Source organism: Phaseolus vulgaris, chromosome 7 (assembly GCF_051622355.1).
Source record: "Phaseolus vulgaris cultivar YP4 chromosome 7, ASM5162235v1, whole genome shotgun sequence".
Taxonomy (NCBI): Eukaryota; Viridiplantae; Streptophyta; class Magnoliopsida; order Fabales; family Fabaceae; genus Phaseolus; species Phaseolus vulgaris.
In genome coordinates this window covers 3,754,022-3,811,807 of record NC_143504.1, presented here as the reverse complement: position 1 = coordinate 3,811,807, position 57,786 = coordinate 3,754,022, and the positions used below count along the sequence as shown (strand labels likewise).

At 30.9% G+C, this 57,786-nt stretch overlaps 10 protein-coding genes across 18 annotated transcripts; 4 read left to right on the top strand and 6 right to left on the bottom strand.

Annotated features, from left to right (window-relative positions):
- Positions 1-4,458: 4,458 nt before the first annotated feature.
- LOC137828437 (Gibberellin-regulated family protein) lies at positions 4,459-5,093 on the top strand. Its single transcript, XM_068635018.2, has 2 exons — positions 4,459-4,618; positions 4,722-5,093. Exons 1-2 carry the CDS (start codon positions 4,531-4,533, stop codon positions 4,904-4,906), a joined length of 273 nt encoding a protein of 90 aa, XP_068491119.1. The 5' UTR covers positions 4,459-4,530; the 3' UTR covers positions 4,907-5,093.
- A 2,175-nt stretch (positions 5,094-7,268) lies between these two features.
- Positions 7,269-9,031, top strand: LOC137827979 (thioredoxin domain-containing protein 9 homolog). Its single transcript, XM_068634363.2, has 3 exons — positions 7,269-7,753; positions 7,863-8,021; positions 8,606-9,031. Exons 1-3 carry the CDS (start codon positions 7,454-7,456, stop codon positions 8,786-8,788), a joined length of 642 nt encoding a protein of 213 aa, XP_068490464.1. The 5' UTR covers positions 7,269-7,453; the 3' UTR covers positions 8,789-9,031.
- A 2,058-nt stretch (positions 9,032-11,089) lies between these two features.
- On the bottom strand, positions 11,090-13,072 carry LOC137827972 (putative pumilio homolog 8, chloroplastic). Its single transcript, XM_068634358.2, has 5 exons — positions 12,460-13,072; positions 12,198-12,360; positions 11,957-12,120; positions 11,604-11,862; positions 11,090-11,433 (listed from the first exon to the last, which is right to left on the bottom strand). Exons 1-5 carry the CDS (start codon positions 13,068-13,070, stop codon positions 11,314-11,316), a joined length of 1,317 nt encoding a protein of 438 aa, XP_068490459.2. The 5' UTR covers positions 13,071-13,072; the 3' UTR covers positions 11,090-11,313.
- Positions 13,073-16,672: 3,600 nt separating this feature from the next.
- LOC137828978 (putative pentatricopeptide repeat-containing protein At3g08820) lies at positions 16,673-19,021 on the bottom strand. The gene has a single exon (XM_068635765.2). The coding sequence runs from the start codon at positions 18,872-18,874 to the stop codon at positions 16,976-16,978; it is 1,899 nt and encodes a 632-aa protein (XP_068491866.1). The 5' UTR covers positions 18,875-19,021; the 3' UTR covers positions 16,673-16,975.
- Positions 19,022-19,715: 694 nt separating this feature from the next.
- LOC137828242 (MAR-binding filament-like protein) lies at positions 19,716-23,782 on the bottom strand. The gene is made up of 6 exons (XM_068634725.2): positions 23,358-23,782; positions 22,827-23,032; positions 22,227-22,500; positions 21,695-21,802; positions 20,443-20,687; positions 19,716-20,232 (listed from the first exon to the last, which is right to left on the bottom strand). Exons 1-6 carry the CDS (start codon positions 23,529-23,531, stop codon positions 20,115-20,117), a joined length of 1,125 nt encoding a protein of 374 aa, XP_068490826.1. The 5' UTR covers positions 23,532-23,782; the 3' UTR covers positions 19,716-20,114.
- Positions 23,783-28,154: 4,372 nt separating this feature from the next.
- LOC137828371 (B3 domain-containing transcription factor VRN1) lies at positions 28,155-30,655 on the bottom strand. Its single transcript, XM_068634909.2, has 7 exons — positions 30,202-30,655; positions 29,722-30,124; positions 29,499-29,581; positions 29,137-29,386; positions 29,003-29,056; positions 28,636-28,721; positions 28,155-28,490 (listed from the first exon to the last, which is right to left on the bottom strand). The coding sequence occupies exons 1-7, from the start codon at positions 30,289-30,291 to the stop codon at positions 28,254-28,256; spliced, it is 1,203 nt and encodes a 400-aa protein (XP_068491010.2). The 5' UTR covers positions 30,292-30,655; the 3' UTR covers positions 28,155-28,253.
- Positions 30,656-34,286: 3,631 nt separating this feature from the next.
- On the top strand, positions 34,287-42,272 carry HAT3.1 (Homeodomain-like protein with RING/FYVE/PHD-type zinc finger domain-containing protein). Its single transcript, XM_068634208.2, has 9 exons — positions 34,287-34,455; positions 34,941-35,851; positions 37,449-37,614; positions 37,704-37,827; positions 37,910-38,022; positions 38,109-38,666; positions 38,878-39,150; positions 41,286-41,375; positions 41,466-42,272. The coding sequence occupies exons 2-9, from the start codon at positions 35,004-35,006 to the stop codon at positions 41,772-41,774; spliced, it is 2,481 nt and encodes an 826-aa protein (XP_068490309.1). The 5' UTR covers positions 34,287-34,455; positions 34,941-35,003; the 3' UTR covers positions 41,775-42,272.
- Positions 42,273-43,882: 1,610 nt separating this feature from the next.
- LOC137828240 (TIP41-like family protein) lies at positions 43,883-48,319 on the top strand. Of its 2 annotated transcripts, none has more exons than XM_068634722.2 (8): positions 43,883-44,368; positions 44,482-44,667; positions 44,890-44,980; positions 45,155-45,265; positions 45,586-45,645; positions 45,748-45,789; positions 46,044-46,172; positions 47,916-48,319. In XM_068634722.2, exons 1-8 carry the CDS (start codon positions 44,223-44,225, stop codon positions 48,018-48,020), a joined length of 870 nt encoding a protein of 289 aa, XP_068490823.1. In that variant the 5' UTR covers positions 43,883-44,222; the 3' UTR covers positions 48,021-48,319. The 2 variants fall into 2 exon arrangements, with proteins under 2 accessions (XP_068490823.1, XP_090160599.1); XM_090304473.1 differs by having other exon boundaries at positions 44,180-44,368; positions 44,802-44,980.
- Positions 48,320-48,783: 464 nt separating this feature from the next.
- On the bottom strand, positions 48,784-49,966 carry LOC137828241 (zinc finger protein 7). Its single transcript, XM_068634724.2, has one exon. The coding sequence runs from the start codon at positions 49,827-49,829 to the stop codon at positions 49,251-49,253; it is 579 nt and encodes a 192-aa protein (XP_068490825.1). The 5' UTR covers positions 49,830-49,966; the 3' UTR covers positions 48,784-49,250.
- A 3,866-nt stretch (positions 49,967-53,832) lies between these two features.
- LOC137827971 (uncharacterized) lies at positions 53,833-56,175 on the bottom strand. 8 transcript variants are annotated; one of them, XM_090304466.1, is made up of 5 exons: positions 55,899-56,175; positions 55,565-55,725; positions 55,214-55,283; positions 54,633-54,650; positions 54,017-54,151 (listed from the first exon to the last, which is right to left on the bottom strand). In XM_090304466.1, exons 1-2 carry the CDS (start codon positions 56,051-56,053, stop codon positions 55,575-55,577), a joined length of 306 nt encoding a protein of 101 aa, XP_090160592.1. In that variant the 5' UTR covers positions 56,054-56,175; the 3' UTR covers positions 54,017-54,151; positions 54,633-54,650; positions 55,214-55,283; positions 55,565-55,574. The 8 variants fall into 8 exon arrangements, with proteins under 8 accessions (XP_090160595.1, XP_090160596.1, XP_090160590.1 ...); XM_090304468.1 differs by having other exon boundaries at positions 55,607-55,725; XM_090304469.1 differs by lacking the exon at positions 54,633-54,650 and having other exon boundaries at positions 53,833-54,151; positions 55,607-55,725.
- Between the last annotated feature and the right edge of the window lie 1,611 nt (positions 56,176-57,786).

Below are 57,786 nucleotides of genomic sequence, written 5' to 3'. Positions count from 1 at the left end.
AATCTAGTTTTCACCTCTTGCAACAAGGAAAAGAAAAAGAAAAGTATGTCACTGATCATTTTTATTATTGTGTTCTCTAGTTTTATTAGAAGTAATATAATTATTTTAGACCAATAGATTATTTCAATTCAATAGCTGAAAGAAAACAGTAAGAGATAAATGGTTGGCAAGGATCATGTGGACATTATATTATAACACTATTATATATTAATAAAAATTATAGTTTAACTTTTTATAATAAGTATTAATTAGTGTAACGTTATACTAAAAATCAAAAGTGACATTTTCCAATTTTATGGAAACAAAAAATAAAGAAATAATTTTATAAATACCAAAATCAAAACTTTGCTTTTTAATAGAACTACAAATATATTTAAGTCTAATTTGAAATAATAATTAAGATTGAAAACAATCTTGATTTTCATGTATTATTGTATAGTTAAATTTGTATAAATATTATTATAGGAATTAAAAAATACATTAAGTCTAGTATTTTTAAAAATCCATTGGTACTTTTAGTTAAATTCTTGGAAATATATTTTATTATTAATCTTCAATGTTTCATGCCTTTTAATTTATCATTTTGTGTGTGGAAACTGCACCAATTTTATTCTATCATAAATATTTTTGTAAATATTTGTTTTAAAACAGTTAACTATTCAATTTCATTACTTTTTCTGAACATTCATTAATTTTAGAAAAAAAGTACACTTATATTTAGTCTAGGTTTAAAATAGATATTCATCTACCTTATATTTTTTTTTAATAAAATGATAGTATTATAAGTCCTTTATTTTTTAAATCTACATTCACTACCTTATTTTTTTAACCATTGAGATAAAAGATATAATTTACTTAGTAACATGAAAGAAGTGAACATCTCTATTTAAAAACAATAAAGGTTATTTTATTTAAAACATACAAAAAAAATGAGTACTCATTTTTAAAACAAGAAAAAATATAAATATCAATATAAAGTACATTTTCACTCTCTTATACTTGAATATTTGAATATTTAAGTTTAAAAAAAAATTATAAATATAAAAAATTAACTAATTATACTTCATTTCACATCAAATATAATCTCTTTATAACAATTTTTCTTTATATTTTATGATATAACTTCATTCTTCTACAAATGAGTCCAAATTATAGATCTTGATGAAAATTATAATAATTTTATCTAGTCATAAATTAGTTTTTATTCTTTTTGCTCTATTGATAAAATTGATAGTAGGAGAAGAGTCACATGCTTAGGATATGATTTTTGCAGTAAAATTTGTGAGGCAAAGATACATTTAAGCTTGATTGAACAAAGTTGAAATGCTAAGGAAGTTAATTATATTTTTTTATTGCACCATTCGTGATCTGGACTATGGATATTACTTGCTAACAATATTGAGTTTTACAGATTGGGTTTTGTTTTAGGAAATTGAAAGTGTTTTTCTTACTTTTTGTCATTATATGAATAAGATGTGAGTTGTTGAAAATGATGGATATGATAAATGGTATAGTTTGTGTGAGTGAAATTCTAATTGAGATAGTTGTGCGTTTAGTTTAGTGGTTAAAATGCATAATGGAAGAGTCAAATTGACTCCATATTCTCTTATTTAGAAATAAATTATTCAATGTATAAAAAATAAAATAGAATAATTTTTTGATCAATTTGATAAATTATAAAATTGTGCAAAAAAAAATATTTATTCAAAATCGTTGGTCGAGCAATTTTTTTTTGGACAAAATTCACTTAATTGAAATTTTGAAAAGTTTAGTTATTGGCTAAGTAATATCTTATTAACAAAATTCATTTAATTGAAAACCTGAGAGGTTTACTTAATAGACATGTGCTTAATTCAATAAGTAAACAAAGTCGTGGCCAGGGAGATGTATCTAAACCTTGAAAAATCATATTTTTAAATATTTTTAAATGATAAATTTATTTATGTTTCATTTATATTTTATCAACCTATTATACTGGAATGTTATTATAAGGTGATGAATGATAAATTTAAAATTTATTGTTATTTAAAATAAGTTGAAATGTATATGAATAAAAATATATGTGGTTAAGATTATGAGATGAGAAGTAGTGTGCTGTAGACATTTTTTTAGAGAGGAAATACTATGTTAATATGTTTAGGATATGTATTGAATTTGAGATTGTAAAGGAGATAATATGACTCAACTAATATTGGACTCACATGAGGATCATATAAGGTGGTTAGAGTGAAAAGAGATTTTATGACTTAGTCTGCAATGTGAACAAATATTGTATTTGGTAGGTCATGTGGATTCACTATGTCATATATTTCGTGTGTTTATGTATTTTTTTTAAAGCGTATAATGTCTTGTGATGATTAATTGGATGTTAAAAAAAATAAGAAATATTAAAAGAAAATTGAAAATCAAGAAAAAATTACATCTTGTTTAGAGTTAATTAAAAACCGATCAAAATTCTTTATTAAATTTAAATATTATATTATATATACAGTAAATTAAATATGTATATATAAACTGAATTAAATATATTTATATTTAAATATGAATGTAGTGTAATGGTTATAATACATGTATATTTATCAAAATATGATATTATAATTTTAATTATAAGGTTATAAAATTTATTTATGAATATAAGATAAATTTTAAATTATGTATATAATAACAATAATTGTAAAAGAATAAAAATACTTTTTATAAACTATTTAACCATTATTTGTTAAAAAAATAACAATTTTATATTAACAAAAAAAGTTAAAATCAATTTAAATAATACTACAAAATATTAGTTTAGTTTAATCTAAATTTTATATTAAATTAAAACTAAACCCAAAAAAAAAAAATCGTGTTTAAATTTTATTTTCATATAATTTTCTCGAAGAACTAAACTAAACGTAATCATAAAAAAGCTTCTTAAAATGCAAAGATTATTACGTTGATATCAAACACTCATGAAGCACTTGCTTAGATAAGCATTATTTTGAATTAAAATTATTGGATTACGAAAAAGAATTATGGAGTTGTAATTGTGAAACAATGTATGAGAAATAAAAGAAATCTTAACCATGGAAGGTTTTAACAGGACAAACGAAAATAAGAAAAAAATAGTTAAAAAATGTTGATATATTGAGAATGTTGTATTATATTACAATTATAATATTTTTTTTACTAAAATAGAATAATTAAATTGCACCAAATTATAATTGTAAACCGTATCTTTAAATATGATGATGTTAAAGTAACATTCTCCAAAAATAAATAGTTGATAAAATAAATAAAAAAGTATAATGAAATAAGTGTTGCATTTGCAGTTGCAGGGAAAGAGGTTTGAATAGAATAGTTATGAATATGAAGTTGTTGTTGTGGGATACAGCTTACATGTAACAGATTTCAGAGGCAGGTTTTGCAGAAAACGCGTTTCTTTCTGTTTCTGCATTCTAAATTATGTTTACAAAATATTTTTTTAATACAAAAATTATTAACTTATTTTTTTAATTTTTTCCTTTTGGTCAAACCTAATATGCACCTTATAATTTCAAGTTAATTTAGTTTTCTTTAACCAATAATTGACTATAATTTTATAATTAATGACTTTCTTTTCGGTCTTTATATCCTTGTTTATATATAACTTTTAAGCTCCGTTAAAGAAATTAAATGATATACTCGAAAACTCAGATTAATTAAAACCAACATATGTTGCAATTAAAAAGAGATATATAAAAAGTAAAAAAAAACTTAATCTATCTTTAAAATCAAATAAACCTAAATTCCATTTTTTTTAAGTTTAAAGATCAAATTCGTTTGATAAAAAAAAAATCAAATTAAAAACGCATTTGTTCTTAATGGTAATGCAAAAACACTATACCATAGACTAATATTTTTAGTTTGTAAAATATGAAATGAATTCAATTTATTTTCAAGATATTTTAAAAAATACTTATATTTTTATTAATTTATTTTTATGCATAAGGCGTATATATAATTATCCTATACAATCAATGATTTACTAATATATACATTTTTATATTAATAACCTATTTCTTTAACCTTACATTTTTATCATCTAAAAGATGAATATTTTCATTTAATTTGTTTTCTCTGTACTCTCTCTTCTCTTTTCTCGAGTTTCAAAACGTACCATTAATTTTTTAAATACTACATTTAAAGAATTAAAATATTTCTTTTAAATTGTTGTTAATTTCCAACATTAAATTAAAAATAAAAAACTTATTTTTAAACTTAAGCAACTAAAAAAATAAATTTAAAGAATAAAAGTAAACTTCATTTTGAGTTTCAGAAAAAAAAATCATAATTACTCTTTTAAATTATTTATAGAATAGAACTCACCTAACTTGTAAAAAACTACCAAGTAGTATTTCCCATTTTCATATTATTTTATTGCTACCAACTTTTGTAAAGAAGTTATTGTCTAGTAGCTTCCATTTTCATGCTTCATCACTATAAGTACTCACCTTCTTCAGAAGCCTCTTAAGAAGAATTGAGACACAGCTACAATAGAAGAAAAGCAAAATGAAGCTTCTCTTTGCTACTCTACTACTTTGTTCTCTTCTTCTGAGTTCTTCTTTCTTGGAGTCAGCCATGGCCTATGAAGAATCATGTAAGATTTTCAGTTACTCCTTCATAATATAAGAACTATGGTGTTTGAGTAAATATATATTTTCAAACTTGGTTTGATGTGTGTGTTTTGGTGTTGATGGTAGCTTATTGCAGCAGCAAGTGTTCGGACAGGTGCTCTGCAGCAGGGGTTAAGGATAGGTGTCTGAAGTACTGTGGAATATGCTGTGCAGAGTGCAAATGTGTTCCTTCTGGAACCTATGGGAACAAGCACGAGTGCCCTTGCTACAGGGACAAGCTCAACAAGAAGGGCAAGCCCAAATGCCCTTGATTCCTTCAACTCACAGAGATAGAGTGTGTCTATCTTAGTTGTTATATGTTAAGGTTAATGTTACGTGTTATATGTGTCAGCTATTCCTAAGCATGTGTTGGGATTCTTGTTCTTATCTAAACTTTAATTTTCCAATGTATGTTGGATGTTAGATCTGAATCCGAATAAATTACACATTCTGCAGAAACCTGTTCTTCTCAGTTGGGACTCTTGAACCTCACAATCATGCCATGAACAATTTGCATTTGATTATGTGTTTAAACTATTAGTTAAAATTTTATAACCATTAATCCATGTGCTTGATGGAGATTTAAATTTCATGTTAAGAAAGTGAAGTGTTTTGTTTTTTCTTATTATATAATAACTGATGATGCATGTATAGAACTATGAAAGAAACATTTTCTTAATACCTGGGATTCTCGCATGTGATTCCTAGATGGAAGTTCAAAATTTAAAGCACCGTGGTGATGTCACTGCGCACTTGCACGCATGTGACATGTCTGTAATATTATAGTAAAAACAACCCAAACAAGCTTCCCATCTTACTACAATGTCCTTTTTTCCCCCTTTCTCTCTCAGATACTAAAACGAATTTATGATATTTTTATTTTTCAGTTAACTCTGAAAAATCCTCTTACAAGGGATCTAGGTGTGCCTAATGAGATATTAATGAAGGTCTAGTATGGGTGGAAACGTGTCACCATGACCAATAAACAGAGAACACTATACCTCAATAATTTCTAAAGTACACAACACAAGTTTGTATTCTTTTCAGATGTTGGGCTATTGGTTTGTGTTTTGGTGGGATCATGTGAGTGTTGCATCAGTGGAGATTGCAATGATGTATATGTTGATTTCATGATGTCAAGATTCAAACTCTTCAAAGTTTAGTCGGGGACACCTACTATTCTCAAATATCATACATGCCCAATTGTATACCATTGATATGTTTTATATGTAATGTTTTTTTTTCTTTTGAGATCTAAAAAACTATTGAGAGAACTCGTCTTCTTCTTTTCTGTCGGTTGTATTACTCTTCAACTTTCTTCTTAAACTTTCTTTTTAGCCTCTATTTTCTCAGTCTTCTAGTGATTCTCGAATGGGCGTGCCTGAGGGTATTTCGACCTTCAAGTCAACAAAGAGATTCGACACTCGATTGTCAGAGCACCGTAGTTAATGATGCATCTTATTCTTAGAATGTGATATTTATATTACCTTAATGAGTTTTCCTTATTGGGCTGAATTAGAAAATTGGGTCGCGATCAAGATCGCATTACCTAGCTTCTAATCATGGATTAATTTCGCTGACTTTGCTTAAGCATTGTTAGACTTATGCTATCGGTCGACACAATGGACGTGAACTTTAGGTCGGTCGACCCAATAATAGGACCAAGACATAACATTGGTCGTTCAGTCTTTATTAGTACATGTAATTATTTATATACATTATAAAATCATTTTTTCAGTTGTAATTTTGTATAGATTATGATATTTTTTTCACATTTCAGAAATAATATTTAAAATGAAAATAAAAATGACAAAGAAGGAAACGTACTAAATGAAACTCCTTTAAGATATAGGTATTTCCTCATGTACTCTCGTGATTTCTTCCTCCACCACCTTCATGAAAGAAAAGTTCAAATGGTTGATGTAATGTATTTTCATATTGTACAATTGTAAAATGTATTACATTTTAAATTATGCAATTCATAACATATTTTTGGATTTCATAATTATATTTTCAGATTGGGTGTTATGGAAATAACTCATGGATTTTACTATTTGAAAGTTAAAATTTCATTATTCAATTGCACAATTTATAATTGCACCATTGAAGTACAACAATAGACGTTGAATAAATAATAAAACACAAAGGACAAAATCAGCATTTTAAAAAAATGGCGCTAGAGGAAAATAAAGGGGTGGAAGAAGAAACTAGTAGAAATCACAAGCTGAAGGCCCAAGAAAAGCCCGTTACCTTAGATAAAAAAAAATAATTCAACTCAAGGTTTAACTTTTTTTCATAATAATTTAATTATATAATTTTCAAGTCACAATTACGCTAAATATTGAACAAAAGAGCTTTAGTTTGTTTTTTTTTAATTATAGTCTCTTTTTTTTCACACAGCTTTGGATAATTTGTAGAAGTTAGGGATGATGATTCAAAGAGTGTTATCCATTTCTTCAAAACAATTATTTAACTTCTTGAGGGAAGAAACAGAGAAAATATAAATAATATTGCATTTTTTATTTAAATAATGATGAAATAAAAGAAAACTAATTTTCAAAATATGAATTAATTTAATTCAAAATTTTGTTTCCTCCAAAAATGAATAATAGTTATATAGTTTTGAAATCCTATGATGCAGTGTTAATGTTGTTAGATATTGCAGTAACCTACACCGTGAATATTTGGGTTGTTGTTTTTAAGTGAAATGGCAAAGCTTAGATCCTGAATCGATTCAAACGATTAAAGAAGAAAGTAGCGACGAACTCAGACGCGTCGTATCGGTTGGAGAGAGATCTGGTGTGGGACTGGTAGTGAAGATGGAGAAGGGTAAGATTCAAGAGGTCATCGAACAGCAAGTCCTCACGGTGGCGCGCGCCTTCGAGGACAAGATCGACGATGAGATCGCCGCCCTTGATCGCCTCGACCCCGACGACATCGAAGCTATCCGTGAGCGCCGCCTTCAGCAGATGAAGAAGATGGCGGAGAACCGCTCCCGTTGGATCTCCCTCGGCCACTCCGAATATTCCGAGATTCCCTCCGAGAAAGACTTCTTCTCCGTCGTCAAGGCCAGCGAACGCGTCGTCTGCCACTTCTACCGCGAAAACTGGCCCTGTAAGGTTCGTACATACATACATACATCCTCACTCACCTTTTCATCGGAATTTGAATTGCCTATTACGTAGTTGAAAAGGAACATTCATGGTATTGTTCGCGATTCGCTTGCAGGTTATGGACAAACATTTAAATTTGTTAGCGCAGCAGCATATCGAGACTCGGTTTGTGAAAATCAACGCCGAGAAAAGTCCGTTTCTGGCTGAGAAGCTCAAGATCATTGTTCTTCCAACTCTTGCCCTCATAAAGAATGCCAAAGTCGATGATTATGTGGTATGTGTGTATACGAGGGCTGTGATATGTGTTTGCCAGGAATTTTGTTTTGGATAGGGTTTTTGCTATCTGTTTATTCATCAGTAATTAGTCCATATGTTGATGTCTTCTAATCTAAATTGTAATCTATTAGTTAATTGAGTATTACCCTGATTGTTTTAAAAATCATATCTATCATGAATTTGGATTGTTTGACACTTAAAGTAGTCCTATAATAACATTGTATAAAGGTTAAAATATTTAAGTTGTGTTTGTTTCTAAGTTAGAGCACCCTGAATGGGAATCAATTGTTAGAGTAGGGTTCCTGTTCAACAAGGTTTGGTAAGTGGGATTTTGGTAGATGGTCTATTTACTTATTTCAGTATATAGTCAGTGATTAGCAGTGTGAAGAGATTTTCTGTTATGACGACTAGTTTGTTCAATTTGTTCTGACTCTCTTGAAAAGTGTACTCTCACCATGAATTGTGAATTGTTGGTCATTTTAAAAGGTTTTACAATGATACTGGACAAAAGTTGAACTTTGAATTGTATGTTCAATTTTAGCTCAAGCAATTTAATAATGGTGGTCGTGTGCTATTTATTAGGTTGGGTTTGATGAACTTGGTGGGACTGATGACTTTAAGACAGAGGAGCTAGAAGAAAGATTGGCTAAAGCTCAAGTAATCTCTTATGAGGGTGAATCATCATTCAATCAGGGAAGGTCCAGTGCCAAAACCACAAGAACTGTTCGGCAGAGTTCAAGAGCAGACTCCTCAGATTCTGAGTAACAAGCATTTCCCGATGACTTTTATTTGCCATGCTCTCTCTTGCACTGGGATTTACACTCTAAATTCAGTCTTCGTGCCTTGTGTGTGTGTCTTCTGTCTGTAAGAATTCATCATGATTCTAGTTAGCACATATGTTCCTTGAGATCACCCCTTTTTATAGTATAATGTTTTTGAGATAAGTCACTTGATTATGCTATAACTTCATTCATCTTTGTTAATAATTTTATTTTATTAGTTTTGATATATATAGAGTGCTTTATTGTTGTGTTTTGCTAATGTGCTAATGTATTATACACGATACATGCTTGGTGTAGTGTCTACCTATAAAGCAAACTGGGAATTCTTTTAGTAGAAGCATTAAGATGGGAGATTAATCTAAATTTCGAAGTACTATTTTGTGGGAATTCTTGAAGTAGACACTTTATGATTGGAGAACCTGTAGCACTCTATGCTGGCAGTAATATCTTTTAGAACTATCATTATAGAGAAAAAAAGATCCTCCAAGGTTTACATTGTTCACTTTAATTAGTGCTATATCTAAGTTCTTCTAGGGTATTGAATTCTATAATATCTTAGTTCAGTCTTTTGTGACATTTTATCACAACAAGATAACCTTGCAAGAAAAAGAATTCAATCAAGAACAATATCATTTGAGAAAGGACATGCACAACAAAACCGCCACAAAGACAGGTGATCACAATAATATTCTTGTGTGAAGGTATTGATTACAAGATTGAAGTAAGATGACTCTAAAAAGTATTGTATTACTCAAGTATTAGTCCCTTTCAGCTGGCAAGGTGTTTTCATAGATAATATAATTGATTTACGTGTAATTTGGTTTTGAAACAATGGAGATATAAAGATTTTAAAGCTTTTTTTTTATTTTAATCGATTAAAACAAAGCTTATGGTAAAATCACTTTTTATATTAATTGATTAATTTATCGTTTTAATTAATGAAAACAGAATGACTTTAAATGATTTGAAACTTAAGTGATTTTAATTGATTATAACAGATAAAAAAAGTAGCAGCTCTAAATTTTGGGTAAATTTAATCCATTAATTTGTTATTTTAATTGATTAAAATTTCTTTAATACTTTTCCATCAAAGCTAATAACATTTTAAGACATTAAAACATTTTCTAATAAATTAAAACACAACTACAAACCTGATGTGCCTCCATACCACTTCGAAAGTCTACCAAATCAAGATAAAAAGAACTTACATGAAATTTAAAGTTCAAAACTATTATCCAATGCAAACTTCAATCATTCTTGACTTCGGATTTTCATCATTAAAATCATCAAATGGGTTAAAATCATCAAAATACACTTAATGTATACACAAATAGGACATACCTAATATTTACATAAATGAGTTATGGATTAATTAAGTTTTAAGTATTATAAATTTTTAGTATTTTTAATTGAGTTTTATTTTTTTTCTATTGACTACTTAAAATTTTATATTTTTTAATTAAGTCTTATTGTTTAATTATTTTATTAACTAGATGGCGTGGTTCTTCTCATTCAATCATCTGACTTACTTGTTTCTACTTGTTAATAAATGTGAGATTTTGTAAGTAATATAAAATAATGTCACAATTAATGTAAAATGATTAATAATGACTTTTTATCATTTTAATTGAAGAACATATAAGAACGGTTTCACAATAGTAGTGATTGGGACAATCCTTTAATTGTTATTGGGATTGACATGCAAGCTATCTAACATGTTTTCAAGGAGATTAATAAAAGTCATTTACTATTTTACGTTAATCGTAATATTATTTTTATATTAATCACACAATCTCATACTTGTTAATATATGAATAAATTAAAAACCATTTAACAATAATAAAAACTAATTTAAAAACTAATTTTTTTTAAACCCTAAAATAGTTTTTAATTTAGTTATATTAACTTAACAATAATCATTCTCACAACTTAATCAAGTCCACGAGCATAACCCAATCAAAATTGAATTGAAAAAAAAAACAAATAGATATTTGAGAAAAAAAAATTGTATATATCATTATAGATATTATTATTTAAATTTGCTGATAGTTATAATTTATAAGTAACTATAAATATTTGTATTTAATTGTTTGTTAATGATATTCTAAATGTAGAATATAACAATAAAAACACTTAGTAATTTATGTTTTTTAATTAAGTAATTCAAGATTTGAATATGATAGAGTGAACATAACATTGAGAGAAATAAAATCAAAAATCAAAAATCAAAAGAGTACGATCAATTCAGAAAGGAAAAATAATTGTTCTATGAATAACACTTGTGTACACAGACACATACACTTATGAATAACACTTGTGTACACAGACACACACTAAAAACCACCTCAGACTCAGTGTTTCTGCAAGACCCAAATACAGACACTGATAGTAATTGAAAACGAGGCCAACAAATACATATTTTTTTCACATCATCCGTTCTAAAACAACAAACAACAACTAATATATATATAACAACCCTAAGTAACTAAAACTCAGTCACATCATTTTCTAATCCCTCCTCCTTCTGCCTCTCACAGCAGCATTCAGAACCTTTTTTCCATGCAGACAGCTATTCAGTCTGCTATGATTGGATAAAATGATGTCACAAAGACTTTCATGCAAAGAGCCCTGCAATGGAAAACAAAAGCTTGAGCATGTATGCACCCCAATTGTACAAAAATCATAACAGTTTGGAGTACTATATGTTATTTTGTATAAAAAAAAGGCTTTCTTTACTTAACATAGATTCAAAATGTTTTGCTAGGAAAAAAAAAAGATTTTGTGGAACCATGTCAAACCTCAGTGAATTGCAAAGCTCTCTGAACAACGTAATTCCCATATTGATGCTGAACAAGTTGCAGAAAGTTAGGGCTCTTCATTATCTCCTCCACAATAATAGCAGTATTCTCAGTTCCGGAATAGTGTAAAAGATCTTCCACTACATTGCTGGCATACTTGTTAGTAGATAATCCAACATATTTATAGCGAAGTTGTGATACCAGCATTGCATTTATTTCCAATATCTTTCTTTTAACCAAATACTGCATCACATAATTTCTGTGAATAATAAAATGAATTAAAGGTTAAGAATTTATCAAAAGGGAACAAAATTAATGAGAAAAAAATGTTTATGAAGAAATTCTAGTCATACCCATATTGATCTTTTGCCAAGCCCTCAGCATTTGAGATTAGATTGTCGACCAAATCATAGAAAGCTGGAACATCATCATGCTGGATGCATTTTTGAATATTGCAACATCCACATCTATTTACTGCAATATCATAACAATTCTGGGCTACAACTTCCAAAATAGTCTGAAAGAAAGTTTTCCAATTAAGATCAAGCAATTCGTTATATAATGGATCAGTAAAAAACTAAGATTGTGGATTACATTTTTCTGCTCCGGTGGGAAAAGCTTCAGGCACTGTTGAATAACATAACCACCATTAAAATTTATCATAAGTGCAACAGTGATACACCTCATAGCATATGCAATTTGATTTATGCAGACTCGAAGTTGTTCATTCTCAAGAATCTGCTGGATAACACGACTTCTGTAGCAAGAATGAATTTTAGGTTAATTAGTAAAGGTTACATCAAATTCAAGCACAGAAATTTTAAGAGAAAAAAAAAGGGTATTATTTGTTCCTTACCCTTGATCATGAATGCACAAATCTTTCAGCTTTGACTGGTCAACAGTAAGCAAGAAGATGCATCTATCTTTTTGGGCATAGCTGATATTTCTTGATTGAAAAAGCTTCAGAATGACGAAATTTCCATAAGGGTGTTTCATTAACTCGTGCAAATGATACTTCAGTTCTTTCACTATCTGGAAGTTTTCTTGGGGCGTGGCCTGATCGATCTTCTGCTGAAGTAAACGAGATCCACGTGGATCTTTCGCCATTGAAACCCACTGAAGCTGTTCTTGATTATGATGTGTGCGTGGCCAAACCATTGTTTCACGGTTTCCTGGGCCTAAAACACCTTCAACAGGATGAAGAAGATGGCTTTGGTGCATGGAAACCCTAGCATTGGCATACTCAGTATTCCTCATGGACTGAAACCAATCTTCATGGTATTGGCTGGTCTCAGAATCATGGAAACCATTAAGATTCGACAAGTTCAGTGCTTCCATTTGAGACGCAAGACTTTGCTCTTCAGAATGCAGATTTCTTGGAGAAGAAAAGATTCCAACCTCCTCATTAGTGGGGCTTTGAACCACCTGCATGAAGAGAAAGGGATGATCTTCTACGTTTTGTGCCATTGCCAAATAAAACCACTGAGAGATTGTGAAAACAAATTGAACCTCATTGTTATATATAGATTATCTTTTCAGTTTGAATCATATCAAATATAATTATTCAAAATAGTTTCTGTTTTTCAAATGAATTTGTCTTGTTTATTGTTAAATCTGTATATTTTTTTTAAATAAGTGACATTCCTAGAAATATACATGATAAATAAATATATACTTTATATAACTAATCATTATAATAATTTTGTTAAAATAAAGAGCATATTATATATTTTAGGTAAATTAGAGTTATTGCTAATCAATCCAATTCGTAATTAATTAATTTAATCTTTTTATCAACAAAGGAATTTCTGTATATAATACCCAATTGAATAGGATATGAATATATATAAAGCTTTAATTTATTTTCTCTTGATATCTACTTTATATTTAGCTTTCCTCTCTCTTAAATACTGAACATGATACTAGAGTAGAATATTAATATCAGTAAACAAAATGAAAAATTAACATTAATTTTTTGAATAAGAGATAATATTGAAAAGGTATGAATTGAAGTTATAAAATTTGAAACAACAAGTTTGTACTGTTAATTTGTCTCTTTTCATAGCAAATTATTACTCTCCTTGACTCTTGCCGAGAATATTATTGAAATTAACAGAATTAATATTCTCACAACTAACACAGTATCTAAGAAAGTAGAAAAAAATGGGAATCGATTATTAGCATTTATAATTTCTGTTTTTATTTTTAAATAAATTGAGATTTTCTATATTTTTTAAATATGTTACATTAATTTATTTTTAAAAACTAAGACAAATTGGTCACAAATGGATAAAATATTCTTTGAAAATTGTATATCAGAGTGAATTAGTATGTATACCTTTAAATTTCATTTATAAACTGAAATAATTCTCTGAAATTTGTTATGATTATTATATATAATTTGTTATGATTATTATATATAAAAAAAACTTTCAAGATGTTACTTAATATCTCAAGTAAACTGAGACCTCAAGTAACCACAGTCATTTGCAATTACATGAAAAATATATTATTAAAAAAAATATAAAAATATGGAAGATTAAACCAAAACTCATATGTTAACAAAAACGATACATAGGTAGATATATCTATTAAAAAAGAATTCTAAGGAGAGACTAGATAGAAGTCTATTATACCAATGAAAGAATTCTCTATGAATAAATCTTAAATTAGTCAATTTATTATGATTATTATATAATAACTCTCTTTTTTATCAGCAATAGACAAATGAATTAAAGAGAACACTTTAGGATATCTCAACACATATACAAAGAAAGCTTACAAAACAACAAACATAAAGATTTAGATTGTTTTGACTCTTGTTTTAAGATAAGAAGAAAAAGCCTAAAATTAAAAAAGAGATGACTAGAAACATCACCAAAGAACAAGGACACACTCAAACAAACTTAACACCAACAACATTGTCTAGGATCCAAGAAGAACATCAAAACCATCTTAATTAAATTGTGTTTTTTTTTTTCAATTTCAAATGATCATAAAACTAAATAAAATAATAATAATAAAAATGTTGAAATAAGACTATGAATAATGCTGCGGTGATACCTGAGCAAACGAAACTTGATGCGTTGGGTTGATCTGATAAGAATGTTGGAAACCATAAGGCATTAATGGAAGCTCTTCCATGAACAATGGAGGGTTTCTTGAAGATGAAGGAACTGAATTTTCTGTTCTCTGCGTTCCACCACCTTCTTGCATGAAGGGAAAAGGATGATCATCATCGTTCATCTGCGCCATTCTCATCCAAAGTAAATTCAAAACAAGGTTCGTCACACATGTGTGTATATGTATATTTATAAGAGTATACTCTGGTAGAGTATCTTAGTATATAATTTCTCTTGTTATTTTTTAACGATATCTTTTGAATTATTTGTGGTTAAAAAGATATCCAAATATATATCTTTATCTTTTCTTTACAAATGTAGTTATTTAGTTTCTGTTTTTAAAATCAGTATATTCTTTAAGAAAAACAAAATTTCTTGGTTGTTATTAGATATAATATTATTAATATTTTTGAAAACTTAAAAATATAGTCAGCAAGTCGATTTTATACTGTCTTATATTAAGAAATGTAGTGTTGAAAGTGACATCTATATACCATTATATTCCATGTTAATTTTGTACATACCATAATTTTACACTTAATTAATTGTCATTTTGTATCTACCCTATTCTTGATATACATATATAAATTTAGCTCCAATTATTCAATACTAGTAAAAATGTGTGTTATCGTACTTTTGTGTCTAGGATAATAAAAAAATAGTTAACAAAATTTAAAAAGTAATTATAAATTATAATAGTTACCATAATAAAAAAAACACTTAGATTATATAAGAAAAAAAACAAGAAAATGTGTAAAAAAAGCAGTTACAAAAGTGAATATATTAGTTTTATTAATTGGTTGTATTCTACCGATGCTGATAAATTTAAATTTTAAAATCTCTTGTAATATTTTAATCTTTATATAGTTATTTTTGTTATTAAAGAAAAATTGTTTAGTCTTAGATTTTGTTCCTATATTTTTGTTCTCATTTTGTTATCATCTTGAAAGCTTATAACTAAATATTTATTTTACTCAAATCCTGCTTTCATAAAGATTTTAACTTAGGATAAAGTTTGTTTGAGACTCTAATAACCTAAATCTAAAAAACAACTATTTGTTACTATTTTTAAAAATAAAATATTATATTATATTAAGAATACAGTTATTATTTTCTACCAATATAACTAACTGACACTCCTTCCAAGGCTCACTCAGGTCAGCGGAAGATATTCTTACCTGAATTAAATTTATTTGATTAGTCAAAAATATTCTTCAAAATATTTACATAAATTTTCTTGGAAGTTAGAGAGTAACATGATATTTTTACCATAAATGCATTTGTCTTATTTAATAAAAGGTAACATGATTTATTTTAGTGAACAGATTAATTTGGGAAAGTTATACTCTCATCTCTCCCACCGGAGTAATTTCATGGAAATTTAACTAAAAAAACAACAGAATGATTGATTTTCTTGGAAATAATATATTTTTAGACTAGATTATACTTTTGGATATAACTTTTTCAACGGTTATTTTTTAAAAAAACATTGCAAACAATAAAATAATTCAAATCATAAGTGAATATATAGTGATATTTTTTATCAGAAAAAAAAATAATAAATAAAAAAAAATATATATATATATATATATATATATATATATATATTTTGATCATATCATACTCTTGTCATGTTTTTGTAAGCTTTGTAACGGAAATTGCCAAAATAAACCATTTTAAAAACTTAAAATGGAATAAATTGAAATGTTTAAAAGGTTGAAGAACCAAACTCAGTATAAAAGATCAATTAAAAAACTAAAAGTATGATTTAACCTTCAAAATTTTATAACTTATAAAAAGTATGTTGGTACTTGAAAGTATATGTATTTGATAGATTATTTTAAGAAATATTTTGATAAATTCGATAAATTTCATACTAATGAATATCACATATTCTGTTAGTTGTAATCTCATTTTACGGCTAGATTTACTTACCAACATTGACAATTTGCTTCCAAGAAAATGACTTAGTTATCTTTAAATGGTTGCGTATAAGTGGAGTGTGACCATAAAATAAAATGAACATTACACTCAGGAGGATGCTATGTAATTACTTGCTATTCACAACACAATCTACAACCTCCCAGGGGTTTAGTCTCAAAATTGTGGTCATGCTGATAAAAGGTCAAAGACCATTATATCAACATTGAAGTCTAATTCCCACAAAATCCTTGCACAGATAACCAAAGGTGCAAGCATAGACAATAAATAACTGGTGCAATTTCTTGTTGCTGCAATCACACAGCTTATCTAACAACAGCACACAAGCTGGCAATGGCTTGCTACTTTCATATGCTTCACCAATCCAGCCAATGTAATATGTATGCTCTCAATTTTAGGATGTGACAAACAGCCAACAAGAAACTCGTGTACAACTCCATCCACAACAATCCAACTACTTCCTGGTTGCTTCTTGATTCCCTTCTCTTTCATTTCTAGCCGCAGCTCCGAGACATCACTCCATTGATTCTCAGATGCCAGTGCATTTGCCAGCATAACATAGCCTGCAGAATTATCTGGGTCCACTTCAACAAGCCTCCTGGAGACCTCTTGGGCCAACTCAACTCTAGAATGGAGCAAGCAGCCTCCAAGCAAAGCACCCCAGACAAAATTGTTAGGCTTGAAAGGCATGGAAATCACAAACTTCATAGCTTCTTCTATGCATCCTACTCTTGCAAGAAGATCAATATAACAAGCACAATGCTCCAATGTAAGAGTAGGGGAAAAGGACACTTCTCTGAATATCTGGCGTCCTCTTGCCAACAATCCAGAGTGGCTGCATGCACTTAAAGCACCAAGAAACGTTCCAGCATTGGGTTGTAAGCCAAATTCTGGCATTCTGTAGAAAAGTCTCAATGCATCCTCTCCTTCACCAGATACTGCAAGACCCATAATCATCGCATTGAATAAGACCACATCTTTGCTGACTGTATGCTCAAAAACTTCCTTTGCCTTATCCAAATTGCCACATTTTGAATACATGTCAATTAACGATGTGGCGAGAATCTGGTTTGAGGCAATGGTGTCTTTATGTCCTAGAGATATTAGGTGATCGTGAACCCAACTTCCAAAACTCAAATCACCAATTTGAGCACAGGCTGAAAGCACACTAACCATTGTGATATGGTTAGGTGTAGTGGCTAGTTCTTCCACCATCACACGGAAAAGACTTAAACCCTCCACAGGATAACCGTTTCGAACATATGTACTAATCATAGCATTCCAAGGAATCACGCTTCTTTTTCCTATTGCAGAAATTCGATCAAACCCTTCTCTACTCTTCTCAACCTTCCCCCATTTACCGAACAAATAAACCAGCGCAGTGTTAACTGAATCACAGTAAGTTTCTCTAGTACTCACTCCATCGTCAATCAATTCTGAAAGAATGTTAATCCATTTCTCAATTTTTGGCATCTCAAGGCTAGAACAGGCTGATAAAACACTGACCATAGTATCACTTTGGGGAAGCAAGTTCTGCCCAACCATCACATGGAAAAGCTGCAAAGCCTCCTCACTCTGTCCAGAGTGAGCAAAACCAGTGATCAAGCTAGTCCAACAACTGACTACCCTTTTGTCAGGAATTTCATCAAACACTTTACGGGCAGATGCCAAATGGTTATGGCCTTTCGCATACACAGAAACCAAGCCATTGCAAACAGAAGAATCAGAGAGCAAACCCATCTTCTGAATGTGGGCATGAATCTGTTTTACATAACGGGGATCTTTGGACCGAAAGCATGCCTTAAGAAGGAAAGAGAAGGTCAAGTCGTTGGGCGAAAGTGGACGCCGTTTCAAATCGTTGAACACGGAAAAGGCGTGAAAAAAGTGACCCTCTTGGGAGAGGACTCTGATGATGGCGTTGAAAGGGAAGATGTTTGGATTTTGGAGATGGTTAAAGACGCGAAGAGCAATGCGTGATGGGTAGTGCCCAATGAGGCGCGTGGCAACGAGGTTGTCTTGGTGTGCACCAAGTTGGAAAATGCGTGTGTGGATTTGGTGAAGGTAAGAATACGGAAGGTTGCCTTGTAGGAGGGTAGCGAGGTTGGTGGGTTCTGCAATGGAAGATGAACAGCGAGAGTGAAGAAGTGCAACGATGGGTTTGAACTTTTGAGTGGTGAGAACGACCAACTCATGAGACAGTTGGAACATCGTTGTTTGATTCAATTTTCATTTGAAGTACGTTGCAACTGTTACATTTTTTTATGAACATTGCATGCAAAGAAAGATGTACAGAAAATGTCAATAACTTGAATTGGATAACTGGAATTGACTATGAACCTTTCTATCTGGCATTCATTTAAGGTTCACAATCACAAATTCTATAATCTGAATCTTAATGGATATTCATATAAAATATTCAAATTCATCAAATATGATTTAATAAATATTTGCTTAATTAACACAACAATAAGTTATAAATTTAATATTAATATACATGATATCGTATGAATATGAATGTGAATTTATTTATACTCAATTTTTTTACATCTGTAACTATAATCAATCACATATCTCTCCCTTTGTCATCACAAATCCAAACTTTTCACTTCTTGCTCTTCGAATGAAGGACAAAAACTGCTTCAAAAAACACTATTATGACAAATTATAACAAATATTTTTTTTTTATTTGAAAAAACCTACCTCCAATGGTTGACATAAAATGGGTATATATTTTTTTAGTTGAAAATACATTTTCACGGTATATATTGAGATAAAATGGGTACAAAGAGAAAAATGAATGATAAATAACAGATTGTCTCTATTAATTCATATAATCTTATGGATATGATTGAACCAACTTTATAAAAGAATTTTGGAGACAAAAAATTACATAAATTAAAACTAATTAATGTATAAACTAATTTATGAAAACATTTTCAAATAGCCTCTATTTTTTAACTTATAAATAAATTAATTATAACTTAAATAAAATTCATTTTATTCCTTTTTCTTATTTTTCCCTTATAAAATCAATGCGAAAAAACTTGTCTAAGTAAACACACAGTAACTTAAGACTTATGATATAAAAAGTTACAATTGGCATGTCAATGAGCTTATTTTTCTTACAAAAATAATAATTTCAGAGACTCAAACATGAGACGAGTAGAAATATAAAATCTACATCACCTAACAAATAAATTGGTACCGCATAACAACATTTCCATATTCTATAGCATGTAATATCTTCGATCCTACTGTTGGTCTGACACTAGAAGAGACTGAGATTTGGTACGTGCCAGGAATGCAAGGCTGCACAATAAGCACAGATAACTCCTTAGCAGAAGTGATCAGTACTTGAGTCTGTATCATAATCTCCTCTTGTTGAAAGCAAAATTCTTGTTGGAAATACACGTCTATATATACAGATTGAACCACTGAATAACTTCATTCAAGCAATTGGTTGACTGCCAGAGGCATCATTCTCAGCATCACTTGTCAAGGAAAGCAAATCCATCAACTCCATTCTACACTCCAGGCCTCTAAGATAGTGTCCCAGCAGCATGCACCTGTAGGGGGTTGTCAGTAAGAAAATGTCAGTTTCTCATCAACAACAAACATGCACTCATAACTAATGGTGAAGATTCCAAATTTCGAAACATTTTTTATCCCCTTTTACCAGTATTAACCCTTTTTACTAGTTCTTGCATAATACATAAATATAGAACAATACATATATGGAAATGAAGGAATGTGATCAAAAGCAGGGAGGAACTAACCAAAAGAGGAGGCGGGCAAGATAGTCCCGAGTCAATGAAATAACAGGCTGAAAATGAAGAGCAGAGTTCTCGACAACCTCAGCACAATCCTCATTGCCAACATTTGTTGCCCCAACTGTTGTATTTTCTGACATGGTTGAAGGTTTAGAATGCATTTTAGGAGAAAGGGTAGCAAGGAGACCATGGATAACAGAGAGGATGGTTTCCTTAAGCTCAGGGGTTGAAAATTCTGAAAGCTGAGCTACCTGCTCATTAGCCGCACACCCAACTAAATTAATAATATGAATTAAAAATAAACTGAAAAATATAGTTAAATGAAGTAGGCATCCACAATTTGATAATGCTATGATTAACAAGGAATACAAGAGAACGTGCTTCTTCAAATGTTTTTAATGAATACTTCAGTTCGTCACATCATCAAACGCCCAGTGTAGCAATGGAAAAGAATATAAGTATTGAGGACGAAGAGGCATAAAGTTATAATAATCTTACAATGCACAATTAGAATCCTATAATTCGATAAATTCAGCTAACAATTGATTCATATCATAAGATGAATCTCAGGATTCTGTATCTTACTACACAAGAATGAATCTAAGCAATTTTGTATCATGGATATGAATTACACTATTCATTTTCTTTTTTCTCATGAAAATAGAAAGGAATTGAAGGAGAATTTTTAAACATACAATATCTGACTATTATTCCACTGCTCTATTTGTCACTCATTCATTCAATACATGTGCTCTATTAGGCAATTTCTTTGCTTTATTTCCATTCTTCTAAAAGAAAGGCTTCACAAACTCAAATATACTAATAATTTTGTTCTACCTGTTTCTAGTTTAAATTATTATATTGAACATTATATATCATCTACATGATATATTTAAAGTAAATATTCATCATCTATCTCTAAACCTTACAATGTGATGAAATTTATGCTCCAAGATTATGATTCAAAAGTTAGTTTTACAACTCACAATTTGAATATCAATTTGACAACCTTCAGAACAACAAATAACCTTTCACCACTTAGGTTCAGTTAAATGAATAAAAAGATTTTCAAATATATCATTGATAGTATTTTAATATAAGAGAGAAAAACAACTTGACTGAATACGAAAATAATTATATCAGAAAAAATCCTGTTCATGGTTAAGAGAATGAGCCACAGATAACAGAGCAAAAAGCACTAAAGGAGAGAATAGGTCCAAATGCAAGGAAACTCGGAAATTCCAGAAAAGGGGAAAACCTGTTCAGGTTGAAGAGATCTCAAGTAATCCAATAAATCATTCTTTTCCTCTCCGACAAATTGTTGCATTTGAAGAGCAGCACTTTTCCTCTTTACTTCATGTAACTCCTTTAAAAGTGTCCCGCAAAATGAAAAAGAAATCCAAATGAGAAAAACAAGCTAAATGTATTGCAGACCTATATGCAATTAAGGATCTTGAATGCAAATCAATCATTATCAAGCACAAAAACAAAAGAGAACACGAATCAAAGGATGAAGCATACCATAAAATATGCGACAATAAAGAATTAACAATGTATTGCAGACCTATATGCAATTAAGGATCTTGAATGCAAATCAATCATTATCAAGCACAAAAACAAAACAGAACATGAATCAAAGGATGAAGCATACCATCAAATATGCGAAAATAAAAAATTAACAGTGTACAATACAAAATACATTTCACAGGCCATTCAAGGCTTCATGAATCCCATGCTTATTTCTTTCAATTCAAATATCAACAAGACGATCCCTAATTTTTACAAAGTACCTTTTTCATGGAAGACAAACGAGATTGCAAATTGAAAATATATTGTTGAGCTTCTGCAGATATTTCACCAAGGTCTTGAATGTCAACATCCTCATGAAGCTTTTCAACTTTGGAAGACAAATTCTTATTTCTACCAAAGTCAATTACATTTACACTGTCATGCATTAACCCTTGTAAGTCCACTTTCGTACTTTCTGCCTTTAGCTTCTCTATATCAAACATATCAAGATTCTTCTCAAGACAAAGCCTATATTCAACATTGCGTAGTGTATACCTGCAATAGATGAAAAAAACTTTTCATGCTCCCTCTATGTAAACATTAATAGGTCATGCATAAAAACTTAATACAATAACATTCTTTAGAAATTTCAAATAATTTGGGACACTTGTCAATGTATATTCATCCAAGCTGTTGGACAATATCCCCACCCCCCTTTTCCAAACGGCTAATCCATTTATGTACACAAGTGTTGAATCAGAGACACTAATTACGGGTTTCAAGAGAGTAAAATACATAACAGATTTTAAGGTAAACAATAATGCTAAAACAAAAACAATACCCCCAAGGGCACCACATAGAAAATATATAATTGAACATACCCAGTCATCATTGAAGAAATCAGCAACTTGGAGAGGGGTTCCCACAAGGCCTCAATAACAACGTGAAATTGATCAGATGGAAGCAAGCCCAGCATTCCAGATATAGTCCTTTTCATGGCATCAGCTGTCGTTGGTGGCACATCTTTCTGGATGTGGCTAACATCCAACGGTTCTATCTCTTGTATCAACTCAGTGAGCACTGATTTCTACAAGTACAACACTCAATAGTCAAATTCGTTATTTTACTTTACAAACATCCTGAATCAATTTACGCATCTATAGAAATCTCGGATGAAATGTCACTCCTTTTCCACTCTCTAAATGTTTTTAACAGTACCCTGTGAAAGGGCTTGTGTAAAAGAGTTCAAGCCAGGAAATTAGGAAACGAAATAGTTAAAAATTGAACTCTGCAATCAAATTCGCACTCCAATAGAAGGGGGGAAATTAATCAACCACATGAAGAGAAGATATGCTAACAATAACAATAGAATTATTTACGAGGGAATAAAGAATGGAAAAGGAAAAGGGTACCTTGGAGTTGGAGGTGAAATCGTCGAAAGAGTGGGAAGAGGAAGCAATAAAGGGGGAACGAAGTTTTGTGTGAGAGAATGAAAGAGAAAGAGAGGGGCGAAAGGGTGAAAGAGAAGGGTGGCGACGGAGAAGAGGAAGAGAAGAAAAGGAGAGGATGGAGGAAAGGGTTGCCATGAGGAAGACAACCACCAACACCAACTCTTCCTTCCCTTCTCTCTCTGTGACTTTGTCTTGCAGCCACAATAAACACGAAATAGAGAGTAAATGTATGTGGGTGATAAAAATAAGGAAAAAAGGTCAAAACAACAAACACAGAATCCACCAATCGAAAACTAGAAGCACATTTTCGTTTTCTTAGGTCTCATTGTCTTCTTTCTGATGCCTCTATGTTCTAATTAATATTATTAACATCAATGTTTTTGTTTGAATTGATCACAGAAAGCGAAAAGTTAGACAACAGAATTCAGATTCAGATTGTTTAAACAAGATGAAACAAAACGAAAATAAATAAATTTATTTACGATTTTAATATTAATTTTTAATTATTTATTGCCATATAGTAAACATAAATAATAATAATTGATGATATAATTAATTTTGTAATATAAATATTTAAATTATGAATATCAATAAAATATTTATATATATGATTAAGTCAAATAACACTTCTTTAGCTTTCTATTTATAAAAGTGAAAAATATTTATTTTTTAAAGTTGTGTTTTTCCTTTTATCTTTCACTAAGAACAAATAAAAAATAACGAAAGCTTTCTTTATATTTCCGAGCATTTTTTGAATTTTCACCTTTTTCCAAAGTGAGGGTAAGTGTTCAACTCTCATCAAAATCTATAAAAGGTATTTTCTATTTAGTATATACAAATATTTTATTTTATTTTTAATAATATTTAAAAAAAAAAAACACAACAAAAAATATAAATGAAAAGTAAGAGTACAAGTGAAAAGCAAAAAAAAATTATTAATAAAATTTAGATTGAATATAAGAAAGTCAAAAATAAGTGAGAGGTGAGTTTATTTAGATTGAATATAAGAAAGTCAAAAATAAATAAAATTTTGTAATAAATGTGATTGATGTAATGAAATAAAATTATACATATTTAAAAAAATTGTAAAAAAATTAATATAAATTTTAAAAAATCTAATTATTAAATCTTATTTCAAAATAATAATATATTAAAATAAAATATGTTTAAAAACGTTAAATTTAAATTATTTTCTTTTACTTTATTTATTGTTTTAATATTTATTTATTTTATTATGTTTTATACTAGAGAAAGTTAACACTTTTATATTTATTATAGAATATCATAATATATAAATAAAATATTAATAATAAAATTATCATGAAGAATTTCATATACAAATGTAAACAGTAATAAAATATTTGTAAATGGCATCTCAATTTTAAAGCATTAATGCTTTAAAAGTTGTTTACTTACTTTTTAATGTAAACAAGTTATAATGCTTCAAATTACGTATTCAGCTGAAAAAAAAAACTTTAATGTTTTCCTCCCCTATTACAAGCCAAGTAAGTCAGGTGTGTCTAAGATTTAACCTTCAAAATATTCACTTATGTGTTTGTAAAAACAATTAATTTATTGTTTAAAAAATTATGGAAAATTTCAAGAGAATTTCTATTTACCAATCTGAAGATTAAAAATTACAATAAATAAATGTTACAAAGCGAAGATTGAAAAAGTGTTCCAAATAGATTGTTTAAGATTGTTTCCTAAATATGTGAACATCAAGCACTCCATCTTTTATGTTTATTAACTCAAAGACGCAAACATCTTCGTGCTGAACCTTACATTCCTTCGCAAATTGGGACCAACCATTAGACATCTTTGTTTGAATTGCACCACTGAGTCCTATCTCCCATGTTTTATTTCCAAATTGTAACATCACAACCTGCTTATTCTGGAGGTACCTTCTCAGAAACGCAATTGGTACACGCTGCATCAAATTATACTTTTTCATCACCTCAATATGATATATCAATTATAATAACTATCAATACAACTATAACAAATAATTATAGCCGATCACACAAGGTGACTAATAGCAACTTAACTTAATTTGTTTCCTAACTAAACCTTACCTGTCGGCAATCTCCCCTAAGATTTTCCTTTATATTGAGTATGAAAAAGGGATTTTCGGATGTGAAATTTCTTGCTTCTTGCATAGCTCCATTTGTGAATGACATGACAACAAAACCACATTGAGTTAGGATGGTACCGCACACAATATTGAATATCTTGCAAGGTAATTATTTAACTTTAGCTTCTCCTAGGAAATAATAAGATATTAATTACCATTTAGTCACAACAACAAGGCATTCTTGTATAAGGTTTACCTTTAACGAAACTTCTTGTAATAGTTTTCTATAATTAGTCTTTATTTTTATATGTTTAAAAGGGGAAATGCATTTGAAGGATATTATAAAAGCATTTAAAGTTATTTTTTAACCTTGATGGAAATAGTTAAATCTCGATTTTTCATAAGGCCACCATCTTCTTTACCTTATTCAAAGGAAGAAAACTACAATCATTTTTGCACAAATAATATAGTGTAATTTGAAAGAATGACCTACTAAGATTACCTTGTGAAGTCGTATCTTGTGAAATTCGAATTATTGATACTTTAAAACATAGACCTTGACTCTCGGTTAGGTCAAAAGTACAATTATCCCCAATATTCAAACGATTATCGGATGCAAAATACTTCCATCCTTTGTGAAATTTTTCATCCTTTAATGAAACGTGCCAAGTTCTCCCATCCAAGACCCGAAGGAGGACATCATGTATTCCCTCTTTCTTTAAATACTTTTTAGCAAATATGGATGGAATGACCTGAGTTTATTCTCACAAGAGTTAGGAAGTCTAAACATAATATATTTTTTTATGTTTCAAACAAAGCATTCAAAACTACTTTAATGACTAAAAATAAGCTTGTAAGCTCACCAGTAAATATCCATTCACGTATGTGTGCCCGCTAGTAAATAATAATAATAATAATAATTGATGATATAATTAATTTTGTAATATAAATATTTAAATTATGAATATCAATAAAATATTTAGATATATGATTAAGTCAAATAACACTTCTTTAGCTTTCTATTTATAAAAGTGAAAAATATTTATTTTTGAAAGTTGTGTTTTTCTTTTTTATCTTTCACTAAGAACAATTAAAAAAGAACGAAAGCTTTCTTTATATTTCCTAGCTTTTTTGGAATTTTCACCTTTATCCAAAGTGAGGGTAAGTGTTCCACTCTCATCAAAATCTATAAAAGGTATTTTCTATTTAGTATACACAAATTATTTATTTTAATTTTCATAATATTTAAAAAAACACAACCAAAAATAAGAATGAAAAGTAAGAGTATAAGTAAAAAGTAAAAAAAAAAATGAGAGAAAGTAAGAGTATAAGTGAGAGGTGAGTTTATTTAGATTGAATATAAGAAAGTAAAAAATAAATAAAATTTTGTAATAAATGTGATTGATGTAATGAAATAAAATTATACATATTTAAAAAAATTGTAAAAAAATTAATATAAATTTTAAAAAATCTAATTATTAAATCTTATTTCAAAATAATAATATATTAAAATAAAATATGTTTAAAAACGTTAAATTTAAATTATTTTCTTTTACTTTATTTATTATTTTAATATTTATATATTTTATTGTGTTTTATACTAGAGAAAGTTAACACCTTTATATTTATTATATAATATCATAATATATAAATAAAATATTAATAATGAAATTATCATAAAGAATTTCATATACAAATGTAAACAGTAATAAAATATTTGTAAATATAAAAGATTATGCTGTAATACATAATAATTTATCTTAAATACATACTTAATTATGTATTTGTTTATATCTTTTAAAAATCCTATATGGGGAGAAAGTTTTCTTTAAAAAAAACTTATAATTAATGTTTTTTATTTTATTTTTTGAGCTTTTATTATATTTCTATCTGTATATAGACGGTAAATCTTATCCAAACCGAAACTATAAAAAAAAAAAAAAATTTAAAAAAACTGAAAGAAGAAAAAAATAATGAAAAAGCAACTGTACCAAAAAATAACAACATGTACAGTGGTCTGCAGTAGTGTGTGCTCTGTTTTCATGTTTTGCTGCAGCAGCTTTTAATTCGTTATTACTGATCTCATTTATTGACTTTTATTTGTTTCTAGTACACCATATCTCCCACTTAATTTGGAAGATCTCTCTGCTACTGCGTCTTTCTCTGTTAGTAACACTTCACACAACAAAAAATTTCATCCACCTACCAAAACTAATTAACCCACTTAAAGTGATGGAGACTGAACCAAAACTATTTTAAATAATTACTTATTTTTCAATTTGTGACATGATCATTTTAATTCCAGAATAATGATATAGAAAATGTTAATTTGTTTAATTCACAGAACTTGTACAGAAAATGTTATATGTATATATGCATATAAGCTATACCAGAAGATATGATTTTTATGCTAATTATGTAAAAATGGCATCTCAATTTTAAAGCATTAATGCTTTAAAAGTTGTTTACTTACTTTTTACTGTAAACAAGTTATAAAAATTGAAGTCAAGTTTTATATTTTTAAATAAACTATATTCTCATGCTTCAAATTACGTATTCAGCTGGAAAAAAAAACTTCAATGTTTTCCTAGCCAAGTAAGTCAGGTGTGTCTAAGATTTAACCTTCAAAGTACTCACTTATGTGTTTGTAAAAACAATTAATTTATTGTTTAAAAAATTATGGAAAAGTTAAAGAGAATTTCTATTTACCAATCTGAAGATTAAAAATTACAATAAATAAATGTTACAAAGCGAGGATTGAAAAAGTGTTCCAAATAGATTGTCTAAGATTGTCTCCTAAAAATGTGAACATCAAGCACTGCATCTTTTATGTTTATTAACTCAAAGACGCAAACATCTCCGTGCCGAACCTTACATTCCTTCGCAAATTGGGACCAACCATTAGACATCTTTGTTTGAATTGCACCACTGAGTCCTATCTCCCATGTTTTATTTCCAAATTGTAACATCACAACCTGCTTATTCTGGAGGTACCTTCTCAGAAACGCAATTGGTACACGCTGCATCAAATTATACTTTTTCATCACCTCAATATGATATATCAATTATAATAACTATCAATACAACTATAACAAATAATAATAGCCGATCACACAATGTGACTAATAGCAACTTAACTTAATTTGTTTCCTAACTAAACCTTACCTGTCGGCAATCTCCCCTAAGATTTTCCTTTATATTGAGTATGAAAAAGGGATTTTCGGATGTGAAATTTCTTGCTTCTTGCATAGCTCCATTTGTGAATGACATGACAACAAAACCACATTGAGTTAGGATGGTACCGCACACAATATTGAATATCTTGCAAGGTAATTATTTAACTTTAGCTTCTCCTAGGAAATAATAAGATATTAATTACCATTTAGTCACAACAACAAGGCATTCTTGTATAAGGTTTACCTTTAACGAAACTTCTTGTAATAGTTTTCTATAATTAGTCTTTATTTTTATATGTTTAAAAGGGGAAATGCATTTGAAGGATATTATAAAAGCATTTAAAGTTATTTTTTACCCTTGATGGAAATAGTTAAATCTCGATTTTTCATAAGGCCACCATCTTCTTTACCTGATTCAAAGGAAGAAAACTACAATCATTTTTGCACAAATAATATAGTGTAATTTGAAAGAATGACCTACTAAGATTACCTTGTGAAGTCGTATCTTGTGAAATTCGAATTATTGATACTTTAAAACATAGACCTTGACTCTCGGTTAGGTCAAAAGTACAAATATCCCCAATATTCAAACGATTATCGGATGCAAAATCCTTCCATCCTTTCTGAAATTTGCCATCCTTTAATGAAAGGTGCCAAGTTCTCCCATCAAAGACCCGAAGGAGGACATCATGTATTCCCTCTTTCTTCAAATACTTTTTAGCAAATATGGATGGAATGACCTGAGTTTATTCTCACAAGAGTTAGGAAGTTTAAACATAATATATATTTTTTTTGTTTCAAACAAAGCATTCAAAACTACTTTAATGACTAAAAATAAGCTTGTAAGCTCACCAGTAAATATCCATTCACGTATGATTCCTTCATGACAACCATAAAAGAGGGAGTTTCAGAACTGATGGCACCACTGCTATTCTCTGAAACAAATGAGTGCATGATATCCTCATGAAAAAAACACTTAAAAGCTCAAAAGATCCATATAAAGAAAAAGATGACCATGAAATAGAGAGTGTTTAATCTAATGTTTCCTTGTCAAATAACTCCACAAAACTATTACCTTGACACACTTGCTGAGGTAAATTGGAGCTTTCTCCAACAACTCCAATGCGTGACCTTTGTTTTTTAGAAGTTCCAGGATAAGATGGTATTGTTGGAGATACTTCAAACAAATTTTCAGCAGAATGATTTTGAGTGTTGTTGGAGGGATAATTTATTTCAACGCCACTTTCATCGAATATGTTTACCTCCAATTTACATGTTTGTTGGTATTTGAATACCAACAAATGACCGTGGCCAAGGGAGTAATAAGTCACAAATTCCTTCCAACCCTTCTCCAACCAAACATTATGAGCACCTTCTTTAGTCCAAGAAAATTCCCATTCAATGCCATCTGGAAGTTTGAGAAACATTGGATTTGACAAACTAGCACCATGTTTCCTAGTGAACTCTTTTGGAATCATCTGCAAAACTTTATGTTAGCACACATGAAAAAAAAACTTCACAGCCTTGAAAAGAAGGTCAAGGAAAGAGTGCTCACAAGCTTTCCTATTTGAATAGTAGTATGCACAATAATCTTGAAGAAGCGGATCTCAGAAGGAGGAAGAATTCCTGAGCGATTGGAAGTCATGGCTGATTTGACTTAGATTACAAGGTTCCCGGAGTGCAACTCAGGAGATAGCTACCACTAGTGAAATCAAAAACAATGAATCAAACAATTAGAGAAGGAAGTAGCGACGAACTCAGACGGCGTCGTATCGGTTGGAGAGAGATCCGGTGTGGGACTGGTAGCGGAAGATGGAAAAGGTCGTCGAGAAGCAAGTCCTCACGGTGGCCGTTGGATCTCCGTCGGCCACTCCGAATATTCCGAGAAAGACCTCTTCTCCGTCGTCTGCCACTTCTAGCGCGAAAACCTATGTGGACTAGCGTGAATCTAACGTTAGAAGGGTTAGCGTGAACGTAAAGAAAGGGTTCAGAGAATATATACCGGAACTGGAAACCCTAATGCAGGAGAAAAAGGAAGCGCGTTGAGTATTTTACTTCCGCACAAGAATCGACGATCAACGGCGTCGTTTTGCGATAAAAAAGAAAAGGCTCTGCATGATGGGTGTTGTTGTTGGGAGGTTTAACTCTAAAAAGGTAAGAAAAAATATTTTGTGACGCCGAAGAGATTGAGTAGGAGTACGAAAATCTGCATGGCTGAACAGTATCACGGTTATGGCACTGACTCTCATCAATGCTGTTCAGTTGCTTGGAAAGACAAAAACAAACTTCTTCTTTGGTCAAGAGCAACAGAGTGCACATCAATTTTCACTCATAAAGCAAGAATCTGAATACTCTAGGTTATTCTTGCTATTACATTACATTAAAATTATATTTTGGATTACTGAATAAATATTTAGGTGATAAATTTTATATTCCAAATAGTGTATATCTAGTAGTAATTTTAATTCTGTTAGCCATATCTATATATAAAAAAGGGATTTTCTTTAAAAAAAATCTATTTTATTCCTACATAATATTTTATTTTAAGAGGAGAGTGAAAATATTAGATTTGCAACTTATTTTTCTGTTTTAAACTTATCTTCTTCTCTATTAAATAAAAAATTAAAAATATTAGTTATATTCATTTGAAATTCTACTTTTCACTTTCTCTCTCATTTTCAAGTACCTACTCTCTACATTTTACCCTACTTCCCCCACATCCTTTCTTTTATCCTACTATTTATTTTTTATTTTTTTTTTATGTGAAATTTTAAGTAAAATCATACTTTCATTTTCACTTTTCTTTTTATTTGATATTTGTTTTATAAAATTGTAATTGAAGTTTGTGACTAGAGAGAGAAAAAAAACTCACCAAAATGACTATGTTCTGTAGTATTAATTTTAACTACATCACATTTTGTTATATTTATTAGATTTTAATTTTCCTGTTATATTTATTAGGTTTTAATTTTCCTATTCGTCGAGTAACATAATAATTCTATTTTTAATTTACATAATAATCACTAATAAAAATAACATCAATCAAATTTAAACTAATATTCATTTATCAAATATATTTTTTATTTTTATCAAATGAAATCATTTATATTATTCTTATTTCTTCAATTAATAATATATTATTATTTTCATTGAAATATTTTCATTTATATATTCTCAATCTCAAGTTTATTTCACCCTAGAAAAAGTTTCATTACCACCTCTTCGGTTACAACAAAAACAATTTCCACTATAATATATCAGTAGTCAATGTTTGTTAACAACTTTATAAGCCCAACAATATGAAAATAAAATACTTATTTACAATACATTTTAATCACACGATTAACTCATCAATAATAATTGTATTATTAATAACAAAATGAAAATTAATTTTATTTTCTTAAAAATATTATTAATATAACAGTAATCATGATAATAATAATAATAATCATTATAATAAAAATAAAAATAATTATGACAACAATTTCTGTTTGGTGTAGTATAGATTCTATTTTTACTCATGGAAATAAAGTTTCGTGAATTTTAAGTTTCACAGATTTTTTTCATAAATTAAAATTATAATAAAATTTATAGAATTAGATAAGTTAGTAATAAAACAACTTACATAAATGATAGAATATATAAAATTGTATAAATTATATTATTTTAAACAAGTATGAATTAATTATGTAACATTTTCAATATAACAATATTTAATTTTTTATATGTACTCTTTACTTATTATATTAATATTATATCAATTCAATATCAAAAGAATAATGTATAAATTATTTACTTATAGTATAATTTTTAATTTTGTTATAATACAATCAATATATTTTATTAAACTATTAGTCAAACCAATATTTTTATTTTATACTAATTCAATATTTTGTTTTAAATATCTTAGTATACACTAATGTTCAAAATCAAATGCACTTACATATTGATTTTTTTTTTCAGTAAGAACAATAACTTTTCCAAATTTTCCCAATCAAATGCACTTACAATTTAATTTAAACCAGAAAATTACAATGGAGGTTTTTTAACTAATGTGGGGGTAATTCTCCCATGTTTTAGAAATGTGAGGGTAATTCTTACATTTTTGTTGCTCATTTTAATTAAATAAATCATTTATTCTTTTAAGTACAAATTGGTTAGGATAAGACCCCTTTTAAAATAGGTTTAATGCTTTTGGCAAGATTTGTAGTCATGTGTTCATATCTCTTGCTCCCGTCATAGGTCTAAGTCAATTTTTTTAATAGTATTTTATCAATCTAAGAGATTTTTTTTTTAAATTCTGCTTGCATAATTAATAACTTTGCTTGTAGTTTCTGACGGTTTCATTTCATAAATTATGACAATTTAAAAAATGGCATTAATAGAAAAAGGTTATGAATTGATTAAAATGATTAATTGAAGTTAAAGAATATTTATCCATGTTTATTAGTTATCGTTTTTATTCAACATTTTTTAACCTTTTTGTGAAATTGAATGCTATACTGCTTAAAAGATGATCATATGATTCATCTCAATCACCACAACATAATCTATTACCAGCAACTTTTGTTTGACTATCTGTGTTTTTCTATACATTACTAAATAGCCAAACTCTCTCAAATATATTTCATCTATCAAATAACCAAACTCTCCTTCATATATTTCATTTATCAAAATAACTAAATCAATATATTACCTAACTTATCATCATTTGGTACACAATTTTAATTATTTTAAACTATAATAAAATAATTTATAACATATATATTAATATGTTTTATTTTTAAAACACGTATATATAAAAAACTTGACTTACAAATAAATTACATCAATATGAAATGACTTTAGAGTAACATGATTTGAACTTAAATAAACTTAAATAGTGTCATCTTCACATAAATAATATTTAATCAAAATTGTGTTAAATTGAGATGACTTTATCTTCCATATAATAATTATGTTAACTTAATATAACTTCAATTTAACATGGTCAAGATTGGACCAGCGTGATACGAATTCGCGTTGGCATGACTTATACATTTGCAATTTTTTGGAATCAATCCCTATTTGATAAAAAAAAAAGGAAAAAAACTGTCCCCAAGTTGGTAAAAAAAAAAACCAAGTTGGTAAAAAAAAACCCTACACTTGATTATCTAAATATTTTTTACTTTTCACAGTATAAAAAATTATTAATATAATAATAATACTTCATAAATAATTATATTTATATTTATTTCCATTCGGTGCACGAATTAATAACACTAGTTACGGTGAAACTTTATTATCAGATATCTCATATAATATTCTCAACAGTTTTATCATGTAAATGTTAATTTATCTGATTTTATTATTTTGATAATTATATACAAGTATATATAATAAGATAACCTGCATTATTGTATGAGGGAACACATTAGATTAATTTTAAAAATTAGAAATTTGTATCTATTTTAAAAATAGGGAAATACAGGGTGTATTAATTTATAGTATTTTTTCAGTGACAAGAAGTATTAATAGTGAGAGAGTTCCAAAAAAAAAGAGGCCCATTAGTTGAAATCCAAAAAGGTCCAATACCCGCCGGTATTTGCTTGGTGGCCCATATTTGGAGGAGTAAGAAGTATAAACGAAGCACCGTTTTTTTCTCACTTTGGCGCTGAGATTGAGAAAAGGGAACTCTCACGAAACTCAACTCTCTCTTTCTCTCTCTCCTTCACCCTCTTCCCTTTGCACCCAATCCCCATTTCAGATCGAACCCTTCTTCTTCCTCCACCTTCTCCCATTCACTGCTCTCTCATCGTCACCACCAAGAGTAAGTTCCTCTTCCACACCACTTTCTCCTCCTCTCGTATTAACCGTCAGCTTCTCTTACTTCATTGCGTTTCCCTCTTCGAACTTTCCGTCTCCTATTGAATATTTTTTTATCTGAACTTGTCCTAGCTGAAGTGAATAATTTCCAAACAGTCTCCCTCTTTTTTGTTCTTCTGGTTGTTTATTTCTAGGCAAGGGTTGTGTTTCTTTCATCCCGTGGAGCCAAATGCTTAAATGTTCTGTGACATTGTTCTGCTATTGTAGGTGTTATTTAGGAAGTTAGAAAGTAGATTGGGGAATGAAAATTTCTTCGCACCGTGCTAATGTTGTTGGTTTTTATTAGTAGTCAAATTCTATTAACAATTGGCTGTGTGCTGCATGAATGAGTATTTTGGTTGTGCTTTTTAGTTTTAATGTTTGATTCACTCTCCCATTTCCGCGTCGTATATATACGTAGTGGATAATCTCAAGATTCTTTTTTTGTAGTTACTTGACTCACATTTAGATTATAGTGGTGGATGCTGCGGTGTGCGGTTTTTCCTCAGACCTATGACTAGTCCAATTGGAGAATTGACCAGCAGTAGCAACGGTACTGCCGGAGGGATGAGTACTGAACAATCTGGATTGTCTGAAAAAACACAGTTAGGGACTGAGCATTTACTAAAGGAACAAAGGGAGTCCGGTACTGTGTTAACCAGTTCAGTTATGGATGAAAAATCCAATCAAGTTTCTGCTAATGCGACAGAGAATTCTGTTATTTTACTGCCTGCACCACCTCAACATGACTTAGAAAAGAATTGTCAGACTGTAGAAGGTTCACACCTTCAACAAAGTACCGATAAAGAAGTATCTTTACAGTTATCTAACGATGAGCCAGAAAACCCATCCCAACCATTGTCTGAAAATGAACCTGTGGAATCCGCACCTGCCTTTGCTGGGGATGGCCAAAAGCAATCAAGTCCAGCTCTAGCGAATACAAGTTATGTGAATAATATGTTGGATCCACCTTCTGGAGATGCTGTGATCAATTGTTCAGAAAAAGTGTCTAATAGCCCCGCCAATTCGCAATTGAGGCGCAAGGGTAAAAAAAACTCAAAATTTTTGAAGAAGACATATATGCTACGATCAGTTGGAAGCAGTGACAGAGCTTTGCGGTCCAAAACAAAAGAAAATCCCAAGACACCTGAACCAAATAGCAATTTGGTCGATTGTAATAATAATAACAACAATGATGGAGTCAAGAAGAAAAGTTTTAAGAAGAAGCGAAAGAGTGGAGAGGTTGGAATTACCGATCAATTCTCCAGAATCAAATCTCACTTAAGATATTTATTAAACAGAATAGGCTACGAGAAAAACTTGATTGATGCTTATTCTGCTGAGGGCTGGAAAGGATACAGGTGTGTAGATTTTATCATTACCTTGTGCCTTGTTTGAGTTGTAGTCTATATTTGCATTTGCATCTTGATCTATGTTAGATATTAGCTTATATTTATTGATATAATTTCTGTTGGTTAATTGCTGCGAAATTGATATGGAACTACATTTGAAATATTCTGGTCATTAGTGTTTCAAAGGTCTTACATTAAAATTTCATGGTAAGATGCTCTGCAGCTTACCTTTTATAGGCAAATGATTGTATTCTCTTAACTGTTGTATTCAATTATCATGATTATTATTGCATGAAGTCTCATTATGAGTTCTGAAACAGTATGCAATTGTGTGCTGAACGAAGACTCTCCTTTTGTTGCATTTGGATAAAACAGTTTAATGGGATCTTTGGTTTTGAATTTGTATTTATCAAATGTAATTTTGATTATTAAATCCTTTCCAAAAATAAATGTAATGAAATTAATTTTATGAATTTCTTACTTTTCCGGTACTTAAATTTCTAGTTAAAGAGTTTGTGAACTTGTCAAGATCACAATTAAGATTGTAATTGTGTGCTGAATCTGGCAAATGATCAGGAAAAAGCATGATCTCAATCTTCATCTTGTAATCAAGGAATCTCCATGTGTGCTGGTGCTAGGCAATGGTTCTCTAGGTTGGATTTTTTGCCCAGTCTATCTGGACCTGAGATTCCAGCCTGTTTTGCACCCCTAAAATTGTTATTTTTGTTCCCTGTATTTCTTTGCCTTCTTTGGCCTCTCATTTGGCAACTCTCTTCTCACTTTTTTTTGTCTTCTTCGGTCCAAATCCTTCTCTGTTGGCTCCAACATTGTTGCATTGTATTTTGTCTTTTGATTTACTATCGTTCACCCCATCTTGATCCTCAATGGATATGGTTTTTGATAACAATACAATCCATGGCTGGTTTGGCCGAGATTGACGACGTTTATCTTAAGTACACAATTAGTAGGGTTTATCATGATGAACAACTTTTTATTATTTCTATTTTATCTTTAATCTTTAATTCTTCATGTACTTTGGGATTCACTCAATTTGGTCCCTTGCTGTTTTCTTCTCTCACCCTTCTATCTTTGACCGGACTGTCTTGAAACTAACTTTTTAAGTAGTATCACAATGTTACTGCAGGATTATGCAACTGAGCTAGTAGATCAGTCATTCAAAGCTTATTACCTTTGTGCTTCATTTTATTTGAATTGTCAAACAAAAGCCTTTTTAACTCACATTTTGGAAATTATATACAATCAATTTAATCAACATGCACTTCATATGCTGCATTTGTAATTGAATGTCCTCTTTTCTAGTACTTTTTTATTATATTTTTTATTGCTACCTTTCAGTATTTGAGAGCTGAGGATATTGTACTAGACCATTCTGTAACTTATGTTTTAGTCTTTGATAGGAGTTTGTTTGTTCTAATTTTCTAGGAGTTTGTTCACTCTTGTTTTCTTGTGAACCCGAGTATGATTGGTAGTTGCACTACTAAAAATCTTCTCATGCATTTGTGAACCTTCAAATGCTAGAAATGTGTATTCATTTTTGTTTTCAACGTGGATAATTTGTTTTGGTTTGATTGTGATAATTTTGTAGTATGGAAAAATTGAAGCCTGAGAAAGAGCTTCAACGGGCCAAGTCTGAAATTATTCGACGCAAATTGAACATCAGGGAACTGTTTCGAAATTTGGATTCATTGTGTACTGAAGGAAAGCTACCAGAGTCTCTATTTGATTCCGAGGGAGAGATTGACAGTGAGGATGTAGGTTAATATTTTATATTTAGTTCCTGAATTTTGTATTGTTTCTTTAGGGTTTTGCAGATGTGAATACTTTGAAGTTTATGGTGCAGATATTCTGTGCAAAGTGCCACTCCAAAGAGTTGAGCTCTAATAATGATATAATTCTCTGTGATGGTGTCTGTGACCGTGGCTTTCACCAGCTCTGTTTGGATCCTCCGTTGTTAACTGAAGATAGTAATCCCTAGTCTACCTAATTGATTGGTCGCTTCTTTCTTCCACGTTATTTATGATTTATGTTTACTTTTGTGAATTACAGTTCCACCTGGTGATGAGGGTTGGTTATGCCCTGGATGTGATTGCAAAGATGACTGCATGGACCTTATTAATGATTCCTTTGGAACAAGTCTCTCTATTAGTGACACCTGGGAGGTTAGTGGGCAATTTTAGTGCATTCTCTGTAAATCATTAATGTTTTGGAACTTTCTTTCCTGATCATGTGTCTGATCCTTGTTTAGAGGGTTTTTCCTGAAGCAGCTGCTGCTGCTGGAAATAAGACGGATAACAACTCGGGACTCCCTTCTGATGATTCTGACGATGATGATTATAATCCTAATGGTCCAGAGGATGTGAAAGTTGAAGGAGACGAATCAAGTTCTGATGAATCTGACTACGCTTCTGCTTCTGAGAATTTGGAGGGTTCACATGGGGATCAATACTTGGGCCTTCCATCTGATGATTCTGATGATGGTGATTATGACCCTGCTGCCCCAGATGCTGACTCTAAAGTCAATGTAGAAAGTTCAAGCTCTGACTTCACATCTGACTCTGATGATTTACCTGCTGCAATTGTGGAGAATACGTCCCCTGGACAGGATGGTGAAATCAGATCTGCATCATTGGATGATGTCAAGTGCTTGAACAGTTATGGCAAAAGAAAGGGTAAAGCTGGTAAGAAGCTATCTATGGCTGATGAACTGTCATCTTTACTAGAGCCAGATTCTGGTCAAGAAGGTTCTACACCTGTTTCTGGGAGAAGGAACTTGGAAAGGTTGGACTACAAAAAGCTGTATGATGTAAGTTCATTTTAATGACGTGGTTTAAAATACTACTCTATGATTCTACATGCATGGTTTGCCTTCCCATTTGAAGTAGTTATACATATTCATTGCAAAACTTGAAACATAATACTTAATCATGGGTGGGTGTGTAGAGTCAATAGTATTTATTGTTCCATTCTTTGGTTTTACTCTCCCAATATTTTAAGCAGCTATGTTTCTTTTGTAGGAGGCATACCACAGCGATACTAGTGAGGATGAAGATTGGACAGCCACTGTTACTCCAAGTAGAAAGAAGAAAGGCAATGCAACTCCAGTGTCACCAGATGGAAATGCTTCAAATAATTCCATGCACACTCCTAAGAGGAATGGCCATCAGAAGAAATTTGAAAATACAAAAAATTCACCTGCTAAATCACTTGATGACCATGTGAAATCTGATTCTAGGAAACAAAAGTCTAAATCTTCAGCATACAAAAGATTAGGAGAAGCTGTTGTTGAGGTAATGTATTACCTTCGAAATTTGTTTTTTAAATTTAATTTCTGTTTGGAGAATCTTTCATTTCAGTTTCTAATTTGCATATTGACTTAATTGTCTCACTATTAAATCATGTCCCCTAAATATACTAATAATTACCACTTGAAAAATTAAAGGGGAAAAGACTTTTGGTTGGGGGGAGTGTTGTTTCCTTTATTGGATGACTTAAAATTTACGAGGTAGAAAATCAGAGTTTGCCTGAAATACAGAAAATCTATTCGAATAATACTGATGAAAATATTTTGTTATACTGCACAACCCATACCTGATCCTTTTATTTGAACATTAGTAATCATACCTAGTGCAGTACATAGTTATGTGATCCGTTTTTTAATATTTGTATTGTTAGTCATTTCAGTTTTTTAAATAACTACTAAATTTGATTTTTTTTTATCCAAATCATGAAATATATCAATATGTAAATGTAAAACATAACTGTTTTAAAAACGTTCTAAAATGTGTTTATTTTTTTTTAAAAGTTATTTTAAACATATTATTTTTAATTAAATGCCATTAATTATATGATAGTTGCATATGTAATTTATATATATATATATATATATATATATATATATATATATTTCCAAGAGCATACAAAGCTGTAAACTGTTAATTTACTAAAAAGATAAATTTAGGTTACAAATAGTAATTTCAAGTTTATTGGCTTAGTGTTGAACATATCTATTTTTGTGGAAATTTGAACTACTTAGACATTGGAGTTACAGCATTGATTGAGCAAATTTAATCTGGACGAAGTTGTTGTTCAATATCTCGAAATCATAGATGAAAATACTACACCATTATCTTAAAATTTTGGGCTGTGTAATAATTTTTATATTAACATATATTGTGATTGAACTTAGGTTATGTATAATCGGTATATTGATTTGATTTGGATTTTAAATAAACAATCTTGTTCAACACTATTGACAATTATGTGTATGTATCATCCTAAGAAGATCTTGGTACTACACCATTACCAGCTAAATACCACAAACAGAGACTTGGAGAATAATTCTTACAATAATCACCATAAAATTTTAAAAAATAAACTATTTGGCTCTTGGCATTCCTTATTGACCAGCCATGCCACATGCTCCTCTTGCCTCTTACTACAATTATTTTTGTAGATTACCACTAATGAAGTTGTTCTTTTAAAGAAGTTGTCTACTTTGATTGTGCTATTTATTTATTTTCCATTCTCACAATTAGTGCCACATGATTCCGACCTACTCTTATATTTTAAGGCTTTATTTTAGATTATGTGGTATTTTAAACAAATTTTTTTGTTTAATTAACTTTGAAAAATGTACCACATACTTAAAAATCCCAAAAATGAGTAGTTTATTACTAATCAAGCAGAAGTTCACTCTAGTTTTAGATAATTATACTTAATCTAAAGTTTTCATCAATGATAAATTTTAACTAGCTTTTTCTGTAAGTTTTATATGCAAATATAAATCGTTCATAATGTACCTTCTGTGGATGAATAGTCCAAGTTGATGATTTTGAGACGAGTGAGTGAATTGAAAACTAAAGTCACGGAGAAGCTTTGTGCTCAAAGTATTTTTTGTTAATTAGAAGAGTGACTGAGTATATGAAATGTAAATATAGTAACATGAGTTATCAATATCGCACAAGTTGTGCATGTTTTAGGTGTTTTTAGATTCTTCTTACGAAGTGTCAAGGATGCCACACTTCCATGTCATTAAGGTTTGGTGGATGAAAGAAGTGTTTTGGGTGTAATTTCTTTCAAAGTGCCCGTCAAACCCAAGGAAAGTTTTACCTAAATATAACTATAATTAGTCATGTTCTATGGTAGATAAATAATGTTGGGAAGTGAAGTGCCAACAAGTGCAGAAAATAGTTTATAATCGAGTGTGTTTTGTCCAGACTTGAGGGAAAAGTAATAGACAATCAAATGTGTTTATAATCTTTTCCACAAGTCAAACATCACTGCAATTAGCCGCCTTTATGCTGCATCTTCAAGCCATCATCCACCTTTTGTTGGATGCTTTGAACCCTGCATCTCTTTATTTAAAATAGCCTGTTTGTCTGGTAAAGGGCTTGTCTTGGATTAACTATTCTTATATTTTCAGAGACTTCACATATCTTTTAAAGAAAATCAGTATCCAGATAGAACCACAAAAGAAAGCTTGGCACAAGAACTTGGACTTACTTGTCAGCAGGTCATATCTTTTAGCTTTGCACTTAACAGTGAACACAATTTATCTTTCGCTTGTGACATTCTGAATTTCCTATTCTTTCTTCACTTTCAGGTTGCCAAATGGTTTGACAATACACGATGGAGCTTCCGGCATTCATCACAAATGGAAACCAATTCAGGTAGAAATACTTTACAGCAATCTACTGATAGTAGAGCTGAAAATGAGGGGGGTGAATGTGAATTAAGGTCCCCAGAGGTCAGTGGAGAAATATCAAAAGCCCCAAGCTCTGGAAAAAGAAAGCATTTGTCAGAACACCAACTATCTGAAACACAGCTGGATATCAATGGCTTGGCAACAAGTTCACCAAATGCTCATCAAACCCAAATGGGCAAGAAAATGAAGACAAGAAGAAGGAAATGACATTTTAGTAAGAACTCGGTTTTAACCTTTTTTAGGCCTCAAATTAAAGTATCCATCTTTTTGTGAGATTGAGATCCCATGAGATGATCAGCTCGGATCTCGATGGATTTGTTTCCATTCAGGCAGGTAATCATAAGATGTGCTATATTTTTGTATTTTTTAAGAATAGCTCTCCTGGTATTGATCTCTGGTGATTTTGTTTTAGTGTTGCTCCTCATGCAAACACTAAAATAGTTCACTCAGTAGTTTAGCAATTTTTAGATTTTTTTATTTATTTACAGAGACTCCATTACTTGTTCCAATATGTTTTTTCCTCCATTACAGTGCAAAAAAGCTACAAAAAAACGATGAGAATAGGGGAATAGTTTATCTTTGTACGTCAGGATTCAATATCATTACTGTATTAACCTGCAGGCAATCCCTAGTAAATATAGCAGCTCATTTGTTTGACTGTTCACAACATATATGGATAGGACGCTAATCTTTCATTGATTTTCAGGGTTGGTTTTTTTGGTAATCCCAGTCTCTTTAAGATGTTTGTTTTGTTATGTGTTGGGATGGGACATCATATACCTCAATTGCTGCAGGCTTGTATAACGTTGAGAAGCTATTTTTCCTGTACAAATGAATGCCCTGGAACTGACACGCATGTTGATAAGCTCTTTGTTATGTGTTATTTCGGGGACTGTTGTAGTGTGTATGTGGGGAACCCTAAGAGGAAGGGAATTAGAATAACACATTGAGGGAGACGTGATTGTTGATTGTTTTAGTTAGTGATTTATAAGTGCTGAAGTTGGGGCTTATGATATACGGTAGTTGTGAAAATTGGGAATGAGCCAACATCAAAGGGAGGGGGAGGATTTCGCATATTGTGATTGTTTGCAAGAGTTAAACACGGCTAATCCCATGCCTTCAATTCCAAGGTGGTATGCTGCTGCAACTTGTTTATGGCTTCTACTTCTCACTGATATTTGGTGTGAATATTTAAAAATTAAGATAAAGTTTCATATTTGGTGTATACGATTTTATTTCAAGATTGTCCTCAAATGTTTTTATTTTCCAAATAATGTATTTTTTATTTAAGCATTTCTTATTATAATCCTTCATTTTTTGGGAACTGTTCCATTTGATTCTTATTTTTCTATCTTATATATTAAACAAAAATAAGAAGAGGATTTAAACTTTAAATAGCATTTGATAATATTTTTTTTAAAATGTTAATGTGTACTAGTTTTAAAAAAATTAATAATGAACGGAATACATTTTAAATATAAAATATACCATTTTGGTTTAATAATTTTCTTTTTAGAACTTGGATGTTATATAGTATTTTTAACAATATTATCAATATTAGTTTATTTATAATAAGTTAGTAAACGATCCAGTTTTTCTTAGTTTAATTTTATGCAATGTTAAAATTTTTATTGTCTTGTCTAATTGGAGATATTTACATAAAAATTATAAATTTTACTTTTGGTGTGACGATAATGCATTTTTTATGTACTTTGATATTTTATAAAATAACTGAATTTATTGATATTTATTAGGAGAGTTGGTAAAATAGGGATTGCTTAAATGGTCCGTAAAATTAACTAAAAGAATTTTAAAAAATTGTAATATAAATTGAAACAAATGAATTTTGACTGGTAGGTTACATTGGTATGTAGCGAGACAAATTTTAAAAATAATAACTGAAATTGAAAAAAATGTATTATTTTATTAATATATTTAAAAATTGAAATTAATTTTATTCTTTGAAAATTCGAATTGTTTTTCTTCTAAGTTTCATTTTCATTTTAATAGTAACAAAATAGTTCATCCCCCATTAATTTGATGTATAAAATCAAATTTTTAAATCCAGTTAAAATATGAGTCTGGTCAAACTATTCATCCAATTAAGTATGTTACACAAATTATAATATTCATCCAAATGTATATATATATATATAATAAAAGTTATCACAATCAAATATTGTTATCGAAAACTTATTTCCAAAATATAAAATTTAAAGTTTTTTTTTTAAAAAAATGTTTTATCCGGAAATATTTTTAATAATATTTCTCTAAGTGTTGCACTTTTAATAATATTTTGCATTTGTCTAAATATCAATTTGGTTCTTCCCCATTAAATGTCTCAATCTTTTGTGAAAGACTTGAAAGGTATACACTAACAGTTAATTATCAATGTACTATTAAGATGTTTTGCATTATAGAAATTTTTAAATTTTATATTTCTAGAACAAAAAAATATTTTGATCATTCTTATGTAATGAGAGGTATAGTATAGATAGAAATTATGGAAGTACAAAAAGTAAGGGGAGGCATAGCTACAGTGTAAGAAGGCCTCTGTGGCTGACCGAAAGCCCCATATGTAATACCCAATTGTTAAAAGCGAGTCTCTTTGACCGTAACTCGGGGAATTACCGGGTGAGTTGAAATCCGAAGGTGATGATGGATTTGGAAGTCGACGAGAACAACTTGAAAGCCGCCGGCGCCGAACTCTTCGCCGAAGATGGCCGGCGAGGCATTCGCATCAATGGTTGGTTGATCGAGACTCGGAGGCACTCCATACTGAAGTCTTCCACCATCCAGGAGTGAGTGATTATCGCATCACAATTAACCCTAGCTTCTGTAATTTCTAATTGGGAAAGCGTTTTGTTCGTTGATATTTTGGAAGAAAAATTGAAGATGGATGTGTGCCTTGCAGGTGGGAACAGAAACTTAACACGTCTCATTTACCAGAAATGGTTTTCGGGGAAAACACTTTAATTCTGAGACACCTGAGCAGTGGCACCAAAATTCATTTCAATGCATTTGATGCTCTTTGTGGCTGGAAACAGGAAGCCCTGCCGCCAGTTGAAGTTCCAGCTGCTGCTAAGTGGAAATTTAGAAGGTAAGCTGTTGGCATGTTCACTTTCATGTTTATGTATAACTCAAAATTCAAATGACAGTCCTTAGGTTCATTTGGTCTTTTCTTTGCAATAAATTTATATCTAGTATGAAACTGCCTGGTAATTGTTTGTGCAGTCTACCCATCCCATTGAATAGGATGTGTAAATGTCTAAATGACCGTTGTGTTAGTCTAGTCTCACATTCTTTTGGGGGAAATGTGCAGCAAGCCCTCTCAGCAAATAATACTAGATTACGACTACACATTTACAACACCTTATTGTGGAAGTGACAATATTGAGATTGATAAAGATCTGGTACGCATACTTCTTTTGTTTTTTCCACAAACTATCTGTCATCTTGAATACCATTTTTCATGAGTCACGAGTACAATTCTACACTGAGTGTTTTTGTGCCCACAACTACATATTTATTATATTTTGTTATAAGAAAATCAGGAAACTTATTTAATATATATTTATTTATGGTAGAATGAGGGAGAGATTTCGAAGGAAACCAGTAATATTCTTTGGGAAGACTGCAAGGATCAAATTGATGTAGCAGCACTTGCATCCAAAGAGCCCATACTTTTCTATGATGAGGTCCGTAAAGAATACCTTGAATTTAGCGAACTTCTTTGCAAATAATTGTTTTTGCATGATAATGTCTTTATGAGAAACAATTTTGCATGGTTCATGAAGTAAGAACGTAAGTGAAAGAAAGGAAAAACATATAAATAACTTCGGTATAAATCTGCACATGTGAAATAGTTTAGTGAAATCTGCTATACAAAAAATACAAAATGAATGTGCTCTTGTTTTACTTATCTGAGTGCCTTACATATAACAAATTGTCTATATTCTCTTCCTTGATGGTATTTACTTCCATCCTAAATATATGAATCCTCATTTGTGAACAACAGGTGGTCTTATATGAGGATGAACTTGCTGATAATGGAGTATCACTTCTTACTGTAAAAGTGGTAATGACTAATTTGGTTTCTTCTGTTGATAGGAGCTTTTATTTTGTTATGCAAACTAATATAATTACCAATGACTGGTGATATCACTTCTTGGTTTTACAGAGAGTAATGCCAAGCTCTTGGTTTCTTCTGTTGCGATTCTGGGTGAGCTACTCTGTTTGTATCCTAAATTAGAAATTTCTTTCAGTCTTAAGTGATGTTTGGATAGCAATTTAGTTATTTCATTATTACTACTCTTATGGTTGATAGTGCAGTGTTGGTGTTATAAAATATTGAAGTTATTACTAAATATCTATAATACCTCTGAGAAGCATTGAGATTTGTGTCAGCCCATTTTCTTGCATCGCCACCACTTTCCATAAACTTGAATTTAACTGATTACCCTGGTACTGATGCAGCTTAGAGTTGACGGAGTGCTGATTAGATTGAGAGAAACACGTATGCATTGTGTGTTTGGTGGAAATACAAATCCCATTATACTTCGAGAGAGTTGCTGGAGAGAATCTACATTTCAGGCTTTGTCTGCAGTAAGTTTCTGCTATGCACTTGTGCTTTGTTCTTTATATTAATTCTGAACATTACTCTCTTTTTCTGTTGTTGACCATAGTAAATAGAGAAAGTAAGTGGGGGGATTCTTTTCTATTGCCTGTGTTGATCTAGTCAATATTAAGGACTTTAGGTTGTTTGTCTACTCTTTTTTTACTTCACTATGTTTATTTTTTGTTGTTGTTTGAGATCCTGGATGAAGTGCTATTAACCATATGGCTTCAACCTAAACCCTAAACCCTAAACCATATGGCTTCAACAACTCAAAAGGAGGGTTGGTTTGGTTATGAAGCCAAGATTCTTTAAAAAAATCTTCATTTGAAAGTGTTTTCCTTGAATTTAATGAATGAAAAAAAATCAGCAGGTTCACTTTCCTAGCTGATGTGTGTGTGTGTGTGTGTATAGGTGAGTACAAGTACAAGGTAAAAGAAAAGACTATAGCCTATGAGACTTAACCCCTAAAGCTAGGTACACCCAAAAAGCAGCTTTATGAAGGTAGTACAACAAATGATAATAAACAAATATTTAACACCTCCCCTTCAAGCTAGAGCATATAAATTGTATTCACCAAGTTTGTAACATATAAACTGAACTCTAGGCCCTCTCAAAAACTTAGTTAAAATGTTTGCAAGCTAGTCAATTAGAATTGAAAAATTTAGTACTAAGTTGCTTTGGTAGCAGTGTCCCCTTAGCAAAATGACAATCAATATGTTGTTTGGTTCTCTCATGAAGGGCTGCCTACAGTACAACTTCATTTGCTTAAATCACAAAATTTCAACTCTTAAAGGAGTTGTTTAATCCATACAAGTTCACAAGTGTCTAAAGCCATAGATCTATATTCAAATTTTGCACTCGGCCAAACAACAACACATCATTTCTTGCTTTTCCAGGAAATAATATTCCCTCCAATAAATACACAATATCTTGTGGTGGATCTTCTGTCAATGAGATAGCCAATCCAAGCTGCATTACAATATCCTACGATATGAGTATTTCCCTTGTCCTCATACAACAAAGTCAAGATCTTTTTTTCCCTTGTTAAACTTTGAATAGAATGGTTTAATTAAGACGTTGAATAAATTTTTTGATTCAAACGAATTAATTATATCAAATTGAGTTTTGAAAACATTCAAGGATAATTAGAAATATATTTAAGAACACAAAGATTGAGTTCAGAGTGTTCATGAAATGATGCGTTAGACCATCTATTGTGAAAATGAAGATTAGACCGCCTAACGTGTTGATGTCTTTGAGACCATCTAACAGGTGTAACATTGTAGGATCGTCTAATATGTTTAATCTCGTAATGTATTTATTTTAAGTTCTGCACATGAAGTGACTTTATTATAACTTTAACATATTGTATAGTGTTTGTTACCATCAAAACCTTGTAGACTCTCTTATCATGAGACCGTCTAGTGAGATATTAGACTATCTAGCAGTGACTAGACCATCTAGCGTCATAACACTCCTATGTGTCTCTTTCCAAGCCCTGTGACAATGACAGCCGGGCCAGTGACTGGTTGCTGTGATAGGCTTTATTTTAGTTGCTCTGATTAGTTTTTTCTTGTATCAAATTAGATTTACCTTTTTGTTCCCATGCTTTCCTCATTCTTTTACCGGTTTTGTCTCTATATAGTTTTCTTTGTTGTGGCTATCATTTATAAGTTACAATTTATTGTTGAACACCTTTTTCATTGCACTTGACTGTCTTATTAATGCAGCAAGAGCATCCTTTTGATTCTGGTGCGTACGGCGATCCAAGCTTCATCAGCCAGAAACTCCCCATCATAATGCATACGACAAAAAAGTTTGTAATTTCCTCTTAAGTTATAAGACTGTAAATTCCCATAGCGGATAAGGGTTTCTGGTCAATTGTTATGTTCATATTTTATTCATATTTTATCTGGCTGTTAGAAACCATAAATTGCTTCTTATGAGATAAGAAACAACTTTAATGTTAGATGTTGTTTTTGTACGAAAGGTTGGGGGGGATCCAACTTTAAGGCGAGGGACTCATTTCACATGAAAAAATGAGATGATATAGTTATTACTTATAAGTTATAGGTTGACATTTAAGTAACTTTATAATTTATAACATCTACAACTTTTCACTTTTTTCTCCAAAGTATAATCTTTCATTTTAAAGATGCTAAAGTCGTTGGGAAAAAGGAAATGCATGGAACCGAGCGAGTGCTCGCACTAACATTCACATTAGGCATATGGAAGGCTTTTCCAGGATGTCTTAGTATCTTCGTGAATTCTGTTCACAAAATGCCATTTTTAAACAAGAGAATGGTTGTTGTAGATCTCACTTTCTACCCAATTGGATTGTTATTTCAGAGTAAAGCGTGGGGATAGATAATAAAGCATCACGTAGGGTGAGCAAAGTGGGAATATCTCGTACTCTAATATTGGCAAAAGAAAAGCGTATTTTGATCAGAGTCAATTCCAGGATTTGTAATGCCAGAACAGCAATGATTTGTGAAATACTATTAATTTTGAAGTTTGAATGAAAATCATAGGGACTTTAGCTTAATGTAATAAATCATGAATTTTCTCTGTACAAGGACGTTAGTAGTAACAACTGTCTTTTTGGAAAGTTTCATTCGAATTTGTCATCTCTTATTAAAATCTAAGGTTAGGAACTGAGGCTTTACATATGTTGGAAGCATCCCCATACTGAACTTGCCTAGCACCCACAAAGTGTTTGTGGTATGTACATGCAGGATGAAAATCTGGATTTAATGTCGAAAAGCAAAATATCTGTCATTAACATGACAAGTGAGCACTGCATATAGGAAATTATATCAACTTCAAGGAACTAAAATAGATAGCTAGCGTGTCATAATTTGGGTTTCTGGTGCTAAACATGTAGTCAAATATAGACAGTTGAAACTACAAATCTCGTAGCACATACTATGCTGTACCGTGATCATAGTTATTGACTCTTCCAGGTTAAGTGTCTTCTACCTGTGTTTTTCCCCGTCATTAGGTTAAGGACCAAGCTCTTGAGGCTGAAAAAGGATGATAACACTGCAAGGTGAGGCCAACAACTATCAGAGTCTGAGGTCTAAATCAATGTTGAGTGGCTCCTGTGGTGGCTGGGGTTGTTGTGCAACCAAGCGAAAGCTACCTGGCCATACCAGATCTGTTTGATCCTCTGACGAGAAAGGTGCCCAAGCCATCCCAAGCCTTGCATGTGCATCATGAAAGCTGGGTGCCAGCACAGTACCACCTCTGCATGGCTTATGCACGAGTGAATGGGGCTGTACACCGAGTGATCGAAGAATAGTTGGTGTGTTCACGGAGAAGCCCATTATTGTCATTGACCTCTGTGATTGGTACCTTCTGGCAGCTCCCCTTTCCCTCTTGTGGGCGTTTTGATGACCTCCTAATGCCTGTGAACTGAAGAACTTCCTCTTGCAGAAGTTGCATGAAAAAACTTTTGCAGTGGCTGGTCTTGATTGTAAATCAGGGTCTGCAGCAGTTGAGAGTGAAGTGCCTCCTATGTTCAGGTTCAACCACTCTTTGGGGTTGTCATGTTCGCTTCCATAGTTGTCTTTGTCTCTGTTCATCCTTTCACCTGGTTGTTCTTTGGCTGTTGATAAGATTGTTTCATCTTCTTTGATCATCATTTCCCCTAAATTCTCTGATAGCTCTGATGTCTAAGGGGAGTTGAATAGATGAAAAAAGGCTCATTGGAATCCTTTTAAGGTTAGATCAAAAGCAGAAAAAACTAACCGAAAGTGGTATCAAAGTGTAATGGAAGTGAGATGGGATGTTTTTTTATTTTTTGTCATCCGAATCAGTAACCCCACCTGTTGATGCTTGGTTCTGTAGGGAACAATGCTTATGTCATCTTCACTGTTGGCTCCCTTCAAGCTTAGGATTCCCCACTATCATTTTTTCTTCTTTTTCCTCTTTTCTCCTTACAAAGTTCTATCGTTTCCTGGCTATCTTAGGAATACCTATAGAAATATAAGGTTGACAATGCTAAATCATTCCATCCGTTGTCAAAATCAAATCTCATTTTATTTGAACTGCCTGCCATGTGTGCTCCTTACACCATCCTATATGCTATACTTTACCTCTAGAAGGATAGATATTAGATGTGATGGAGTTTACAAGATGGAGTCTTCATGTTTATCCACTTTGGTCACTGCTATATTAATTTATTTGTTTATTTCCCACCTTTTATATTCCTTTTGATAGTGAAAGTAGGATCTGACTTCTGAGTTTAAGCATATGTAATGTAGGGTTGGGTTGGCTTTTCGTTGCTTTTGGATTTGATGTTTTGTGGGGGAGAACATTACCCTTCTTATTTCCAATAATGGTTGTAAAAAGTTGCAAACAGGATAGCTTGGTCCTTTACTATTTCAGAACAGTTTCCCCTGTTGATCCAGGGAATCTACGTGGGTGTTTTCTTGTTGGGGCTTTTTGGAGTTCCTCTACAAATTTTGGAGTGCGCATATGCACAGAGGAAGAAATGCACCAAGGGTCCATTTCCACTTGCACTTGCACTTAGTTTATCTTTTTCAATGGGAACAAGAAGCCACTTGTACTTGGTCTTTCCCTCATTAAACTGAGTCATAACGGGAAATTTCCATTGTTTCCCTGTTATGTAAAGGTGGTTTTCCACAGTCCACACACTTTCTCTCTGAAACAGACCACAGAAAAAGACACCTCACCAACCAATCCCAGCTCTGCTTTGTGGAGTGTCTGTGGATTGAAGATAGAAAGTGTTTGGTCCATGGTCGTGCATTGCATAACACCGAATTCATGGAACAGTGTCATGGTTTCTGTCTCATATCCACTTTTGAGAACAACTAGGGCTAGCAAGAGATATTTCTAGATTATGTTTTTTGCTACAGATATTTGTAGTTTTACGTATGATAATTTCTATCTTCGGAATTTCGAATGGATAATAATTTAGAGAGTTAACAAAGGACGAGTCCAACTTAAATTTATCAAACAAGATTAGTCTATCCAGTAACTTAGGCAACAAGATCAAAATACCGATGTCAAATATTGCATAAATTAAAAGATGAGATAGATGTGTTTGCATGAACATACAAGAAACAACTGCTTCCTTTGTCCGCATTAATGATGATCTGATAAAAGAAGACACCAATTTTTCATAACAATCGCAATGGATGGTTACCCTAAATGCTGAAAAATTGAATATAACAGATTTTATGAATTTTCTTGTAAGGTAAGGTAGTTGATTTTGTAATAATAGTTTTAGGGTTTATATATATGATAATTCCTAATTAGTAAACTATTTAAAGATTTTTACATTGATAATGCATGAAAATTAAATTCAATAAAAGCTTGTAAGAAAATTTGAATTAAACTTTACATAAAAAGAATTGTGTAAAGACAAGAATAAAAATACAAAAGAGATTTAACTGTAAAATTTTACTTTTTTGCTACATATAAAAAAGGACAAAAGCCTTTTCAGAAGCTTTAAAAAATAAGCGAAAAAGGTTTTCCAGAATGTAGGATGTAGAATTGTGCCACGGTAGTTCCTACGAAGTTAGAACACAATTTATACAAAAAATAAATTTTAAAACAACTATTTTCACAAAAACATCGCCTTCTTAGGATAATATTTGTAGGTATAAGAGATAAAGTAACGAGAAAATAATACTGAATATTTGTTTATATGACATTTAAGTCCAGTCCCTGGCTATCACTAAATTTCATTACACGTTGCTACTAAGATACCAATTATTCACATCTAAAATATTCATTACTCGCCAAAGACATGTAATAAAAGAATTAAGAACTATTGTTGGTAAACGATCTTTAATGATGTTTAAATTTTTTCTCTCAACTAAGGTACAAGTGTAAAGAACAGGAATTTACAAATAATAATGTATGATCTTTTAATACGTTAATTTCTTCTTCTTTTTTAAGGTAATTCGGTGTTGTTTATGGTCTTTAATGGGATATTGTAGTTAAAGAAAAGATTATGGTTTAAAGCATTTTGATTTTAATATGAATGTTGTAATGCATGACCAATAAATTATGTATGTTGGAATATCATATTGTTGTGATTGATGTGTTGATATTCTTGAGTTTATCTTATTTCACTTATCTTTTTGTATTAGGCACAATGCTCAAGATAATTTCATTGCTTCAAGTTTGATGAAATAAGTTTTTGTGTCTAGCGAGAGACATAATCGAATTTAAATGTTTTAGAATTGTCCTAAATCAATATTACTTTCAATAATTGCCTTATTCAAGGTCAAAACATTCTAAACTATGAAGGAGCAAAGTAAAGAGTAGACATGTTAATGTTGTTAAAACTCAAAGGCTTCATTAAAATGACAATATATTTAAAGATGAATATAAAATCTCCTAAGTGACAAATACATGTTAATACAGCACTACAAATTGATGCTCAGCTAGAGAAATGAATGTTGCTAAAAGTGAAATGTTTCAATAAAATTATTTGAAGATGGACATGACCTCCTTTCCCCCAAGTGCATGTGAGTATATGTGCTAGGCACACTAATGTTCGACTTTAAGAAAATAGTTTTCTGTTAAAAGAGGGATAGATAATTTTGAGGATGCAAACAACAGTATAGTTTGTGTGGTATATATTTTATTGAATATTTCAGATGGTTAATGTCTTTTAAATTATCCTATAAAATTATTTCGAATTTTTCTTCTAAAATATGAAATTTTAAGTTGCCATTTTGAATGGAATAATGTATTTAGCCATTCTTATTATCTGTTCTAAGCTGGTATCTTCAGTCTTTTTATCTTAATTTTTATGCTAATGAGATGTCTTACTATCTTGAGATGTTCCTAAAGAAAAAAAAAAATAGGCTTTGAATTTCTGGAGAAACCTTTTAATTTTACATTTTGAAAACAAAGCATTTCCTATTTGAAGGATTTTGGACATCTAATTTGACAATTGCGTTGTTATTGCATCAGTTGTCCTATTGGAATAATGTACTTATTGTTTTGTAATGATATTGGGATGATTAAGAATGCTTTGTTAATTTAGTTGTAGCAGTTTTTTATGAATATTTTTATTTATTTTATATACATAGTGGAAATAAGCACGGATAAGATATGATTTGAGTATATTTACATAGTTAAGAGTACTACTCAACCAAATATATGAATAAGAACACATTACTGCTCATAAAATATTGAAGCGTAATAATATTAATTATGAGTAATCTAACGCACATTACAAAATATAAGACTTGTTTGCAGCTTAACTCTATTACTAGTCGTATAAATTTGTACACAAAAACCATAAAACTAAAAAATAAATTATCATACCTCTAAATTAACATCTTTAGTATGCTTTTATGTATTAAACCTATACTTGATTGATCAAATGTTAGTTTTCTATTAAATATAAAATAATTACAAAAGACAAAACAAATATTAAAGTTTAATCATGTCTGACACTAAAATCAATCGACACAAATGACATGTCCAAGAAAATTATTAAACATAAACATTTGTACAGCTCAAAGAAAATGTGTACACTCGCTTCTAAGAAATTGCATAACTATAATTCTTCAATGATGTATAAGATCAAGAGTTGTTAAATGAGTAATTTACATTAATAATAAAGGTTTAAAGTTATTAAAGGGGAGGTAAAAAAAGTCATTCATGGGCTAATTTTGTGCATTGCTTGATAAGTGATCAATCCACAGACATTATTTCGAACATATTTAAAAGAAAGACCACAAATGAACATTTAAACAAAACCAGATATAAGAAGAATCAAAAACTAATCCTGAATGATGTTCCGATTAGGAAAGAAATATGCTTTTCTCTGTTGAATAAGAAGTAACACAACCAAAAAGTAACATAACCGATGAGTCTAATTCGACATTCCTACAATTGTTACTTCGCAGAAAACACTATTATTGGTCACCCGTATCCTCAAAGGCAACTATGAAAATCCAACAGCTTCCTCACGTACCTGCAACAGCAAAGGAAATCATAACAGCATAAGCATGAGATTACATGGCATTAAAGATTTTAGACAATCTTGCTCAACCAGGCATTCAGATTATTTGCTCAAGAGTTTTCATTACACAAAGGACTTTGTTTACGAAATAACGTATATCCAGCAAATACTTTGGCAGACTAAGAATGTAACTACTAAAAGTAGTAGTAACCAATCTTGACATGTTCTTTTTTATGATAAAAAACTTATAGAAGACTTATCATATAAATGAACAAGCCAAGGTTGTAATCATCCTTCACAAGAAAGGACAGACTGGTTTTTGACTACCATGCCTAGCTGCCTGAGACTTCCAAATTGTCTTCGCAGGAAGAATTTCAAGGCAGCAACCTCTTTAGCATAAAAATCTCATCTTTCAGAGCAAAGGATTTGAAGTTGGGTCAAGGAGGTCATTTAAGTTTTAACCAAAATAATCAATGGGGACTTAGAACCTCACCTCAGGAATCAGGATCACCTGTGAAATGAACGTAGTTTACTCATTAGTAGCATTATAAAACTGATGAAAGGGCTGGACGTACAGCCATTTCAAGGATGACTCTGGCATGGATTTATTTCTGGTAAACTAAGCAAATTTGTGCATGGAATTCAATAAACTGACAAAAGATGCTCAAATATCCAAATACTTATTGTGGGAAGCCTCCTTAAATCTTGTTGGAAACCATAAAGTGTTTTATATCAGGTAAAACGTAAAAGTTAAATAAAATTGAATAAAAATGAAAAGCCAGCAAAAGTAGACAATTGAATAAAAATGAAAAGCCAGCAAAAGTAGAGCAGGGATACAATAACTGCTCAAAGAATAAGATTTTTCAATACTGAAATAAATAATGAAGTATCCAAGCAATAGATAGACAAAATGCACGCCCAAGGAAATTTTTTTTGAAAAAAAAACACTTGCTTGTCTGACTACTGCTTCAGTTCATCTCCAAACCAATAATAACCAATTACTTGCTTGTATACATGGTTTAACTGAAACTGAATTTATAATTTTGAACGAAGGAAAACAAAAAAGGAACCTACTATGCAGCAATCTTCTCTTGCCATTGGAAGATGATCAATGTCCTGGCGCATCACCCATCTTTTCCATTCCCTATAAATTTGAATCTTAATACCTTCTTATGAACCAAGCTAGACAAACTCACAAATTCTACCCAACTCATCTCCTCGCATAAAGCAACAAAGGACTACCTAAATTTACCATCTATCAGGCCTATAATATAAGGTTTTCTATATAATCCAGAACACTAGTAAGTTTTTTTAAAAGGGATTTTTAGGTGAGGCAATGGAATGAATATGCTTAAAATCTGTTCTCGAACGAAATCAAAACAGCATAAACCATTTTTCATGCATCCTAGAACCAGCAAGACTCACAAAGAGACTATTAGCGATCTTGACAAGAACGACGGAAGGTACCATGAGACAGCTCGCAACAGGCACGAGCACCGACAGTAATGTGTGAAGTCATGCAGGTAATAGCCATTGTACTGTGCAGAGGTAAAAGTGATTCTATGCAGCCCAATTGCCCCAAATTCCTGTCAAGAAAGAAAATACAAATTCTCAATGCAATTCAGAATGCAACAAATTACTAAAATTAATTCCAAATTAAGGAAATTAAAACGACGGCAGATTAGCAATTCGTTTTGAAACGACGCGATTTTGGTTATCGTTAAATAAGCAGAGACAGCAAAACGGCGAAAAGCGAGACCTGGTAGCCGGCATGGAAAAGCGACGGGACTGGACGCGAGGAGCAGTGACTGGTGGCGGACGGAGGCGGGGAAGTGCTGAAGGCGCCGCCGGCCGGAGAGAAGCCCTAGCTGAGGATACTAAGGAACGAGAGAAAGAACCAGAACGCCAAGCCATTGCAATCCAATCTGAGAGATGCGAAACGCGCTTTTAGGGCTTTGCAAGGGTTTAGTGATGGTGGCTGGTGCTACTGCTTAGTATATCATGGACCATATAAAACGATGTCGCTTTTAGTTGTTTCCAATTTTTAACCATGTAACATTTTTTTTGGACATTTTTTTATGAACTCCGTAAATATTTCTCAAAGAAAATATAAGAAATAAAGTTTTTTTTTATGACCTAAATTAGTTTATGTATAACTCGCAATATAATTATGAAAAAATTACACGAAGGAATTTTTACTAAGTAGTTTATATATAAACTACTTTTAATTTATGAAAATACTTACTTTTTTATTTTTTTTCTCCAAAAATATTTAGGAAAATTTTAATTCAACGCGTCCTAAACTATTCTCTCCAATTACGTAATTTTTAATCATTTTTATTCATATTATTTATATGATATGATGACTAGTATCAATCACTATAATCACTTTTATAGAATTTTTTTATTTATATTACTCGATTTGAATATTTAGTTTAAAGAACTAAATTGGTATCAAGAATTTAAACTTTTATTTTAATATCTTCAAAGATAAATTATAAATGTATAAAATATAAAGATAAATGGGAAAATGGAAGGGGGAATCCCACTTAAAAAAACTGGCCTATTTTGTAACGAGTTTTGGAAGAACTAAATTTATCAACATTTTTCTCCATCTATTTCTTAAATCCAAACAAAACACCATAATTCATTCTATTTCTACTCTTTCTCTATTGTCATTCTGATTTACCTTTTACTTTTATCACATATAAACAATGCATTAAAAATTCATCTTAATGATAGGCATAAATTATTAAAATAAAACTAAATTTTAATTAAAGAACAAGATCCAATCTTAGTTTGATAATATTACATTTTTTATTAGTTTGCATATTATGCACTTAAATTATTGCTATGTCTTTCTTAATCTATATTAAGTGAACATCAAGAAATAGGATTTTTTTCTTTACACATTCTATGTTGTGGAAACTGTCACATTACACTACACTTCCGTATATTTTGGAATAATCTACAAAAATGTCACATTACACTACACTTCCATATATTTTGGAATAATCTACAAAAATGTATTATTTCTATTGGTAAAAGTCACACTGTTCAACTTATTCTCCTGCATGTTGGAAATCCCACATCGACTAGAGATAAGGACATTTCATAATATATAAATGGGTGCAAACCTCACCCCCATGAGCCGGTTTTATGGGGTTGAGTTAGGCTTAAAGTCCACTTCTTAACATATTAAGGAAATAATAATTATAAAATTATATGCAATTATTGTATGCAATATTTGACGATATTGTACCAATTATATGCAATTAATTTAATAATTATAGAATCTCATGATTAGTTGTGTTCCTTCTTTTAATTTAAATCTCATGTCCATTAGTAAGATAACCAGTTCACTAAATTGTTGTGTCGTTTTTACTCCACATGGTTGCGTTTTACAGGACTTGGCTACGGGGAGGATGATTGGCTCGGGTAAACAACACGCAGGCTTATACTACATGTCCCCTCTTCCAAACCAAGCCCACGCATCTCAAATATCGACCGATCCTGATTTATGGCATAAGCGCCTTGGACATCCTTCTCCAGCGTGTCTACAACTTGTATCTTCCCTACTACCTATCCCTATCAGTAAAAATCTCATTCCCATTCATAATCATTGTAGTATTTGTCCCAAAGCTAAA

What these genes read in the sequence shown, in the direction of transcription:
- LOC137828240 (XM_068634722.2), top strand. Translation starts at nt 44,223, where the DNA reads ATGATGGATTTGGAAGTCGACGAGAACAACTTGAAAGCCGCCGGCGCC. An exon ending in GCTAAGTGGAAATTTAGAAG is followed by an intron (nt 44,668 to 44,889) that starts GTAAGCTGTTGG and finishes GGAAATGTGCAG; the next exon opens with CAAGCCCTCTCAGCAAATAA. An exon ending in CCATACTTTTCTATGATGAG is followed by an intron (nt 45,266 to 45,585) that starts GTCCGTAAAGAA and finishes TGTGAACAACAG; the next exon opens with GTGGTCTTATATGAGGATGA.
- LOC137828371 (XM_068634909.2), bottom strand. Translation starts at nt 30,291, where the DNA reads ATGACTTCCAATCGCTCAGGAATTCTTCCTCCTTCTGAGATCCGCTTC. An exon ending in ACGTGAATGGATATTTACTG is followed by an intron (nt 29,387 to 29,498) that starts GTGAGCTTACAA and finishes GAATAAACTCAG; the next exon opens with GTCATTCCATCCATATTTGC. An exon ending in TTAGGGGAGATTGCCGACAG is followed by an intron (nt 28,491 to 28,635) that starts GTAAGGTTTAGT and finishes AATTTGATGCAG; the next exon opens with CGTGTACCAATTGCGTTTCT.
- LOC137827979 (XM_068634363.2), top strand. Translation starts at nt 7,454, where the DNA reads ATGGAGAAGGGTAAGATTCAAGAGGTCATCGAACAGCAAGTCCTCACG. An exon ending in GCGAAAACTGGCCCTGTAAG is followed by an intron (nt 7,754 to 7,862) that starts GTTCGTACATAC and finishes ATTCGCTTGCAG; the next exon opens with GTTATGGACAAACATTTAAA. An exon ending in CCAAAGTCGATGATTATGTG is followed by an intron (nt 8,022 to 8,605) that starts GTATGTGTGTAT and finishes GCTATTTATTAG; the next exon opens with GTTGGGTTTGATGAACTTGG.
- LOC137828437 (XM_068635018.2), top strand. Translation starts at nt 4,531, where the DNA reads ATGAAGCTTCTCTTTGCTACTCTACTACTTTGTTCTCTTCTTCTGAGT. An exon ending in CATGGCCTATGAAGAATCAT is followed by an intron (nt 4,619 to 4,721) that starts GTAAGATTTTCA and finishes TGTTGATGGTAG; the next exon opens with CTTATTGCAGCAGCAAGTGT.
- LOC137828978 (XM_068635765.2), bottom strand. Translation starts at nt 18,874, where the DNA reads ATGTTCCAACTGTCTCATGAGTTGGTCGTTCTCACCACTCAAAAGTTC.
- LOC137828242 (XM_068634725.2), bottom strand. Translation starts at nt 23,531, where the DNA reads ATGGCAACCCTTTCCTCCATCCTCTCCTTTTCTTCTCTTCCTCTTCTC. An exon ending in ATTTCACCTCCAACTCCAAG is followed by an intron (nt 23,033 to 23,357) that starts GTACCCTTTTCC and finishes TTGTACTTGTAG; the next exon opens with AAATCAGTGCTCACTGAGTT. An exon ending in GTTTGTCTTCCATGAAAAAG is followed by an intron (nt 21,803 to 22,226) that starts GTACTTTGTAAA and finishes ACACTTTTAAAG; the next exon opens with GAGTTACATGAAGTAAAGAG.
- LOC137827972 (XM_068634358.2), bottom strand. Translation starts at nt 13,070, where the DNA reads ATGGCACAAAACGTAGAAGATCATCCCTTTCTCTTCATGCAGGTGGTT. An exon ending in TCCCACCGGAGCAGAAAAAT is followed by an intron (nt 12,121 to 12,197) that starts GTAATCCACAAT and finishes ACTTTCTTTCAG; the next exon opens with ACTATTTTGGAAGTTGTAGC. An exon ending in TTGGCAAAAGATCAATATGG is followed by an intron (nt 11,863 to 11,956) that starts GTATGACTAGAA and finishes TATTATTCACAG; the next exon opens with AAATTATGTGATGCAGTATT.
- LOC137827971 (XM_090304464.1), bottom strand. Translation starts at nt 56,053, where the DNA reads ATGGCTTGGCGTTCTGGTTCTTTCTCTCGTTCCTTAGTATCCTCAGCT. An exon ending in TTTTCCATGCCGGCTACCAG is followed by an intron (nt 55,726 to 55,898) that starts GTCTCGCTTTTC and finishes CTTTCTTGACAG; the next exon opens with GAATTTGGGGCAATTGGGCT.
- HAT3.1 (XM_068634208.2), top strand. Translation starts at nt 35,004, where the DNA reads ATGACTAGTCCAATTGGAGAATTGACCAGCAGTAGCAACGGTACTGCC. An exon ending in GAGAGATTGACAGTGAGGAT is followed by an intron (nt 37,615 to 37,703) that starts GTAGGTTAATAT and finishes TTTATGGTGCAG; the next exon opens with ATATTCTGTGCAAAGTGCCA. An exon ending in CTATTAGTGACACCTGGGAG is followed by an intron (nt 38,023 to 38,108) that starts GTTAGTGGGCAA and finishes ATCCTTGTTTAG; the next exon opens with AGGGTTTTTCCTGAAGCAGC.
- LOC137828241 (XM_068634724.2), bottom strand. Translation starts at nt 49,829, where the DNA reads ATGATGATCAAAGAAGATGAAACAATCTTATCAACAGCCAAAGAACAA.